Source organism: Engystomops pustulosus, chromosome 6 (assembly GCF_040894005.1).
Source record: "Engystomops pustulosus chromosome 6, aEngPut4.maternal, whole genome shotgun sequence".
Classification (NCBI taxonomy): domain Eukaryota; kingdom Metazoa; phylum Chordata; class Amphibia; order Anura; family Leptodactylidae; genus Engystomops; species Engystomops pustulosus.
Genome location: NC_092416.1, coordinates 60,035,821 through 60,107,909, shown reverse-complemented (window position 1 = coordinate 60,107,909; position 72,089 = coordinate 60,035,821). Strand labels below are relative to the sequence as shown.

Here is a 72,089-nt window from a genome sequence, read left to right as displayed (position 1 = left end):
TAAAATAATGTTTATCTTCTAAGTCTAAAAGATTTTTTAAGTTTGAAAGTGACCGTAGTTGTCCATTTTTGAACAGCTGGGCCACCGACCATATTCCCTTATCTTCCCAAAAACTTTTTATCATGGTAGACCCTAAATTCTTTTAGTTCAATATTATTCCACAGTGGTGAAAATTATGTGCCCCCTTTAATATCAAACATTTGCTTAAACCATAATCGTACTTTAAAAAAAAGTCTGCACAATGGTATTCGTGATATTCTAGAGTCTTTTAATAAACCAGATTCCACCAATACTAATCCACTGTCAAATTCTAAATCGACCCTCCTTGTTATTTCTCTAATTATCATCTTGTTGTTGCCAACAGCTAAATAATGTACAGTCGAGGCGATGTAATACTAGAAAAAGTTTGGTAACGCTATGCCCCCTTTACCTCTTGGTCTATATAATTGTTTAATTTTGATCTGAACCCACTTTTTGTGCCATATTAAATCGGCGAGTAAGGTTTCCATAGTCTTAAAACACTTTCCATTTATACATATAGGTGTAGCAGATATAACTTAAAGCAGTTGTGGCTATATTATCATTTTAATCAATGCTATCTTATCTGCTTGTGATATGGGTAATTTAATCCACGTTTTAAATTTTTTTTTCAGATTTTTTTTGAATCAATGGCACCAGGTTGTATGGTTGTATTCCAAAAATTATTTAGCCCTTCTCCCAATCCTAAGGGCCAAATATTGAAAATGTTCATTCTCCGTCCATACTTTCAAACCTCCAGTGTCTCCTAACTCCATGTTGTCCAGCGGTAGTAGTGTTATATTTATCCTAATTTACAACCATTCCTGAGAATTCCCCATATTTCTTGATGGTATGTATGGCTACTGGCAAAGTTTTCTCTGTTTAACGTAAACAAAACAAGTCATCTGCATAGAGGACGATTTTATCCCCCTCTCCTCTACTGCCAAATCCAACTATTTCCTTATTTTTTCTGCATATAATTGCCAATGGCTCAATGGATAATGCAAACAATGAAAGGGGAAAGGGGCATCCCTGTTGAATTCCTCTATTTATCTTAAACATCCATGTCACAGATTGCCCGATTTTTATACAGGTTCTAGGTTCCAGATACAGTAATTGTACCCATTTGAATTTTTTTTTTTAATTTCTTGATTCATTTTTTATACATTTTGTAAATATTAAATAGGATGACATTGTACATCAACCAATATATATCCTTAGACCCTCCCTCCCTCCTACCACCATCCCACCCCTCCGGGGTCAGAGAGGGAGAAAAAAAAACCAAAACCTCATTTGATAAAATTTGGTCCAAAACCGAACCTCTCCAATGTTTCTTAGAGTGGGAGTCTCTCCACCCTGTCAAACGCTTTACATGCGTCAATGGACAGGATGGAGTGGCACCCCCCTTTGTCCCAGCTGAATATTGATGTCTATTTTGCATAAATCCTGCCTGATCCTCATCTACCAGATCCGTTATCACTTTCCTCAATCTTATTGCCGGTAACTTTGCAGCTTTTTGCAGCTTTACGTCTGTGTTGAGGGATATCGAACGATAAGAGTCCATCACACATATGTCTTTGTTCTTCTTTAAGATTAAGGTAATGGCCGCCTCAGTCATTGTAGTAGATAATAGACCTTCATCCATTGCCCCTTGTAAGGTCTCCAGCAGGGCCGGGAGTAATATGCCCCCAAACCCCCTGTACACCTCAAAAGGCAATCGATCATTCCCAGGGGCTGTATTCCCTGTGGTACTATACAAAGCGTTCTGAAGTTCCTCCAACAAAATTAGTTTCTCCAATTCCATTATCTGAGCCAGGGCCGGCTCCAGGTTTCAGTAGGCCCCTGTGCGACAGAGCCCCAGTGGGCCCCTTTGCAGTGAACTCACGACAGCATTAAACCTTCAGAAACTAAAAGTCTCCTGTTCCCTGAAATATTCCCCTAGTTTATTCATCCTGAATAGCCATGTCCCGGTCAGGGCAGTTTTGAGGTCATTTAACCAACAGGGCCAACATAAAAATTTGTGCCCCTTCCCTCTGCAAAGTAATAAAACCTGAAGCTTCAACTCAGTGGCCGCAGAACCTCATAATACACACCTCCGCTGTTGCGGAACCTCATACTACACACCTCAGCTGCTGCGGAACCTCATACTACACACCTCAGCTGCTGCGGAACCACATACTACACACACCTCAGCTGCTGCGGAACCTCATAATACACATCACTGCCGCTGCCAAACATCATAATACACGCTTCACCTGCTTCAATACATAATACGCAGTTCAGCTGCTGCAGAACCTCATACAACACATCACTCCTGACACAGAATCCTCTCTCCTTCTCATGTACATTGGAGGTGATTAATATTTTTAGTCTATAAACCAGCAACATTCACACATGCAGCAAGACATACATACAGGAAGACAGATATAGCTAAATGCATACAGATACATACAAACAGACAAGCATTAAGGCAAACTCCCACACATTCTGACAGACAGATACATGAAAACAGACAGACATGCAGCCAAACACATCATCACACGTACAATAAACTCAATATATGGATCAGTAATACACATCCATACATGTCACATAGCATCACACACCCTGTGGTGTCTGCAGCAAGCCCTAGTGTGTCTCATAGAGGAGTCTTCATGCTTCTCCTCCTCCACCTCTTCCTTCCGATTTATGAGCTGCAAGATTTCAGCTTCACTGCAGCTCCATGTAAAGAGGAGATGGGGGGAGGGATTAAACTATACTGCATTACACAGGATTCTGAATAGTTCTGCAGCCTGTGCATGTACCCTGCCTTATCCGAGTGGGGGAGGAACAGTGCAGGACACAGCACTTCCTCATTCATCCCAGGAAGTGGAAAGGTGCACAGCGTGTGTGGATCCCTGGCAGCTCTCTGGGCCCCGCACTTGCCCAGGTATGCCGGGTGCTGGAGCCGGCCTTGATCTGAGCACTCGTTAGTTTCGGGAATTCTACATCTGTCAGATAATTTTTAGTATTTTCATCTCTCATTTTGAGTTCAGACTTATATAAGTTTTTGAAATTTTTCACAAAGATGTCTTTGATTTCCTCTGGCTTGACTGTAGTTTTTCCTGCTTTACCACAAGTGGCAAATTGAATGAGGTGCTGGATTCTGCTTTAAAAGGAAAACATTTTCTAAAGCAGTTGGAATGTTGGGATAAGCCACATATTTCCGGTTTTAAAGTTAGATGGCTAAATACCAATAATAAATGTAAAACCACTGAACAAATTTCTGAAATGGGAAAAGTTTAGGATGGAGAGCATAACAGACTTTTGTTAGAGAAAGACTTGTTCCTAGTTAAAATAGACCTAAAAGATCCTTTCCACACAATTTTAATTGTTCCAAATCACAGAAGGTTACTTCAGTTCTATTGTAAAGACCACATCTTTCACTGGAATGTGATGGTGTTCAGCCTCTTGAACGCTCCATATACATTCATACGAGTGTAAAACCCATCATGACACACTTGAAGTCTCAGGACATCTTACGCATAGTATATTTGCATGATATACTTTTTTTCCATTTAGATCCTGTCTAGTCAACGGTTCCCCGAAACACAACATGGGACTGGTTGAGGAGGAGCGTTTCCACCTAAACAGAAATAAATCCGTGTTAGATCCTACCCGCTCCCTAATATTCTTAGGGTTTCACATAAACACATACTTATTTCACCTGGGTGTGCCCGAAGGGAAATTGGCAGAAGACTAGAGGGTGGCAGGCCAGGTTTTCCAAGAGCCGGACATCACACTCAGGGAGAGGGTGAGATTAATCGGAGGATTAATGGCTATACAAGCTAGCTCCAACCGGGTGCATAGAATCACAAATGGGAGAGCGATGGGATGGAACATAAGGAGAAGACTCACTCGCCCAGTAAGAGGAGAGTTGCAGAGATGGGAGGAACTTCCAGGTCCTCCCTCATTATTTCACATGTGTCAGGTGGATCTGGTTGTAACATCAGCCCCCTTCACAGGTTGGGGAGCCTTTTCAGCGAGTGTGGTCAGAAAATAAAAAAGGCTTCACATAAACTTGTTAAAATTAAGGTCAGTGAGACAAGTGTGACTTCATATGATAGGAACATGAGTTCCCATCAGTCTATTGTACTACAGGTGGACAATAAAACAACGATAGCGTATGCAAATAAATGGATCCAGGCAGTCATTCATGGAGGCCCTGAATTTATGTGTTTGGTCAGTAGAAAGGAACATACACTTAAGAGCTCAATATGTTCCAGCAAAATCGCGCCTTATTCAGCCAAACTATCACTAGCAACAGTAGTATTCACTCATAGTTCTTAAAAATAATCCATCTGTTGGGCCAGACACAAATCAGTTTTGCTTCGTATACCACCTCACAAACTCAAGTCTTTGCAGAGACAGGCTCTCCAGAACCTATATGCCTTTCCTCCTCCGAACTTAATTCCACACTACAGAGAATTCAGAAGGAGAAAATGTATCTTAGTCCTGGTCCATCCACTATGGCAATGCAGGCTGTGTTATCCCAGACTACACAAAATGCAGATACATGAGAAAATCCTGTTGGGAACACAGGAATGCATATAGGTCCACTGGACCTGTTACAACAATTTCCGCAATTAATGTAGGTTGTGGCATTGATAAGCTGTTCAGATATCCAGAACTAACAGAACAGGCAAACAAATTACTAAATTGAGTTTGGAGACCAAAAACTTGCTCTAGATACAGATCTATAATTCAGAGCTTCAGACATGGCTGACCAAAACAGGGTTACAAGATTCAGTCGATATATGGATTGTATTAGAGTTCCTGGCAGGAAAACCTAGATATTGGGTATTAGGTATAGACATAGGTATTGCATCCACACTAATAGAACAATAGGTTCTGCTCTTAATATTATAATCTCGAACCTGACTGAAAACAAATTGTATTGAGATTAACAAGGGGAGCCGTAGCATCCAGACCAATGGTTCCCTTATATACATCTATGTGGCACATAGACATCTCAAGTACTTAGTGCCTCCGGGTCTAAAGAGCTTATCTGTCAGGACAGCGTGTATTAAGCTTGGGGCCTACTGGTGCTAGCCCTGGCAGCAAGAACGATGGAATAAGCACTGATCCATACTAACCAACGGCGGTTGTCACAGACAACGGGAGGTTTCCATATGATCCTCAAAGGCAGAACAAGAAACCTCACACATAGACCAAAAGTCTAGTAGAAATTGATTTAATTGAAGATGCACTAGACCCAAACTTAGTCCTTGCAATGAGAAAAAAAGTAGAGATCACATGTGGTGCAGTTCGTCACGTGGGGAGGTAAGGGATAAGGCAGTATGCTGCATTCTGTGTGGGTGATCACATGTATAGCAGTTGGGGGTCTATGGCATACCTCCCCACTTTTTCTGTATAATGCCTTCCTGTGGGGTCCATATAAAATACCCATCAATGTAGCCTACCAGCATATAATTACCTCTACTTTTTGTAGTCCATCCACAGGGATGCCCTTTTTCCTTTTATCCCTACACATAATACCCTATTTTCTAATAACTTACTAAAAATAGACTTTAGCTGATGCTGATATAGTGGATATTTAGTGTTAATAACCTTTTTCGAGCATGTTAACATGCTTCATAAAACTCAATTCAGCTTTGTATCGAAGTACTATAATAGGGAGGCATAGAATGGCACTCATCCTTCCTGGTGGTTCAATAAATCTTTATTCTAGGTAGTTAAACGGACATGGCTTAGGTATAGGGAATGATGCAAAGGTACTATACAGGTAAGTATAGTACATGTTATTTTAACTAGCTGATATAAAGATTTATTGAACTACCAGGAAGGGCGAGTGCCATTCCATGTCTCCCTATTCGGATGTTATACCCTATTTTCTGTTAGCTTCTCTCATATAAAGCCCAATTTAATTTATCCCTCCTCTTCCTACCAACGATTCCCTCCCACTCTCCTTTGTTTTCTGCTGTAGTAAATATACTGTGTAGTAAATATACTGTACTTTAGTTTCTGGTGTAGGGTTGGTCTTTCTGTTTAGGGGTCTTCTTTCATTTCTTGATTCATTTTGTGGTCTGGGGTCCCCCATCCTACTTATATGACTATGTGTTGTAATATTTTTATTATTTTTTTTTCACCCTTGTAGATTCTATATGCGACGCTGTAAAAGCATATGGAAGCAGTCAGCACAGAAGATCACAGCTTGTTCTCAAAATGGTTATGCTCTGTTATACCCTATCCACAGGATACTGCATAGCAATCTGATCAGTGGGAGCTGAATGCTGGCATCCCCACTAACGATAGGAAGTTTGGCTAGTCTCAAGCATGACTTCAGTGGCATATCAAGCATGGATCTTGCTACTTCATCACTGTCTATGGGTGTGCCAGATATTGCCAAGCCCATTGCCCAGTTGTCTCCGGCACGCTCACAGAAGATCATGAGAGTGCTTGCCAATTTCCAACACTTCCGTATAGAATAGAGCTAAAGGTAACGTGCTTGGCCTACTGCTCCTTTCGTGAAGGTCCCACCAGTCAGATTATTTCCTATCCTGTGGAATGAATCCTATACTAGCCTCTATCCTGCATTTTATCATGCGTGTGCCTCCTGGTCTCAGTTTGCAAACAGAGGCGGCATCAGAGGTGTCATGTCAATGCTACATAGCTGCTGCAGCCTTATACTCACCTCAACCAAACACCTTTAAGGATATAGTAAACTGTGACAGTGACATGGAATCAACATGATGTCACTGCAGCAGCCCATTTGCAAACAGAGGCCTGGAGCTGCAAGCAGGAGTAAGTAAGCATAGCATATATTGTGATATTGCGCAGATATTCCTACCTCCTGGACAATGGGTATGCCCCCTGGTAGCACATTTAAAGAATGTCTGAATAAAGTTTAAAAAAATAACATTCAAAAAAAAAAAAAAGCAATAATTGTTTTCTCTTTATTTACTGTGTTGTATAAAATAAAAGGATAAAAGACTATTTACTTTTATTGATTAGTCTGTAGACCCCAACATGGGGCCTACAACATAAACAATGGGTCAAAGACCCAAAAGTGGCAGGGGGGGGGGCTGTATCATTCACCTGAGCCTGTTTGGCTCTACTTGTCAACAATAATTTGTTTCATTTGATAGTCTTCATTCTCCATTCAGCACTAGTGGAGAGTTAGCTGAGTAAGGAGTCCTGTATCCTGATGTGGTATCCTACCCCAGTTCCGATGGAAGGACATGGAAAGGGGGAACACACATTACAATCAAAGCAATACAAAAACAGAAAAAAAAGAAATCTGACACTTGCCCATAATCTCATCCCCGGAGGTCAAACCTCCCCACCTCGACCCAAGTATGGTGTATCATAACAACACTACAGTCATGGTCAAAAGTTTTGAGAATGACACAAATATTATATTTTCACAGGATCTGTTGCTCTCTGGTTTTTATGTGTGTTTGTCAGATGTTTTTTTATCACATACAGAAATACAAGTACAATCATATTATGAGTAACAAAAGCCTTTATTGACAGAATGAGTTAATGCAGCAAGTTAATATTTGCAGTGTTGACCCTTCTTCTTCAGGACCTCTGCAATTCTCCCTGGCAGCTCTCAATGGTGGTACCGCTCACCTTATCTTCTCCGAACAAGCTGTTTTCCAGATGTTCCAAACAATCGGAAAGGGGATTCATCAGAGAAAATGACTTTACCCCTTTGCTTCTTTGGTGCCCTCCTTGACACCAGGCCTTGCTCCAAGAGTCTCCACCTCAAGTTGCGTGCAGATACACTCACACCTACCTGCTGCCTTTCCTGAGCAAGCTCTGCACTATTGGTAGCCCGATCCCGAAGCGGAAACACTTTTAAGAGACGGTCCTGACACTTGCTGGTCCTTCTTGGGCGCCCTGGAGCCTTTTTGGCAACAATGGAACCTCTCTCCTTGAATTCTTTGATGATGCGATAGATTGTTGACTAAGGTGCAATCTTTCTAGCTGTGATACTCTTCCCTTTTAGGCCAGTTTTGTGCAGTGCAATGATGACTGCACGTGTTTCTTTAGAGACAACCATGCTTAACAGAAGAGAAACAATGATGCCAAGCACCAGCCTCCTTTTAAAGTGTCCAGTGGTGTGATTCTTACTTAATCATGACCTATTGATCTCCAGCCCTGTTCTCATCAACACCCACACCTGTGTTACTGGAGCAATCACTGAAACGATGTTAGCTGCTCCTTTTAAGGCAGGCCTGCAATGAAGTTGAGATGTGTTTTGGGGGTAAAAGTTTATTTTCTAGGCAAATATTGACTTGTATCATTCTCAAAACTTTTGACCTTGACTGTACTGCGATACAGTGCTGTGGAGTGCGTACTTTCTCACCTGACCTTGGTTCAGTCAAGTTCTAAAGGGGGATCTCATACAAGCTGCCGTTCCTAGTGGTGATAGCAATTTTTTATGTATTTCTTCATCTCTGCTGACAGCGGAGTAATAAAACTTTTCTAAGTACTATGTGAAACCCTTAAACATGACCGGTACCACAACTGGAGGTACATCTCTTAAAAGCTTGACAAAGGCAGAGATCTGTAGGCATTTGTCATGGCCTTCAGGAGCTAAGGTCGGGTAAAAGACGGATCATTTTGTTGCCACTTAGGGAGGCAGATGAAGTAGCATAATCTAGTAGGCATGCAAACCGGAGGTCAGGGAATTTCTCCTGTAGCTCAGTGAACGTGAGAACCTGTTTTTCAGTGTTATGTATTACGCTGGGGTGGGCTGCCATGCTGAAAGTCAAGGTTGCGGATGAATGTCGGACACATAATGGACATAAGGGACTAAGGTTAAAGTGTTGCCTTACCCTTGACCATGCATGCCATGAGGATATTAACAAAGGATTCATCCTAGTCTGTGTAGACAGGTAGTCATAGGTAACAAGTTAGTCAGACTCACCCGTGCGGCGTTGGTCTAAGAAAACGTCAGTGTATACTGAGGTACTGTGTATCCAGTCTCAAATGATTCGCATGTTAGCTGCCAAATTTATATGCCCTGATGATGGGGAAATTACATCCCCCGTTAAGCTTTTGGGTGCTGAAGGATGTGGAACGCAATCTTCGGGCAGCGCCTCCCCCCCCCCCCCCCTAATGAACTTCCATTACAGATAGTTAATTCCTTTCAGGGTTATGTGAAGGAATTGCATGAGATATAGCATCTTAGGGAATTTCACCATTTAAAGTAGATTGGTCCTACCTATAAAATATAGGGAATGGTGTTGCCATCTGGTGAGTGTCTGCTCTAAATTCTGTATATAGGGAGTAATATTCGTGTTGTACAACTTGGCAGGTTGTTTGGAGATCTGTACACCCAGGTAAGTCACTGAAGAGGTTTGCCACTTGAAAGAAAAATTCCAAAGGGGTCTTGCTGGACCTCATTATTAAATATCTTCCATTTTATCTAGATTTATGGAATACCCAGACAGTCACCCTACTCTAGCTATGTCCTCCAATAGGGGTTACAAACATGTTTTTGGATCAGAGACCACAAGCAACAGGTCATCCGCAAAAGCCGAAACCCAGATTTCCCTTGTCCTGAAATGTTAGCCCCTAGGTTAGCTAGAGGTGTCATGGAGCTGGTAAATCAGGGGGTCTAATTATAGATTAAAATCTGGTCCCCCTACAAATGTCCATCTACAAGGTGTTTCGTCCATTGACCGTGATCGCAGTGTGGGAGCTTGTATATAAAAGGTCACCTAGGTTTTGGAAAGGCAGCCAAAATCCCTACAACTTAGTGTTGCTTGCAAGAAAGGCCAGGAGACTAACCCCAACAACATGAAGATTTGACCTTCACTTTAGGTGCAATTAGTATTGCAGTATATGTCAGGAGCAGTCAGACTCCTTAGGGTTAAAGTACCCTAAGGAGTGTAGAAAAAAAAGTAAACTAAATGTTCCCCTTTCCATAGAATTAATTATTAAAATAAACAAATACAATGATAAACATGTTAGGTATTGCAGACCCAAAAGTCCTGATCCATCTAAATAAAAAAAAACATTCTTCCTGGTGTTGAACCTTGTCAAGGGAAATAGCGCCCAAATGTCCGAAATGCCACTTTTTTTGCCATTTTGCAACACCTAAAAAAATGTTATAAAATGTGATGAAAAGGTCATACAGTCCTCAAAATGGTAGCAATGAAGATGTCAGGTAATTTCATAAAAAATGACATCTTAAAGGACACCTGTCATCAGGTCTCTGTCACTAGTCCTGTCACTACTACCTGTTGGAGCAGCTCACAAGGGTCCATCCCAGCCTTTATCTAGTTATTTCATACATTATTCATTGTAAAATCATCTATTTTTTATCATGTAAATTAGGCTGGTCACATGGTCAGAGGCAGTGATGTCACCCCTGTTCCCCCTCCCCTCTCCTCCCCCTGCTCATGTCTGTGTGTAATGTATAGTAAAGCATGGCTAGTTTCTGTGCTTTATCTGCTGACATGCTGCATCCTCCCATACACACGTGTGAGACACAGACATCAGCTACACAAGTACCTGACATGTTCTGCTATAACATGGCTTCCTGGAGCTGTTGTATCTCTCCTATACACACACACAGGCTGCAGGGGGCGCCAGCGCCAGGAAGCACATAATTATACAGCCTCACATCATTATACAGGCTGTCAGTCATGCACTGGGGGTGTGGCTGTACCTCCCACTCATGAATAAGCTGGACAGCTTGAATATGCTAATGACTCATTGGACATTTCACAGGTCATTTGCATACAGCTTTAGGACCTTATTGCTTAGGTTTACATGCATATAGAGGGACAATGAAGGGATAGAGGCAATGCTCTCTAATGGCAGTTTGTGAAAATCTATTTAGATTAGGGGGGTGTTTTGCATGATGGGTTCTCTTTAAATATACACATTCTCTAAATCATTGTTATGAACAAAAATAAAGCATATCACAGATATAATTCCAACCTACCTCAAAATTAGTCCTGGTGTTTACAATTTTGGTTGTATCTGGATCCGACCATAAATCTTCTGAGTATGGTTGGACTTCCCCCATCGGTCAGAGCTCCCTCTAGCTTATCTTGCATTGGAGAAGGTAGCACACTACAGACAGAGGGACTTCCTGGTTCAGTGTGCTTCCAGCAGCGCGGAGAGGAGACATCAGAAGCTCTACAAACAAGATAAGCTCTGGGTCTCATAGAAGTGTTAACTGGGTTTTATTGATTAGGTGAGGTAGTAGAGTTGAGTGTGTCAATGGGGATCATTTATCTTATATCTGTTTGTTTTGGTTTCATTTTTCCCTGTCATTTTCCGTCTGCCTCTTTGGTAATTTATCAATCTCACTTTTTCCTTGTGTTAATTTTTTTTTTCAGATCTCTTTTTGAGACATTTGTTTTTACAAACCCCTTTACTGTCATAACAAAGAAGTTTAATTTGTTACACAGAAAACAAACACTCACACAGCTCTGTACATGGAAAAAGAATTTTGAATATTTTTGTAAAGGTTGGTTGTGGAAAATGGAAACATAAGAACAAAATAGGGCCATACTGATAGTATACTCCTATAACTAACTTGCCTGTCATACTGTCAGCTTTATTAAAATTAAAACTGTTAAAAACCTGCCAAAAATTTAGATTTTTACCTATTTAATCCCACAAAAAAATGGAATAAAAAGTGATCTAAAAAACATATGTACTCCAGAATGAGTCCACAAAAAACAAGCCATGAACCAGCTCTAAAGCCAAAAAAGTAAAAATGTTAGCCACTTGTAAGAAAGCGATACAAAAAAGATAGCTTTCTCCCCACATTAGGGTTTTATTTGGCATATTTAGTAAAACATAAGAAAAATTATTCAAGTCTGGTATCCCCGTAATTCTATCGACCCATGGAATAAAGATAACATGATTATTAGGCTATACAGTGTACACCAAAAAAAAGTAAAAAATCCAGTACAGAATTGATGCTTTTCTACTCCATACCTAAAAAAAAGTGCATAAATTTTCAATACGGGATTGCAACCCCAAAATGGTAACACTGGCAAAAGCATCCCATCCCTCAAAAAATAAAATGCTGTAACCTGGCCCCAATCATGAAAAAGCTATGGGTGGTCTCTGTACTCAGGAGAAATTTAATAACAAATTGTAAGATGGGTTTTCTCTTTTTATCTTTTGGAAATGTGTACATTTTAAGGCTAAATAAGCGTATAACCGACAAAATTTGACCATTCTAAATTTCACCTCTATTTTGATTTAATTACTATGAAGGTCTTATGTGGTTAAAAATCTTCATAAAAGTTGTCTCTGATAGTTTGAGCGTTGCAGATTCAAAAATGGGTTGATATATAGGGGTTATTAAATGTTAAATACGGTATTTTTTTTTTTAAAGTATTTATTTTTGCAATTTTTGAAATTTTATACAATTATAATAAACAAAACCAGAAAACAAGATTGTCTGTCACATATTTCCTTCCCCCCATTACAGGATTATTATACAACAGCCATGGTAACAGTCAGGATCTTCTGTGTTTCAAAACTACCTGAGGGATATTACACAGTAGATAACAGCAGGATACTGCAGCCAGACATCTTGATACAACACAAATAACTATTGACACATAGACAATCAGTCACACACACACACACACACACCAGCACGCTCAGTCTCCTTCATCATGGAGAGGAGTGTATATCACATGTGATTATAAGGCAGTATGGGGAGTCGCGCACCATCTGGACCAGATGCGGTCAAACTTCTGGGGACACTTCCTGTTGACATACAGGGACCGGTAGTGGGGAATGACACTGTTAATAAGTAGTATCCATCTTTTTAATGGAGGGGGCTCCTGGTCCTTCCAGGTCATCACCACCACTTTTCGGGCGTAGTATAGGACGAACCTAAAGAAAATTTTGTCATAGTGGCCATTGACAACTTCATTTATGATGCCGAGGAGACACACAGAGGGAGACAGTAAGCGTGGGAAATCAAAGTGTAGATTTAGGAACTCCAGCACTTCGGACCAGAAGACATGAACCCTAGGGCAGGACCAGATACAATGCAGGAAGGATCCGACTTCAGCCTGACAGCGAAAGCAAAGGTCATTGGGCATTGCTCCCATGCGGAATAATCTAGCAGGGGTGAAGTATACTCGATGGAGGAATTTAGATTGGATCAGGAAGTCCCTCACGCTCACTACAGATGTGAAGTAGGACAGTTCGACCTCCCTCCAGTCATCATCCGACAGGTCAGGGATATCCTGTCTCCTGCGTTCACAGGCTCTATCAAACGGTCTGGACTTTTGCTCTTGCAGGAGAGCATAGCACTGAGTGAGCGGCTTAGGGAGGTCCGGGGTACTCATCAGAGTCTCTAGTTTGGAGAATTTCACTGTCAGGCTGAAGGAGCCGAATTGGGCTTTGAATGCGTGTCGCAGTTGCGTGTAATGGAAGCTGGCCGTATTGGGTACAGTATGTCTCTCCCTTATCTCGTTAAAGCTGAGTAATTCTGCTTCCGGGGATAAGAGCTGGCCTACAAATTTCACCCCTGCCGCCCCCCACATTGTCCAGCCTGGGAGGGAGAGGAAGTGAGAAAGCCACGGATTGAGCCACAATGGAGTCCTAGGCGAGAGAGGGGGAGAGCTGCTCGTTTCTACTAGGGATTGTGCCCTGCGCCAGCACATCGCTACCGTACGTAGGGGAAGTGGGGTATCAGATGGGGACTTATACCTGTACAGCAAGTTTGTAAGGGCCTCGTAGGAACCTACCAGGGCACCAGCCAGTGCAGTAGCTGCATTACCCATGTCTATATCTATCCACCACTGGGCATATACTAGCTGGGAAGCCAGGTAATAAAGATACAGATCCGGGGCAGCCAGTCCACCCCTAGACTTGGGAGCTTGAAGCAGCGCTAAACTGAATCGCGGGGCACTACTCTGCCAGTAGAAGGACCTGAGAATGCCATCCAAGCGTTTAAACAGGCTCTTAGGGAGTAGTATAGGACAAGCATGGAAAAGGTATAGAAATTTGGGGAGGAAGATCATTTTAAATATGTTAATACGCCCGTACAAAGACAGGGGGAGAGTGGACTAGGCTTTTAGGCGCGATTCCGTTGCAGCTATCAAGGGTGTAATGTTTAACTCCGTATATGCCTGGACCCTGCGTGACACCTGGACTCCCAGATATTTAAAGGTGGACACCACCTGGACTGGGACGGGGAGGGAGTGTACCCCTACATCAGATAAGGGAAAAAGGGCCGATTTGTCCCAGTTAACCCGGAGACCTGAGAACCCCCCATAGCATTCTATCAGGGACAGGAGGGATTCCAGAGAGGGGCCCACATCCCCAAGATATACAAGTGTATCATCAGCATAGAGAGATACCTTTTCAATGATAGGACCTCTAGTAATACCCTTAATGCTATCAGAGTGACGGATCGCCACAGCAAGGGGCTCAATGGCAAGTGCAAAGAGGAGGGGAGATAGTGGGCAACCCTGTCTAGTGCCCCTGGCCATAGGGAGAGTAGGTGAGATATTAAGATTGGTCCTTACCTTAGCCTTGGGATCGTTATACAGTAGTTTAACTAATGCTGTAAATCGAGGGCCAAAACCCATTCTAGGCAAAAGGGTCCACAGATATGTCCATTCCACAGAGTCAAACGCCTTACAATTGTCTAAGGATAATATAAACCCAGGGTCTGAAGACTTCTCTGCCTCTGCTATGTTCAGGTGTAATCTTTGTATATTTATGTCAGTTCCCCTCCCAGGCATAAAGCCTGTCTGGTCCGGGTGAACCAAGGATAATATTACTTTATTAAGCCTTGTTGCCAGAATTTTTGCTAGGATTTTAACATCTGAGTTTAGGAGGGAAATTGGGCGGTACGAGTCGGGAAGCAGGGGGTCCTTGCCAGGCTTAGGAAGAACTACAATAAGGGCCTCTCGCATGGAGTCAGGGAGGGAACCACTGTCGAGCGCATCGGAGTACAGGCTAAGTAGATGGGGGACCAGGGTCTCACAGTTATCCCTATACCACTCACCTCCCAGCCCATCAAGTCCAGGTGTCTTACCGGGGGGCAACGATTGGATGGCCAGTTCCACCTCCTCCGCCGAGAGCGGGGCATCAAGCTCCGATGACTGTGCCTGTGTGAGCCTCCAAAGTGGAAGACTGTCAAGGAATCTGGAAATCTCGACGGAAGAGGCGGACAATCTGGAGCTGTAAAGAGAGGAATAGAATTCATGAAATACCATGTTTATGGCCCGGGGTTCTGTGATCATGGCTCCACTACTGTTAAGGATAGAGGGAACGGAAGCACAGGGGCGTTCAGCCCGCGATAAATACGCAAGCAGCTTCCCATTTTTATCTCCGAATTCAAAGATGGACGCTTCCCTGGCTAGCAGGCGCTTGCTGGTGCGCTCCTTCACTACAGCTAGATGGTTCCTCTGCGCCTGAGCCCAAGTCTTTTTATTCCCCGGATTGGGTTTCTCTAGATACTCCTTTTCTGCATTCACCAGTGCAGCGGTCAGCCTCTCCTCCTGCGCATTTAAAGACTTCCTATGGCCAGCTACCCCCGACATGAACGCTCCCCGCACCGAGGACTTGTACGAGTCCCAGACTAGAAGAGGATCAGGATGGGTTGAGTGTACTTCCCAGAACTCGCTGTGCGCTGCCCTAACAGTACTCTGGACCGCTGGGGATAGGAGCCAGGCCGGGTGCAGGCGCCATAAGCGGGAGTCGCTGGGGGGGCCTAAAAGGAGACTAATGAGCAAGGCGGAGTGGTCCGACGCACTGCGCGGGCAATAGGATACCTGATCAACGTGCGGCAACATATCAGGGGAGACAAAGGCCAGATCAATCCGAGAGAAGCTCTTATGAACAGAGGAATAAAATGAATATTCTCTCTCTTGAGGGTGCTTACAACGCCAAACATCGGCGAGGTCTAAAGAAGTGAGCCACTCGTTCAGACGGACCGAGCCTGTGTCTAGGCCGCTTGTGCGATCTAAGGAGGGATTAGGGACTGCATTGAAGTCACCAATGCAGAGTAACGGGCTTGGAGGCATAGCAGCAAGTTTACTGGATATTAGGTGCAATACTGCTGGATCAAAGGGAGGTGGGACATAAATAGACGCTATAGTAAAGGTAAAGCCCCACAAGGCGCAATGTACGATCACAAAACGGCCAAAGTGATCCGGTGCTACCTGTATGACCTCTATGGGAAGCGCTTTGGATATGAGTATGGATACTCCCCTGGCGTAGACAGAGTAGGAGGAATGATAACCTCTAGCCACCCAGGCCCGCTTCAGAGAGAGGACCTTCTGACCCGTAAGGTGTGTCTCTTGGATACATACAATATGGGGGGCCTGACGCTTAATAACATCTAACATCAGGGCCCTCTTAAATTTAGAATTAAGTCCCCTCACATTCCAACTCATTACCTTAAGTGAAGACATATTAGCGGAAGGGAAAGGGGTGTGGGGAAGGAGACGTGAGCAACCAAGCATTCATCCTTTCATACCACAAAGACATAGTCAGACAGACAACAGTGAGCATAACAAATATAACAGAACTGAACTAACAATCCCAAGAATACAAACCCCCTGTCTAACACCCTAACAGCAGTAGTGTAGACCTATACCCACTAACAGTCAAATAGTAGAACAGTGGTCCCTAACTCAAGACAAACCTCCGCCATTTGTCCCGGGACCTTCAACCCTTAATGTATATGTGATCAGGAGGTTATTAGGCAGCCATATTTAGAGAGAACCAAAGAGGAGATAGGGGATGGGGGGGGGGAAGGAGGGAGGCGCAGGGAGGTAATGGTAACAGGGAGGGGGGGAGGGGAGAGGAGGGGGGAGGGGAGAGGAGGGGGGGGAATAGGGAGGGGGGGGAATAGGGAGGGGTGGGAATAGGGAGGGGGGGGAATAGGGAGGGGTGGGAATAGGGAGAGGGGGGGGGAATAGGGAGAGGGGGGGGGGGAATAGGGAGAGGGGGGGGAATAGGGAGAGGGGGGGGGGGGAAGGGAGAGAATGAAGTGCCATATGTGGCGCACTGGTCGATATGACCAAACAGAGAACACAAATCAATCACAGGGTACATTTGTGAGGCACATATTGTGTAAACAAATGTTAGAAAACTGTAACAGTGATTTGGGACCCCTAGATAACTATTCAGGACCAAATCCAGCACTGTCATTGCATATCAGAAAAAAGGATATGTGAGTCCAGTCACTCAGGAGGTGCGGGCCTTCCAGCTGGAGCCCGTGGAGCTGCGTCAGCCCAGTGAAGTGCTTCGGTTGGGCAGGTGAAGAAACGAGTCTTCTGGCCGTCCACAATTCGGAGCTTGGAAGGATACATCATGGAGTATTTATACCCCTTGTCACGGAGACGGGCACGGACCTCGGTGAATTGTGCTCGCTGTTTCCTGACGGATGCAGAGAAATCAGGGTAGAAGGACACTCTGCTGTTGGCATAGAGAATTTCTCCCTTGGTACGGACAGCCCTGAGGATAGAGTCCCTGTCCCTAAAGTGCAGCAGCCGGGCCAGGAAGGGTCTTGGATTGCCCCCTGGAGGGCCAGGGCGGGATGGCACACGATGGGCCCTTTCCACTGTGAAGAACGGGGAGAAGGTATCTGCAGGAAGCATATTTTTGAGCCAATTTTCAAAAAAGGATACAGGGTCAGACCCTTCCACTTTTTCGGGGAGGCCGACCACTCTGACGTTGTTCCGTCGCAGGCGGTTTTCAAGGTCATCAGCTCTGTCGATGGATGCAGACATTTGGCGCTGAAGCTCTCTGATCTGTGTCGGCATAGGCCTCTGGACGTCCTCCACATCAGATATTCTGCGTTCAGTTTCAGTAATTCGCTCTTTGGCTTTGTGGACATCATGTCGTAATAGAACAAAGTCCTGTCGCAGCTCATCCACCTTGGTGACCAATTTGGATTGGCATCCGTTAATGGCCGCCAGCACCTCTGCAAATTTCCGATCCAACTCCGTGGCCGCGTCAGACGGATCAACACCCTCTTCATAGCTTACAAGCTGTGGCGGGCTCTGGGAGCCTTCAAAGAGGGAGGGAGAGGAGTTTGGGGACCCCTGAGGAGAGCAGGGCTGTGTGCGGGAGAATCTCCCTAACTTTTTGGCAGCGTTTGACTGTATCTGTTCCAGAACAGCTTGGGATGTGGAGCATTCCTGCGCATCCAGGGGTTCCAGGGACTGGAATGGAGGATCTTCATGGACGGATTCATCATCCGATGGAGGCGCAGACGCTGCTTTGAGCATTTTAGCCGTTCTCCTCCGGTTACCCATGGCATCTGGGCAGGGGGGGCCAGTGATAAACAATCAGGAAGCCTAGCGTCCAGTAGTTAGCAGAGATACAGTCCAAACCCACGTGGAGTATTGCAGCGGCACTGCAAGGGTTAATATAAAACAGAACCCAGGAGCAGGGGATCACTGGGAGTATGGGGGACTCAGTGCTGGGCTGTATAACTTGGGGTCCCCAGGGCAGAGGTGGGCAGCAGCAGGGGAATTACTTCCCTACCTGGTCCTGGATCAGTCCAGCAGTGTCAGGGTTAACCCTGCGCGCCTAGGCCTCAGGCAGCGCAGGGGAGTCCACAGGATGGCGCCTCCAGCAGGATGAAGGGCTGGCTGGAGCGCTGTCACGGTGCCTCCGGTGGTGGGAGCGGCGTCTCAGGCTGCAGGAGAGAGGAGGATCTCCCCGGCAATCGGTACAGCGGCACCGGGCGGCTAGGAGCGGGCCGCCGCGCGGGTCACGTGGCCGGCCGCGGGGAAGCACGGAGGAGCGGTGCGGAGTCCGTAGCCGCCTCCAAAACGGCACCGGAGGACAGCGGCAGGTGTGTGGGGCACCCCTGGGCAGAGGGGAACGGGGACAGGTGAGGGATGGCTGCCTTAGGAGGGAGATGGGGTGTCGGGTCCCGGGAGCTCCGCGGCGCACGTCCTCTCAGTCCGGCATCAGGCCACGCCCCTTAAATACGGTATTTAAAATTTAATTCAAAATAGTATTTATCTCCAAAACAGCCAATTCTGAAAATATGGAAAAAGATATTCAAAAATTATGAAATGTATCGTAGACATATGGGAAATGTTATTCAGCATCTTATTTACGTGACAAATCTATCTGCCTGAAAGCGCGATGATTTTGAATTTCGAAAATGGCAAATTTTTCAAAAAGATCATCATTTTTCTTTTTTTTTGGTAAATAAACTCAAAACTTATCAGCAAAAATTTACCACTTAAATGAAGTACAACACGTGAGGAAAAAACAGTATCATGATCGCTTTGATAAGTAACTGTGTTCAAAAGTTATAACCATATACACTCACCGGCCACTTTATTAGGTACACCTGTCCAACTGCTCGTTAACACTTAATTTCTAATCAGCCAATCACATGGCGGCAACTCAGTGCATTTAGGCATGTAGACATGGTCAAGACAATCTCCTGCAGTTCAAACCGAGCATCAGTATGGGGAAGAAATATGATTTGAGTGCCTTTGAACGTGGCATGGTTGTTGTTGTTTGAACGTGGCATGGAAGGGCTGGTCTGAGTATTTCAGAAACTGCTGATCTACTGGGATTTTCACGCACAACCATCTCTAGGGTTTACAGAGAATGGTCCGAAAAAGAAAAAACATCCAGTGAGCGGCAGTTCTGTGGGCGGAAATGCCTTGTTGATGCCAGAGGTCAGAGGAGAATGGGCAGACTGGACTCAAATCGCCACCCGTTACAACCAAGCTAGGCAGAAGAGCATCTCTGAACGCACAGTACGTCGAACTTTGAGGCAGATGGGCTACAGCAGCAGAAGACCACATCGGGTGCCACTCCTTTCAGCTAAGAACAGGAAACTGAGGCTACAATTTGCACAAGCTCATCGAAATTGGACAGTAGAAGATTGGAAAAACGTTGCCTGGTCTGATGAGTCTCGATTTCTGCTCCGACATTCGGATGGTAGGGTCAGAATTTGGCGTCAACAACATGAAAGCATGGATCCATCCTGCCTTGTATCAACGGTTCAGGCTGGTGGTGGTGGTGTCATCGTGTGGGGAATATTTTCTTGGCACTCTTTGGGCCCCTTGGTACCAATTGAGCATCGTTGCTGACCTTGTCCATCCCTTTATGACCACAATGTACCCAACATCTGATGGCTACTTTCAGCATGATAATGCGCCATGTCATAAAGCTGGAATCATCTCAGACTGTTTTCTTGAACATGACAATGAGTTCACTGTACTCAAATGGCCTCCACAGTCACCAGATCTCAATCCAATAGAGCATCTTTGGGATGTGGTGGAACGGGAGATTCGCATCATGGATGTGCAGCCGACAAATCTGCGGCAACTATGTGATGCCATCATGTCAATATGGACCAAAATCTCTAAGGAATGCTTCCAACACCTTGTTGAATCTATGCCACAAAGTATTGAGGCAGTTCTGAAGGCAAAAGGGGGTCCAACCCGTTACTAGCATGGTGTATCTAATAAAGTGGCCAGTGAGTGTAAGGCGCCTTAAGCTATAAATTACCTCAAGGGGTTAAAGTTTGAAATGTATTCCTCAAAGATAGCAGTTTGGGTTTGGCAACAGGTTAAGTGGAAGATCTGTACCTCTTGTGATTGGTTCCCGTGCCAATCCACACCCACACCATGCCCACATGGTATGGAGTGGTGTAGTTGCATAATAATCACAAATATGAAGGACAGGGGCAAGGGTTATCAATATTATACTATACTTGGGGCAATAGGATTTGCAGTGGGCATGACTTTTTGTCCCGCTTTCTCAAGCCCAAAAGTTGAGAAGTATGATACCATGTCCTTACTGAATACCAACTACTACACAAAGTCCAACATTACTAATACTATTATTGCCCAATATGCAGTGGCGTAACAAGACACCAGTGAGCCCAAATGTGAACTTTGGATTGGGACCCACATATACATAAAGTTGCACTACCACCTCCGTCTCACACATTACACTTGAAAATACACATATACGCTACAGGGACATATACTCACAGCACCATACTCATATACCTTATATGTAATGTCCAGCCACAGCCTACCTTAAGAGACTGACTTGCACTGAGCCTGCATTCAATTAAATGCTCAGAAGCAGCCTTCACTAAATGAAACGTCCAGCAACAGCTTCCCTTGATTAACAAGATGTCCAGCAGCAACCTCCAGTCAATACAATGTCCAGCAGCAGCCTCCACTCACAGAGCCCCTTGTTGCATAAAAAAAGAAAACGTAACTCATGCTCCGGCTTCCTCTTCTCCCCTCTGCCGTTTGCTCTGATAGCCAATTATGTGCATGTCTCGCATACACACAATTGATTATCTTAACCTGTCGGAAACCCGCAATCTCCGGGCTGGCAGGCTGTGGGCCCTTTCTATCGAGGGCCTGTTCATGGTTGCACAGGTTGTTATGACTTTGCCAGTAAGCCGGTATTTCTATGCTTGCTGTGTGACATGATGGCCCTCAACACTCTCCAAATACCGTATTTCCAAAATTCTGTCATAATCTGTCAAAGCTGCCGCGGGCTCAAAAAGATGGTGGCCCCCATGTCCGTGATGTCATTGGGGAGCACCGATCGGTTGCCATGTCTACCTCGGGTCTTCCGAAGACCCAAGGATGTCTCGTTTTAACCCATTGTTAGGATTCGGGATGCGTGGATCCACTGGACCACTGCGGGAGGTGGCACTGGCCGGCACCTGGGACCGGAGTCTAAGTGGCACCTGGTCTCCACCAGAGCCCGCATCAAAGCGGGTTGGACTTGCCGCAGCATGGTACCACCAGGTTGTTTCTCAGGTGCAACTAGCCCGCTGTAGCAGCCGAAGAAGGGGTACCTTAACGGAAGGCAGTCTCGTGGTCAGGTCCAGGCACAAGGTCAGGGCAGGCTGCAGAGATGCAATGTGAAGTTCAATCCGGGGTCAGCAACAGGAGGTCCAGGCTGATGGGACTGGGACCACTGGCACATGGGTCACAGGACACGGGAACTCAGGAGCAGGGACACATGGGGAGCAGGAGACACAGGAACGCAGGAGAATCACTAGGGAGCTTTTTCTAAGGCTACATTCACACTGCAGTTGCCTGCCCATACCATACCGTAGTGGGCAACGGCAGTGTACGGGGAGAGGAGGAGGAGGTGATGCCCCTCTCCATAGGCATACATGGCGCACGGTGCCGTATTACGGGTAAAGACAGGACAGGTCCTATCTTTTTCCCAGGTACGGAACCGTACCGCTCCCTTAGGGCCGCCGTGCACCCATTGCCATCTAGGGAGGACGTATATCGGCCGTATATACGTCCTCCATACAGTAGTGTGAATGTACATAGATCTGGCAGGAAAGACAAGAAGGGGCTTGGAATATATAGAGAAGGGCATCTGGCCAGCGCCACTCATCGCATCGCACCTATGCGGCGCAGCAGCCCGCATGAAAGTACACAGGTGTGCCATTGACCCGAGATAAGGGTCGCAGGGGCGCCCGTAATAAGATTTGCACATTTTACAGAATGAGGTGGAAAATCCCCATATGCTGCCATGCTGGGTTAAAGCTAGGGTTAAAGTATCCTAGGGGGTCTGAAAAATAATGAAAGTAAAAAGTGATAATAAAATGATAGTAAAATAAACCTAAAAATTCAAATAACCCCTGTTACTCGAAAACTGATATAAATATAAATAAACAGTAAAAGTTCCTGATCTATTAAAATATAATAACGGTTTTTCACTGCGTTTAACCCCGTAACGGAAAATAGCAGCCAAAGTCAAAAATGGCAATTTTTTTGCCATTTTATAAAATATAAAAATTCTATAAAATTGAAGGTCGTACACTCCTACAAAATGGTAGAATTGAAAACGTCATCAAAAGTCGCACAAAATGACACAACCCACAGCTGCTTACACCAAGGTATAAAAAAAGTTTTGTACAGGAGGTTTTAATTTTTGTAAATGTATGAAAACATTATAAAACCTAAACAAATTTGGAATCCCTGTGATTGTACCAACCCAAAGACTAGAGTAGACATGTCATTTGGGGCACACAGTGAAAGCTGTAAAATCCAGGCCCACAAGAAAACTGCGCAAATGCGTTTTTTCACCATTTTCACTGTATTTGGATTTTTTTTTACTGCTTCCAGTACAATGCATGGAATAATAAATACCATAACTATGAAGTGCAATTTGTTATGCAGAAAATAAGCTATCACAGAGCTGTTTACGTGTAAAAGTATTCGAAACAACTGAAGAGTTGCATGACTAATATATGGAGTATATTTAGTTGTGCTGCATCCAGATTAATCATTTAGAGGTAAGACCTCAAAATGTGAAGAAGTGGATAGAGCTCCTAAAGACCTAGATAATTGAAGGCCTGCACAGGACTTAAGTAGCCAGGTTAGTGATGAATATGGTGAATACAGATGAAGAATCATTTCAATGCCTCCCCTCAATTATACATTGAACAGCTTGAGGTTTATAGAGGAGATTGTGGGAAGGTTTAGTCATCTCAGCAGAAGCCCTCATCTATGTAACTACGTAACTAATCATAAAAAACAGGAGAGTCATTGTGCTGTTGACCAGGGACATGCTGGGTGTTGTAGTTCTATCATCCTACACCCATCTATGTAATATCTTATAAAAGACTGAAACATCAACTGTGATATATTGGGGAATACAGTCCTCATTATATACCCTCTTTATTAATAATAATATAACTAAGGGCATGCTGAAAAAGTTCCATCTTTCATACCCAATTACTATGGAAATGCAACATGGAAATGGCCAGGAGTTCTGGTTCTAGATTTTTATATCTTCATCTTGCAATATGCCCTAATAAACCATAATCATAATAATAATCTGGACATTTTGGCAGTTCTAGCTTGACTCCCTGACACCTACTTTTTAATTAGCATACTAGTAAGACCATATCCATATAGCTGTTATTTTTAATATATTTTACAACAGTCCCTATTAATGTGCTATCCAAGGAGTATATCTTGTTAATATACTGTTCACTAGCCACCTTAAGAATATATTGGCTGACAGGTTCCTTATTGATATACTCAATACCTATATACCAGAGGATCTACTTAACACAATCTCCTAGCAAACCCAAGAATATATATCTACAAGTAGAATTACTAAATGTATGTAATCCAAGTATTAGATCAGATTATTCTTCAAAAAAATCACCTTTATTAAATCAGAATAAATACCATAGGAATAGATAACTCTGCAAAAGCAGACAATACAAAACAATATGCCAACCCAATTGCATGTGATTACTGGGCCTCAGACCTCTTCTACACCATCACAGTGCATTTTGTGGCCAGTCAACTTGGGCAAACAGCATCATAAAACTGTCAACTGACTTCTCAGAAGGCACCATGTTTATGATGTCATAAAGAAATAATCTCTAAAATCCACCTGTTTTTAACCAATCAGGAGATGGATAACATAATCATTCTACCTTCAGTGACCAGCCATTAACAAGTATACAGAGACCCACTGATCTGAATACTACTGATAAATTGCAAGCCCCACCCACCTGAACTGACCAATCAGGAGAAAGATTTTGAAGCCACACCCACTTGGCAGCAGTATAAATAGTTGTGCAACAGCCAGCTCAATCATTTCACGGTAAGACCTTGAAGTGTGAAGACATGGACAGAGCTCCTGAAGACCTAGAAACTTGAAGACCTGCAAAGGACTTCTGAAAACTACTGAAAGTATCCAGGTTAGTAAAGAATATGGCAAATACAGATGTAAAACATTAAGATGTCCCCGTTTAGTTATACGAAAAACAGCTTAAGAGTTATAGAGGAGGTTTGGTCACCTTAGCAAAACCCCTTATCTATAGCCATTATTTAACTTATCATTGAAAGCATGCTGGAAGTTGTAGTTTTCTCCTCTTACACCCATCTATGTAACATGTTATAAAAGACTGAAACATCAACCTAAATATGTTAGGGAATATAATCCTCATTATATACCCTCTTTATTACCAATAATATAACTAAGGACATGCTGGAAAAGTTCCATCTTTCAGGCCCAATTAGCATGGACATGGCTAGCAGTTCTGGTTGTAGACTTTTATATCTTATCCCTGCAATATGCTCTGACAAACCATAATAATAATAATAATCTGGACATTTTGGCAGTTCTAGTTTAAGTTCTGTCGAACAGATCATATTCATATTGCTGCTCCTATTCATATACTCTACAAAAGACCCTATTAATGTTATATCCAAGGAGTATATCTTGTTAATATACTTTCCACTCGCCACCGTAAGAATATACTGGCTGACAGGTCACTTATGGATATACTCAATACTTATATGCCATAGGATGTACTTACCACAAAGTTCTACCAAACCCAAACAATATCTACCAACAAATAGGATTACTAAAACTATGTGATCCCCTAAATATTACATAAGAATATTCTTCAGAAAATATCACCTTTTTGAACCAGAATAAAAGCTACAGTCTCTTGGACCTAAAAACATGTGGTGGTGGTCACAAAGTATGTGGGCCTCAAACATAATGATAGTATTAGAACCTCCTAACAATACAATACTATGGATGATGTAGTAAAACGTCCAAATCACCAAAACTGGCGGTATTAATTATATCAGAATATACCCACATGTAACTCTGCAAATACAGATAGTATAAAACAATATGCCAACGCAATTGCATGTGATTACTGGACCTCAGACTTGTGCTACAGCATCGCAGTGCATCCTGTGGCCAGTCAACTTCGGCAAGTTGCATCATAAAACTGTCAACTGACATCTCAGAAGATACCATGTTTATGATGTCATAGGCTTGATTGAACAAATTAGCATAAAGGGAAACTGATTAATCCGCAGCAGCCAACTAGCAAAAGACAAATTAGAAAAAATATGGTATATCGCTGCCCATCTAAAAACTGAACAAACAGAAGGCAGCATGTTTATGATGTCATAGACTTGCTTTAGCCAGTCAGAATCAAAAGAAGGAAAACCGATGAATCAGCAGCCAACTAGCAACAGTCCAGTAAGATAAAATATGGTTTATCACTGCCTATGTGAAACTGACCAAACAGAAATAATCTTTAAGAGCTGCCTACCTGTTTTTAATTAATCAGGAGAATAGTAACATAATCCTTCCTCCTCCAGTCACCAACCAGTAACAAGGATATAGAGACTTGCTCATCTGAATGGTAGTGATAAATTGCAAGATGATCCAGCCCCGCCCACCTGAACTGACCAATCAGGAGCAAGATTTTGAAGCCACACCCACTTGGTTGGAGTATATATAGTTGTGCCGCAGCCAGCTCAGTCATTTCTCGATAAGACCTCGAAGGGTGAAGACATGGACAAAGCTCCTGAAGACCTGGATACTTGAAGACCTGCATAGGACTTCTGAAAACTAATGAAAATAGCCAAGTTAGTGACCAATATGGCGATTACAGATGTAAAACATTTAGATGTCTCCCCTTAATTATATATAAAACAGCTTAAGATTTATAGAGGAGGTTTGGTCACCTTAGCAAAACCCCTCATCTATAGCCATTATTTAACTTATCATTGAAAACATGTTGGAAGTTGTAGTTTTCTCCTCTTACACCCATCTATGTAATATCTTATAAAAGACTGAAACATCAACCTAAATATGTTAGGGAATATAATCCTCATTATATACTTTCTTTATTACCAATAATATAACTAAGGACATGCTGGAAAAGCTCCATTTTTCATGCCCAATCACTATATTGCAGCATGGACATGGCCAGGAGTTCTGGTTTTAGACTTTTATATCTTCTCCCTGCAAAAAGCTCTGACAAACCATACTTATTAGAAACCGCCATTCCTAATATACTGTCCAATAGATCATATGCAAATTGCTTCTCTTATTGATATACTCTATAAAAGACCCTATTAATGTGATAGCCAAGGAGCATATCTTGTTAATATACTGTCCACTAGCCACCCTAAGAATATACTGGCTGACAGGTCACTTATTGATATACTCAATACTTATATGCCGTAGGATGTACTTACCACAAAGTTCTACCAAACCCAAACAATATCTACCAACAAGTAGGATTGGCAAAAGTATGTAATCCACTAAATATTACATAAGATTATTCTTTAGAAAATATCACCTTTTTGAACCAGAATAAAAGCTACAGTCTCTAGGACCTAAAAACATGTGGTGGTGGTCACAAAGTATGTGGGCCTCAAACATAATGATAGTATTAGAACCTCCTAACAATACAATACTATGGATGATGTAGTAAAAAGTCCAAATCACCAAAACTGGAGGTATTAATTATATCAGAATATACCCACATGTAACTCTGCAAATACAGATAGTATAAAACAATATGCCAACGCAATTGCATGTGATTACTGGACCTCAGACTTGTGCTACAGCATCGCAGTGCATCCTGTGGCCAGTCAACTTTGGCAAGTTGCATCATAAAACTGTCAACTGACATCTCAGAAGATACCATGTTTATGATGTCATAGGCTTGATTGAGCAAATTAGCATAAAGGGAAACTGATTAATCAGCAGCAGCCAACTAGCAAAAGACAAATTAGAAAAAATATGGTATATCGCTGCCCATCTGAAACTGAACAAACAGAAGGCAGCATGTTTATGATGTCATAGACTTGCTTTAGCCAGTCAGAATCAAAAGAAGGAAAACTGATGAATCAGCAGCCAACTAGCAACAGTCTAGTAAGATAAAATATGGTTTATCACTGCCTATGTGAAACTGACCAAACAGAAATAATCTTTAAGAGCTGCCTACCTGTTTTTAATCAATCAGGAGAATAGTAACATAATCCTTCCTCCTCCAGTCACCAACCAGTAACAAGGATATAGAGACTTGCTCATCTGGATGGTACTGATAAATTGCAAGATGATCCAGCCCCGCCCACCTGAACTGACCAATCAGGAGCAAGATTTTGAAGCCACACCCACTTGGCTGGAGTATATATAGTTGTGCCGCAGCCAGCTCAGTCATTTCTCGATAAGACCTCGAAGGGTGAAGACATGGACAAAGCTCCTGAAGACCTGGATACTTGAAGACCTGCATAGGACTTCTGAAAACTAATGAAAGTAGCCAAGTTAGTGACCAATATGGCGATTACAGATGTAAAACATTTAGATGTCTCCCCTTAATTATATATAAAACAGCTTAAGATTTATAGAGGAGGTTTGGTCACCTTAGCAAAACCCCTCATCTATAGCCATTATTTAACTTATCATTGAAAACATGTTGGAAGTTGTAGTTTTCTCCTCTTACACCCATCTATGTAATATCTTATAAAAGACTGAAACATCAACCTAAATATGTTAGGGAATATAATCCTCATTATATACTTTCTTTATTACCAATAATATAACTAAGGACATGCTGGAAAAGCTCCATTTTTCATGCCCAATCACTATATTGCAGCATGGACATGGCCAGGAGTTCTGGTTCTAGACTTTTATATCTTCTCCCTGCAAAAAGCTCTGACAAACCATACTTATTAGAAACCGCCATTCCTAATATACTCTCCAATAGATCATATGCAAATTGCTTCTCTTATTGATATACTCTACAAAAGACCCTATTAATGTGATATCCAAGGAGTATATCTTGTTAATATACTGTCCACTAGCCACCCTAAGAATATACTGGCTGACAGGTCACTTATTGATATACTCAATACTTATATGCCGTAGGATGTACTTACCACAAAGTTCTACCAAACCCAAACAATATCTACCAACAAGTAGGAATGGCAAAAGTATGTAATCCACTAAATATTACATAAGATTATTCTTCAGAAAATATCACCTTTTTGAACCAGAATAAAAGCTACAGTCTCTAGGACCTAAAAACATGTGGTGATGGTCACAAAGTATGTGGGCCTCAAACATAATGATAGTATTAGAACCTCCTAACAATCCAATACTATGGATGATGTAGTAAAATGTCCAAATCACCAAAACTGGCGGTATTAATTATATCAGAATATACCCACATGTAACTCTGCAAATACAGATAGTATAAAACAATATGCCAACGCAATTGCATGTGATTACTGGACCTCAGACTTGTGCTACAGCATCGCAGTGCATCCTGTGGCCAGTCAACTTCGGCAAGTTGCATCATAAAACTGTCAACTGACATCTCAGAAGATACCATGTTTATGATGTCATAGGCTTGATTGAGCAAATTAGTATACAGGGAAACTGATTAATGAGCAGCAGCCAACTAGCAAAAGACAAATTAGAAAAAATATGGTATATCGCTGCCCATCTGAAACTGAACAAACAGAAGGCAGCATGTTTATGATGTCATAGACTTGCTTTAGCCAGTCAGAATCAAAAGAAGGAAAACCGATGAATCAGCAGCCAACTAGCAACAGTCCAGTAAGATAAAATATGGTTTATCACTGCCTATGTGAAACTGACCAAACAGAAATAATCTTTAAGAGCTGCCTACCTGTTTTTAATCAATCAGGAGAATAGTAACATAATCCTTCCTCCTCCAGTCACCAACCAGTAACAAGGATATAGAGACTTGCTCATCTGAATGGTACTGATAAATTGCAAGATGATCCAGCCCTGCCCACCTGAACTGACCAATCAGGAGCAAGATTTTGAAGCCACACCCACTTGGCTGGAGTATATATAGTTGTGCCGCAGCCAGCTCAGTCATTTCTCGATAAGACCTCGAAGCGTGAAGACATGGACAAAGCTCCTGAAGACCTGGATACTTGAAGACCTGCATAGGACTTCTGAAAACTAATGAAAGTAGCCAAGTTAGTGACCAATATGGCGATTACAGATGTAAAACATTTAGATGTCTCCCCTTAATTATATATAAAACAGCTTAAGATTTATAGAGGAGGTTTGGTCACCTTAGCAAAACCCCTCATCTATAGCCATTATTTAACTTATCATTGAAAACATGTTGGAAGTTGTAGTTTTCTCCTCTTACACCCATCTATGTAATATCTTATAAAAGACTGAAACATCAACCTAAATATGTTAGGGAATATAATCCTCATTATATACTTTCTTTATTACCAATAATATAACTAAGGACATGCTGGAAAAGCTCAGTTTTTCATGCCCAATCACTATATTGCAGCATGGACATGGCCAGGAGTTCTGGTTCTAGACTTTTATATCTTCTCCCTGCAAAAAGCTATGACAAACCATACTTATTAGAAACCGCCATTCCTAATATACTGTCCAATAGATCATATGCAAATTGCTTCTCTTATTGATATACTCTACAAAAGACCCTATTAATATGTGATATCCAAGGAGTATATCTTGTTAATATACTGTCCACTAGCCACCCTAAGAATATACTGGCTGACAGGTCACTTATTGATATACTCAATACTTATATGCCGTAGGATGTACTTACCACAAAGTTCTACCAAACCCAAACAATATCTACCAACAAGTAGGATTGGCAAAAGTATGTAATCCACTAAATATTACATAAGATTATTCTTCAGAAAATATCACCTTTTTGAACCAGAATAAAAGCTACAGTCTCTAGGACCTAAACACATGTGGTGGTGGTCACAAAGTATGTGGGCCTCAAACATGATGATAGTATTAGAACCTCCTAACAATACAATACTATGGATGATGTAGTAAAAAGTCCAAATCACCAAAACTGGCGGTATTAATTATATCAGAATATACCCACATGTAACTCTGCAAATACAGATAGTATAAAACAATATGCCAACGCAATTGCATGTGATTACTGGACCTCAGACTTGTGCTACAGCATCGCAGTGCATCCTGTGGCCAGTCAACTTCGGCAAGTTGCATCATAGAACTGTCAACTGACATCTCAGAAGATACCATGTTTATGATGTCATAGGCTTGATTGAGCAAATTAGTATACAGGGAAACTCATTAATCAGCAGCAGCCAACTAGCAAAAGACAAATTAGAAAAAATATGGTATATCGCTGCCCATCTGAAACTGAACAAACAGAAGGCAGCATGTTTATGATGTCATAGACTTGCTTTAGCCAGTCAGAATCAAAAGAAGGAAAACCGATGAATCAGCAGCCAACTAGCAACAGTCCAGTAAGATAAAATATGGTTTATCACTGCCTATGTGAAACTGACCAAACAGAAATAATCTTTAAGAGCTGCCTACCTGTTTTTAATCAATCAGGAGAATAGTAACATAATCCTTCCTCCTCCAGTCACCAACCAGTAACAAGGATATAGAGACTTGCTCATCTGAATGGTACTGATAAATTGCAAGATGATCCAGCCCCGCCCACCTGAACTGACCAATCAGGAGCAAGATTTTGAAGCCACACCCACTTGGCTGGAGTATATATAGTTGTGCCGCAGCCAGCTCAGTCATTTCTCGATAAGACCTCGAAGGGTGAAGACATGGACAAAGCTCCTGAAGACCTGGATACTTGAAGACCTGCATAGGACTTCTGAAAACTAATGAAAGTAGCCAAGTTAGTGACCAATATGGCAATTACAGATGTAAAACATTTAGATGTCTCCCCTTAATTATATATAAAACAGCTTAAGATTTATAGAGGAGGTTTGGTCACCTTAGCAAAACCCCTCATCTATAGCCATTATTTAACTTATCATTGAAAACATGTTGGAAGTTGTAGTTTTCTCCTCTTACACCCATCTATGTAATATCTTATAAAAGACTGAAACATCAACCTAAATATGTTAGGGAATATAATCCTCATTATATACTTTCTTTATTACCAATAATATAACTAAGGACACGCTGGAAAAGCTCAGTTTTTCATTCCCAATCACTATATTGCAGCATGGACATGGCCAGGAGTTCTGGTTCTAGACTTTTATATCTTCTCCCTGCAAAAAGCTATGACAAACCATACTTATTAGAAACCGCCATTCCTAATATACTGTCCAATAGATCATATGCAAATTGCTTCTCTTATTGATATACTCTACAAAAAACCCTATTAAAATGTGATATCCAAGGAGTATATCTTGTTAATATACTGTCCACTAGCCACCCTAAGAATATACTGGCTGACAGGTCACTTATTGATATACTCAATACTTATATGCCGTAGGATGTACTTACCACAAAGTTCTACCAAACCCAAACAATATCTACCAACAAGTAGGATTGGCAAAAGTATGTAATCCACTAAATATTACATAAGATTATTCTTCAGAAAATATCACCTTTTTGAACCAGAATAAAAGCTACAGTCTCTAGGACCTAAACACATGTGGTGGTGGTCACAAAGTATGTGGGCCTCAAACATAATGATAGTATTAGAACCTCCTAACAATACAATACTATGGATGATGTAGTAAAAAGTCCAAATCACCAAAACTGGCGGTATTAATTATATCAGAATATACCCACATGTAACTCTGCAAATACAGATAGTATAAAACAATATGCCAACGCAATTGCATGTGATTACTGGACCTCAGACTTGTGCTACAGCATCACAGTGCATCCTGTGGCCAGTCAACTTTGGCAAGTTGCATCATAAAACTGTCAACTGACATCTCAGAAGATACCATGTTTATGATGTCATAGGCTTGATTGAGCAAATTAGCATAAAGGGAAACTGATTAATGAGCAGCAGCCAACTAGCAAAAGACAAATTAGAAAAAATATGGTATATCGCTGCCCATCTGAAACTGAACAAACAGAAGGCAGCATGTTTATGATGTCATAGACTTGCTTTAGCCAGTCAGAATCAAAAGAAGGAAAACCGATGAAAGAGCAGCCAACTAGCAACAGTCCAGTAAGATAAAATATGGTTTATCACTGCCTATGTGAAACTGACCAAAAAGAAATAATCTTTAAGAGCTGCCTACCTGTTTTTAATCAATCAGGAGAATAGTAACATAATCCTTCCTCCTCCAGTCACCAACCAGTAACAAGGATATAGACTTGCTCATCTGAATGGTACTGATAAATTGCAAGATGATCCAGCCCCGCCCACCTGAACTGACCAATCAGGAGCAAGATTTTGAAGCCACACCCACTTGGCTGGAGTATATATAGTTGTGCCGCAGCCAGCTCAGTCATTTCTCGATAAGACCTCGAAGAGTGAAGACATGGACAAAGCTCCTGAAGACCTGGATACTTGAAGACCTGCATAGGACTTCTGAAAACTAATGAAAGTAGCCAAGTTAGTGACCAATATGGCGATTACAGATGTAAAACATTTAGATGTCTCCCCTTAATTATATATAAAACAGCTTAAGATTTATAGAGGAGGTTTGGTCACCTTAGCAAAACCCCTCATCTATAGCCATTATTTAACTTATCATTGAAAACATGTTGGAAGTTGTAGTTTTCTCCTCTTACACCCATCTATGTAATATCTTATAAAAGACTAAAACATCAACCTAAATATGTTAGGGAATATAATCCTCATTATATACTTTCTTTATTACCAATAATATAACTAAGGACATGCTGGAAAAGCTCAGTTTTTCATGCCCAATCACTATATTGCAGCATGGACATGGCCAGGAGTTCTGGTTCTAGACTTTTATATCTTCTCCCTGCAAAAAGCTCTGACAAACCATACTTATTAGAAACCGCCATTCCTAATATACTGTCCAATAGATCATATGCAAATTGCTTCTCTTATTGATATACTCTACATAAGACCCTATTAATGTGATATCCAAGGAGTATATCTTGTTAATATACTGTCCACTAGCCACCCTAAGAATATACTGGCTGACAGGTCACTTATTGATATACTCAATACTTATATGCCGTAGGATGTACTTACCACAAAGTTCTACCAAACCCAAACAATATCTACCAACAAGTAGGATTGGCAAAAGTATGTAATCCAGTAAATATTACATAAGATTATTCTTCAGAAAATATCACCTTTTTGAACCAGAATAAAAGCTACAGTCTCTAGGACCTAAAAACATGTGGTGGTGGTCACAAAGTATGTGGGCCTCAAACATAATGATAGTATTAGAACCTCCTAACAATACAATACTATGGATGATGTAGTAAAACGTCCAAATCACCAAAACTGGCGGTATTAATTATATCAGAATATACCCACATGTAACTCTGCAAATACAGATAGTATAAAACAATATGCCAACGCAATTGCATGTGATTACTGGACCTCAGACTTGTGCTACAGCATCACAGTGCATCCTGTGGCCAGTCAACTTTGGCAAGTTGCATCATAAAACTGTCAACTGACATCTCAGAAGATACCATGTTTATGATGTCATAGGCTTGATTGAGGAAATTAGTATACAGGGAAACTCATTAATCAGCAGCAGCCAACTAGCAAAAGACAAATTAGAAAAAATATGGTATATCGCTGCCCATCTGAAACTGAACAAACAGAAGGCAGCATGTTTATGATGTCATAGACTTGCTTTAGCCAGTCAGAATCAAAAGAAGGAAAACCGATGAATCAGCAGCCAACTAGCAACAGTCCAGTAAGATAAAATATGGTTTATCACTGCCTATGTGAAACTGACCAAACAGAAATAATCTTTAAGAGCTGCCTACCTGTTTTTAATTAATCAGGAGAATAGTAACATAATCCTTCCTCCTCCAGTCACCAACCAGTAACAAGGATATAGAGACTTGCTCATCTGAATGGTACTTATAAATTGCAAGATGATCCAGCCCCGCCCACCTGAACTGACCAATCAGGAGCAAGATTTTGAAGCCACACCCACTTGGCTGGAGTATATATAGTTGTGCCGCAGCCAGCTCAGTCATTTCTCGATAAGACCTCGAAGGGTGAAGACATGGACAAAGCTCCTGAAGACCTGGATACTTGAAGACCTGCATAGGACTTCTGAAAACTAATGAAAGTAGCCAAGTTAGTGACCAATATGGCGATTACAGATGTAAAACATTTAGATGTCTCCCCTTAATTATATATAAAACAGCTTAAGATTTATAGAGGAGGTTTGGTCACCTTAGCAAAACCCCTCATCTATAGCCATTATTTAACTTATCATTGAAAACATGTTGGAAGTTGTAGTTTTCTCCTCTTACACCCATCTATGTAATATCTTATAAAAGACTGAAACATCAACCTAAATATGTTAGGGAATATAATCCTCATTATATACTTTCTTTATTACCAATAATATAACTAAGGACATGCTGGAAAAGCTCCATTTTTCATGCCCAATCACTATATTGCAGCATGGACATGGCCAGGAGTTCTGGTTTTAGACTTTTATATCTTCTCCCTGCAAAAAGCTCTGACAGACCATACTTATTAGAAACCGCCATTCCTAATATACTGTCCAATAGATCATATGCAAATTGCTTCTCTTATTGATATACTCTACAAAAGACCCTATTAATGTGATATCCAAGGAGTATATCTTGTTAATATACTGTCCACTAGCCACCCTAAGAATATACTGGCTGACAGGTCACTTATTGATATACTCAATACTTATATGCCATAGGATGTACTTACCACAAAGTTCTACCAAACCCAAACAATATCTACCAACAAGTAGGATTGGCAAAAGTATGTAATCCACTAAATATTACATAAGATTATTCTTCAGAAAATATCACCTTTTTGAACCAGAATAAAAGCTACAGTCTCTAGGACCTAAAAACATGTGGTGATGGTCACAAAGTATGTGGGCCTCAAACATAGTGATAGTATTAGAACCTCCTAACAATCCAATACTATGGATGATGTAGTAAAACGTCCAAATCACCAAAACTGGCGGTATTAATTATATCAGAATATACCCACATGTAACTCTGCAAATACAGATAGTATAAAACAATATGCCAACGCAATTGCATGTGATTACTGGACCTCAGACTTGTGCTACAGCATCGCAGTGCATCCTGTGGCCAGTCAACTTCGGCAAGTTGCATCATAAAACTGTCAACTGACATCTCAGAAGATACCATGTTTATGATGTCATAGGCTTGATTGAGCAAATTAGTATACAGGGAAACTGATTAATGAGCAGCAGCCAACTAGCAAAAGACAAATTAGAAAAAATATGGTATATCGCTGCCCATCTGAAACTGAACAAACAGAAGGCAGCATGTTTATGATGTCATAGACTTGATTTAGCCAGTCAGAATCAAAAAAAGGAAAACCGATGAATCAGCAGCCAACTAGCAACAGTCCAGTAAGATAAAATATGGTTTATCACTGCCTATGTGAAACTGACCAAACAGAAATAATCTTTAAGAGCTGCCTACCTGTTTTTAATCAATCAGGAGAATAGTAACATAATCCTTCCTCCTCCAGTCACCAACCAGTAACAAGGATATAGAGACTTGCTCATCTGAATGGTACTGATAAATTGCAAGATGATCCAGCCCCGCCCACCTGAACTGACCAATCAGGAGCAAGATTTTGAAGCCACACCCACTTGGCTGGAGTATATATAGTTGTGCCGCAGCCAGCTCAGTCATTTCTCGATAAGACCTCGAAGCGTGAAGACATGGACAAAGCTCCTGAAGACCTGGATACTTGAAGACCTGCATAGGACTTCTGAAAACTAATGAAAGTAGCCAAGTTAGTGACCAATATGGCGATTACAGATGTAAAACATTTAGATGTCTCCCCTTAATTATATATAAAACAGCTTAAGATTTATAGAGGAGGTTTGGTCACCTTAGCAAAAACCCTCATCTATAGCCATTATTTAACTTATCATTGAAAACATGTTGGAAGTTGTAGTTTTCTCCTCTTACACCCATCTATGTAATATCTTATAAAAGACTGAAACATCAACCTAAATATGTTAGGGAATATAATCCTCATTATATACTTTCTTTATTACCAATAATATAACTAAGGACATGCTGGAAAAGCTCCATTTTTCATGCCCAATCACTATATTGCAGCATGGACATGGCCAGGAGTTCTGGTTTTAGACTTTTATATCTTCTCCCTGCAAAAAGCTCTGACAGACCATACTTATTAGAAACCGCCATTCCTAATATACTGTCCAATAGATCATATGCAAATTGCTTCTCTTATTGATATACTCTACAAAAGACCCTATTAATGTGATATCCAAGGAGTATATCTTGTTAATATACTGTCCACTAGCCACCCTAAGAATATACTGGCTGACAGGTCACTTATTGATATACTCAATACTTATATGCCATAGGATGTACTTACCACAAAGTTCTACCAAACCCAAACAATATCTACCAACAAGTAGGATTGGCAAAAGTATGTAATCCACTAAATATTACATAAGATTATTCTTCAGAAAATATCACCTTTTTGAACCAGAATAAAAGCTACAGTCTCTAGGACCTAAAAACATGTGGTGATGGTCACAAAGTATGTGGGCCTCAAACATAGTGATAGTATTAGAACCTCCTAACAATCCAATACTATGGATGATGTAGTAAAACGTCCAAATCACCAAAACTGGCGGTATTAATTATATCAGAATATACCCACATGTAACTCTGCAAATACAGATAGTATAAAACAATATGCCAACGCAATTGCATGTGATTACTGGACCTCAGACTTGTGCTACAGCATCGCAGTGCATCCTGTGGCCAGTCAACTTCGGCAAGTTGCATCATAAAACTGTCAACTGACATCTCAGAAGATACCATGTTTATGATGTCATAGGCTTGATTGAGCAAATTAGTATACAGGGAAACTGATTAATGAGCAGCAGCCAACTAGCAAAAGACAAATTAGAAAAAATATGGTATATCGCTGCCCATCTGAAACTGAACAAACAGAAGGCAGCATGTTTATGATGTCATAGACTTGCTTTAGCCAGTCAGAATCAAAAAAAGGAAAACCGATGAATCAGCAGCCAACTAGCAACAGCCCAGTAAGATAAAATATGGTTTATCACTGCCTATGTGAAACTGACCAAACAGAAATAATCTTTAAGAGCTGCCTACCTGTTTTTAATCAATCAGGAGAATAGTAACATAATCCTTCCTCCTCCAGTCACCAACCAGTAACAAGGATATAGAGACTTGCTCATCTGAATGGTACTGATAAATTGCAAGATGATCCAGCCCCGCCCACCTGAACTGACCAATCAGGAGCAAGATTTTGAAGCCACACCCACTTGGCTGGAGTATATATAGTTGTGCCGCAGCCAGCTCAGTCATTTCTCGATAAGACCTCGAAGCGTGAAGACATGGACAAAGCTCCTGAAGACCTGGATACTTGAAGACCTGCATAGGACTTCTGAAAACTAATGAAAGTAGCCAAGTTAGTGACCAATATGGCGATTACAGATGTAAAACATTTAGATGTCTCCCCTTAATTATATATAAAACAGCTTAAGATTTATAGAGGAGGTTTGGTCACCTTAGCAAAACCCCTCATCTATAGCCATTATTTAACTTATCATTGAAAACATGTTGGAAGTTGTAGTTTTCTCCTCTTACACCCATCTATGTAATATCTTATAAAAGACTGAAACATCAACCTAAATATGTTAGGGAATATAATCCTCATTATATACTTTCTTTATTACCAATAATATAACTAAGGACATGCTGGAAAAGCTCAGTTTTTCATGCCCAATCACTATATTGCAGCATGGACATGGCCAGGAGTTCTGGTTCTAGACTTTTATATCTTCTCCCTGCAAAAAGCTCTGACAAACCATACTTATTAGAAACCGCCATTCCTAATATACTGTCCAATAGATCATATGCAAATTGCTTCTCTTATTGATATACTCTACGTAAGACCCTATTAATGTGATATCCAAGGAGTATATCTTGTTAATATACTGTCCACTAGCCACCCTAAGAATATACTGGCTGACAGGTCACTTATTGATATACTCAATACTTATATGCCGTAGGATGTACTTACCACAAAGTTCTACCAAACCCAAACAATATCTACCAACAAGTAGGATTGGCAAAAGTATGTAATCCACTAAATATTACATAAGATTATTCTTCAGAAAATATCACCTTTTTGAACCAGAATAAAAGCTACAGTCTCTAGGACCTAAAAACATGTGGTGGTGGTCACAAAGTATGTGGGCCTCAAACATAATGATAGTATTAGAACCTCCTAACAATACAATACTATGGATGATGTAGTAAAACGTCCAAATCACCAAAACTGGCGGTATTAATTATATCAGAATATACCCACATGTAACTCTGCAAATACAGATAGTATAAAACAATATGCCAACGCAATTGCATGTGATTACTGGACCTCAGACTTGTGCTACAGCATCACAGTGCATCCTGTGGCCAGTCAACTTTGGCAAGTTGCATCATAAAACTGTCAACTGACATCTCAGAAGATACCATGTTTATGATGTCATAGGCTTGATTGAGCAAATTAGTATACAGGGAAACTCATTAATCAGCAGCAGCCAACTAGCAAAAGACAAATTAGAAAAAATATGGTATATCGCTGCCCATCTGAAACTGAACAAACAGAAGGCAGCATGTTTATGATGTCATAGACTTGCTTTAGCCAGTCAGAATCAAAAGAATGAAAACCGATGAATCAGCAGCCAACTAGCAACAGTCCAGTGAGATAAAATATGGTTTATCACTGCCTATGTGAAACTGACCAAACAGAAATAATCTTTAAGAGCTGCCTACCTGTTTTTAATCAATCAGGAGAATAGTAACATAATCCTTCCTCCTCCAGTCACCAACCAGTAACAAGGATATAGAGACTTGCTCATCTGAATGGTACTGATAAATTGCAAGATGATCCAGCCCCGCCCACCTGAACTGACCAATCAGGAGCAAGATTTTGAAGCCACACCCACTTGGCTGGAGTATATATAGTTGTGCCGCAGCCAGCTCAGTCATTTCTCGATAAGACCTCGAAGGGTGAAGACATGGACAAAGCTCCTGAAGACCTGGATACTTGAAGACCTGCATAGGACTTCTGAAAACTAATGAAAGTAGCCAAGTTAGTGACCAATATGGCGGTTACAGATGTAAAACATTTAGATGTCTCCCCTTAATTATATATAAAACAGCTTAAGATTTATAGAGGAGGTTTGGTCACCTTAGCAAAACCCCTTATCTATAGCCATTATTTAACTTATCATTGAAAACATGTTGGAAGTTGTAGTTTTCTCCTCTTACACCCATCTATGTAATATCTTATAAAAGACTGAAACATCAACCTAAATATGTTAGGGAATATAATCCTCATTATATACTTTCTTTATTACCAATAATATAACTAAGGACATGCTGGAAAAGCTCCATTTTTCATGCCCAATCACTATATTGCAGCATGGACATGGCCAGGAGTTCTGGTTCTAGACTTTTATATCTTCTCCCTGCAAAAAGCTATGACAAACCATACTGATTAGAAACCGCCATTCCTAATATACTGTCCAATAGATCATATGCAAATTGCTTCTCTTATTGATATACTCTACAAAAGACCCTATTAATGTGATATCCAAGGATTATATCTTGTTAATATACTGTCCACTAGCCACCCTAAGAATATACTGGCTGACAGGTCACTTATTGATATACTCAATACTTATATGCCGTAGGATGTACTTACCACAAAGTTCTACCAAACCCAAACAATATCTACCAACAAGTAGGATTGGCAAAAGTATGTAATCCACTAAATATTACATAAGATTATTCTTCAGAAAATATCACCTTTTTGAACCAGAATAAAAGCTACAGTCTCTAGGTAACATGTGGTGGTGGTCACAAAGTATGTGGGCCTCAAACATAATGATAGTATTAGAACCTCCTAACAATACAATACTATGGATGATGTAGTAAAACGTCCAAATCACCAAAACTGGCGGTATTAATTATATCAGAATATACCCACATGTAACTCTGCAAATACAGATAGTATAAAACAATATGCCAACGCAATTGCATGTGATTACTGGACTTCAGACTTGTGCTACAGCATCACAGTGCATCCTGTGGCCAGTCAACCTTGGCAAGTTGCATCATAAAACTGTCAACTGACATCTCAGAAGATACCATGTTTATGATGTCATAGACTTGATTGAGCAAATTAGCATTGAGGGAAGGAAAATTGATTAATCAGCAGCAGCCAACTAGCAAAAGACAAATTAGAAAAAATATGGTTTATTGCTGCCCATCTGAAACTGACCAAACAGAAGGCAGCATGTTTATGATGTCATAGACTTGCTTTAGCCTTTCAGAATCAAAAGAATGAAAACTGATGAATCAGCAGCCAACTTGCAGTAGTCCAGTAAGATAACGTATGGTTTATCACTGCCTATATCACTGGTGGCGAACCTATGGCACGGGTGCCAGAGGTGGCACTCGGAGCCATTTCAGTGGGCACTCAAACCATCGCTCCAGGTCAGATTTCACCAAATAGGATTATATCCACCTGCAGTCCTAAGAATCTTAAGATATATTTTAAATTGACATTTCATTGGCTTTTTGGAACTGCAGGAAAAGTGAGAAAGTGTTGACAGAAGTGCAATGTCTTTGGAAGTCCTCCTGCTGGACCCACCATTCTCTCCAGGGTTTCACTGTAGAGAATAAGCTACAACGAGAGTCTGCATTTGCCTTCCTTTTTTCATTTGTATTGGTGGCCTCAGGGGACCGATATGATTGAAAGATGAGGAAGTACTGGTAGCTATAAGTTACTGCTTAAAATGTTTTGTTGGCACTTAATGGTAAATAAGATGATTTATGTTGTAGTTTGGGCACTCAGTCTCTAGAAGCTTCACCATCACTGGCCTTTATGAAACTGACCAAACAGAAATAATATTTAAGAACTACAAACCGGTTGTTAACCAATCTGGAGAATAATAACTTAATTCTCACTCCTTCAGTGACCAACCAGTTAAAAGGATCTAGAGACTTGCTTATCTGAATGCTACTGATAAATTGCAAGATGATCCAGCCCCGCCCAACAATAAATATGCTTACGGGTAAATATGCTTACAGACAACATGAGCATGATAGCATTACTGTAAAAAGAACAAAATTACATTATGCATTCAACCGTCTGCAGCTCTGGCTCGACTGCTCCTTTCTATTGAGTGGCTTCAAAATGTTATAGACTTAAAGGTCTTCAATAATAATGTATTTATTTTATAGCAGCACCCACTTTTACTGTCTAACATCCCCCTCCTATTGTCAAATATTTTGTCTGGTTGACCCTCTTGTATACCAGTCTTAATATTCAGTCCACTGGCAGAAGACATTTGGATATAATGAGGTATGCAATCCATTTCATAATTGAAGTTAAGCAAATGACACACAAGAGCAGAAAAGGCAAAATGGGGGGTGTACAAACAATTATAGCTGCAACTCTTTTTAACCCCTTCCCGACATTTGACGTACTATTACTGCATGGCGGGAGGTGCGTTCCCGCAAAATGCATTAATAGTACTTCATGCTTGCGAGAAGCTGCGGGTGTCTGCTATATATTATAGCTGACACCTGCCTCTAACACCCGCGATCGGAGACTGCAATCGAACCCCCCCGCGGCGCTTACCAGGGGGTGTAAGTGCCTCCGATCGCAGCCCCGGGACCTTCTGGCAAGACCCGGCTGTGACACACTGAGCATGCGCAGCATGTAGTGTCACATAATACAGTGTAATACATCTGTATTACACTGTATTAGGTGAAAAATAGCTTGAACAAGTGATCAGTGGATCACTTGTTCAAGCTAACCTGTAAAAGTAAAGAGAAAAAGTTAAAAACACAAAATAAACACACTTTTTAATAAAAAGAATTAATTAAATAAAGTTTAAGTCCCCTAAACACAAACATTCCCTATACACATCTAATAAAGTTAAAAAAATGGAAAATCACCAAAACCCCCCACATATTTGGTATCGCCGCGTCCGTAACAATCTTTACAATAAGTAAGAAATATTATTGGACCCGTACGGTGAACGCCGTAAAAAAAAACCTGAAAAACTCGCCAAAAATGTAAATTTTCATAGAATCCCTAAACAAAAATGTTCCAAAAAGTGATAAAAAAAAGTTATGTGCACCAAAATGGTACCACTGAAAACGACAACTCAACACGTAAAAAATAAGCCATAAACCAGCTTTGTCAACCAAAAAATATTGAAGTTACGTCTCCGAAACAATGGCGATGCAAAAACAAATGAGATTTTCTTTATATTCGTTTTTTCCTGTAAAATTGTAAAATATATTAAAAACTATATAAATTAGGTATCACCGTAATCGTAGTGATCTATAGAATAAAAATATTATAGTATGTTTAGTGTACGGTGTACGACCCCCAAAATATACAAAAAAAAAGAAACCCAAAATAGACAATTTTGTTTTCCTCCATACATTAAAGAGTTAATAAAATCTCATCAAAAATCTACAGACTACCACTAAAATGATGTAAAGTGCATCTCATGTCGCAAAAAATAAGCCCTTATATGTCCAAATTGCCAAAAAAATAAAGATTGTATTGCCATTATAAAGTGACAATGCATAATCTGCTCTGAATGGCACAGCTCCCCCCTCGATACCCTGGCGTGTGCCCATACAGCAGGTTACCACCACATATGGGGGATTGTTATACGCAGGAGGGATTGGGTATCAAATTTTGTGGAGCATTTTGGTATTTTATCCACTGAGAATTTGTACATTTTATGAAAAACACATTCATTTAGCCCAAAAAAATTTAATTTCAAAATTGCATCCGATTTCGTTTTAACCCAGGTAAACCAATTAAAGGGTTAACAAACTTCATAAAAGTTGTTTTACGTACGTTGAGGGGTGTAGTTTCTATAATGGAGTAATTTATGGGGTTTTACTTTTATTTAGGCGTTTCAAAGTGTCTTCCAACCTGAGCAGGTCCCTCAATAGCAGGATTTAGCTTTTTTAATGAAAACATGAAAAATTGCACCTGACGTTCAAAGCCCCATAACATCCTACAAAAATAAGAGTATGCATAAAAAACCACTGAGGCATAAAGTAGACATTCGGTGAATGTTAGTTATTACGTTTTTTGGGTTATGACTTATGTGTAGAAAAAGTAGAACATTTTGAATTTCGAAAATTGCGAATTTTTCCAAATTTTCACCAAATATCTGATTTTCTCATAAACAAATGCAAAACATACCACCAAAATTTTTTAACTAACATGAAGTACAATGTGTCACGAGAAAACAATTTCAAAATCACATGGATATGTTAAAGCGTTCCGAAGTTATGACCACTTATAGTGACACAGGGCAGATTTGAAAAAATGGGCCGTGTCAGGAAGGTGAAAAGTAGCTTCGGCGTTAAGGGGTTAATATACTTTTAAAATGTCCCCTTAACTTACTAGCCAGCAGCCTGCATTATTATACTATACAGAAGCCACACTACTACTAATATATTATCTAGCATCCCCATTTATTTATATACTGTACAGCAGCACCCCCTGTTTAATCCAGCAGCCCTCCCTTTTTAAGTTATGTCCAGAATCCTCGTCTTATTATTAACATAGTGTCCATAAACCTTTTCTATACATGTACTGTTCAGCAGAACTTAAAGGACACCTGTCATCAGGTCTGTGTCACTTATCCTGTCACTACTACCTGTTGGAGCAGCTCACAAGGATCCCATCACTGCCTTAATCTAGTTATTTCATACATTAATCATTATAAAATCATCTTTTCATTATAATGTAAATGAGGCTGGTCACATGGTCAGAGGCAGTGATGTCACCCCTGTTCCCCCTCCCCTCTCCTCCCCCTGCTCATGTCTGTGTGTAATGTATAGTAAAGCATTGCTATTGTGTGTGCTGCATCTGCTGACATGCTGCATCATCCTTATACACATGTAAGAGACACAGACATCAGATACACAAGTACCTGACATGTTCTGCCATAGCATGGCTGCTTGGAGCTGTTGTATCTCTCCTATACACACACACACATACACACACACAGGCTGCATGGGGTGTGGCCACCAGGAAGCACATAATTATACAGCCTCACAGCATTATACAGGCTGTCAGTCAAGCACTGGGAATGTGTCTGTATCTCCCACTCATGAATAAACTGGACGGCTTGAATATGCTAATGACTCATTGGACATTTCACAGGTCATTTGCATACAGCTTTAGGACCTCATTGCTTAGGTTTACAGGCATGTAGAGGGACAATAAAGGGATAGAGGCTCTCTAATGGCAGTTTATGAAAATATATTTAGATTAGGGGGGTTATTTTGCATGACGGGTTCTCTTTCAATGTTAAAGCATCATCCTCTTTAAATGTACTGTGTATCATCCCCCTACTTTTGTCCATTAAAATGTCTGGCTGAACCCCTTCTATACCAGTCTTAATATTCAGTCCATTAGCAGATGATGCATGTATATAATGAGGTATATTACCCATTTCATTATTGAAAATAGACAGTCCTTGAAAGTAGAGTAAGCCGTTGAATGTTATGTTACTGTGCTACTTCAATTTTATTATTGTTATTTGGTTATAGATCAATTCAACCTTATATGGTGATGGCTAGGACGGCTAAAGAGATTATGGAAGAGGCAGTTTTTTTTTAGTATAGATGAACTTTAATCAATTTACAATTCATTTAAAGGAATGAATACTAATGAAATATAAATTCCATGTAAAATATCAGGGCTTAATCCTATGTTGTAGTGGGAACTAAGGGTTAATATGCTAATAGAAAGCATAAGTATAAAAGCATTAGCATCCCATGGGCAAACTGTAATTTTGTCAATAAGTCTCGATCTTCAATAATATTGTATTTAGTTTACCGCAGCACCCCCTTTTAAATGTACTGTCTATCATCCCCCTCCTATTTTCTAATATAATGTCTGGCTGGCCCCTTGTATACCAGTCTTAATATTCAGTCCAATGGTAGGTGCCGCATGGATATAATCAGGTATGTCACCCATTTCATAATTGAAAATAGATATTCTGTAAAAGTATAGTAAGCAGTTGAATGTTATGTTACTGTGCTGCTTTCCTTTTATTATTGTTATTTGGTTATAGATCAATTCTACCTTGTATGGTAGAATATTCACCTATACTGGTGATGGCTAGGACGGCTATTGGGGATATGGAGGAGGCCGGTTTTTTTAGTATAGATGAACTTTAATCAATTTACAATTCATTTCATGGAAAGTACACTGATACTAATGGAATATAAATTCCATTTATAATATCAGGCCTTAATCCTATGTTCTAGTGGGAACTAAGGGTTAATATGCTAATTGTGAGCATGAGTATGAAAGCATTACTATAATAAGAACTTAATTACAGGATGAAGACAACCGTCTGCAGCTCTGGCTCGACTTCTCCTTTCTATTGAGTGGCCCCTCAATGTTATAGAAATGAGTGGAGGACATTGTTTTCATTAGAATGGGCTCCCCTGTGATGCTGATGCAGTTTAAGTTTGCCACTGCTTGGTGTGCAGAATTGCGAGGAACGAAGAACTTCTGTAGCCTACATTTTGGAGTGGACTCTGTCCATTAGCATCCCATGGGCAAACTGTAATTTTGTCAATAAGTCTCGATCTTCAATAATATTGTATTTAGTTTACCGCAGCACCCCCTTTTAAATGTACTGTCTATCATCCCCCTCCTATTTTCTAATATAATGTCTGGCTGGCCCCTTGTATACCAGTCTTAATATTCAGTCCAATGGTAGGTGCCGCATGGATATAATCAGATATGTCACCCATTTCATAATTGAAAATAGATATTCTGTAAAAGTATAGTAAGCAGTTGAATGTTATGTTACTGTGCTGCTTTCCTTTTATTATTGTTATTTGGTTATAGATCAATTCTACCTTATATGGTAGAATATTCACCTATACTGGTGATGGCTAGGACGGCTATTGGGGATATGGAGGAGGCCGTTTTTTTTTAGTATAGGTGAACTTTAATCAATTTACAATTCATTTCATGGAAAGTACACTGATACTAATGGAATATAAATTCCATTTATAATATCAGGCCTTAATCCTATGTACTAGTGGGAACTAAGGGTTAATATGCTAATTGTGAGCATGAGTATGAAAGCATTACTATAATAAGAACTTAATTACAGGATGAAGACAACCGTCTGCAGCTCTGGCTCGACTTCTCCTTTCTATTGAGTGGCCCCTCAATGTTATAGAAATGAGTGGAGGACATTGTTTTCATTAGAATGGGCTCCCCTGTGATGCTCATGCAGTTTAAGTTTGCCACTGCTTGGTGTGCAGAATTGCGAGGAACGAAGAACTTCTGTAGCCTACATTTTGGAGTGGACTCTGTCCATTAGCATCCCATGGGCAAACTGTAATTTTGTCAATAAGTCTCGATCTTCAATAATATTGTATTTAGTTTACCGCAGCACCCCCTTTTAAATGTACTGTCTATCATCCCCCTCCTATTTTCTAATATAATGTCTGGCTGGCCCCTTGTATACCAGTCTTAATATTCAGTCCAATGGTAGGTGCCGCATGGATATAATCAGGTATGTCACCCATTTCATAATTGAAAATAGATATTCTGTAAAAGTATAGTAAGCAGTTGAATGTTATGTTACTGTGCTGCTTTCCTTTTATTATTGTTATTTGGTTATAGATCAATTCTACCTTATATGGTAGAATATTCACCTATACTGGTGATGGCTAGGACGGCTATTGGGGATATGGAGGAGGCCGTTTTTTTTTTAGTATAGGTGAACTTTAATCAATTTACAATTAATTTCATGGAAAGTACACTGATACTAATGGAATATAAATTCCATTTATAATATCAGGCCTTAATCCTGTGTTCTAGTGGGAACTAAGGGTTAATATGCTAATTGTGAGCATGAGTATGAAAGCATTACTATAATAAGAACTTAATTACAGGATGAAGACAACCGTCTGCAGCTCTGGCTCGACTTCTCCTTTCTATTGAGTGGCCCCTCAATGTTATAGAAATGAGTGGAGGACATTGTTTTCATTAGAATGGGCTCCCCTGTGATGCTGATGCAGTTTAAGTTTGCCACTGCTTGGTGTGCAGAATTGCGAGGAACGAAGAACTTCTGTAGCCTACATTTTGGAGTGGACTCTGTCCATTAGCATCCCATGGGCAAACTGTAATTTTGTCAATAAGTCTCGATCTTCAATAATATTGTATTTAGTTTACCGCAGCACCCCCTTTTAAATGTACTGTCTATCATCCCCCTCCTATTTTCTAATATAATGTCTGGCTGGCCCCTTGTATACCAGTCTTAATATTCAGTCCAATGGTAGGTGCCGCATGGATATAATCAGGTATGTCACCCATTTCATAATTGAAAATAGATATTCTGTAAAAGTATAGTAAGCAGTTGAATGTTATGTTACTGTGCTGCTTTCCTTTTATTATTGTTATTTGGTTATAGATCAATTCTACCTTATATGGTAGAATATTCACCTATACTGGTGATGGCTAGGACGGCTATTGGGGATATGGAGGAGGCCGTTTTTTTTTTAGTATAGGTGAACTTTAATCAATTTACAATTCATTTCATGGAAAGTACACTGATACTAATGGAATATAAATTCCATTTATAATATCAGGCCTTAATCCTATGTTCTAGTGGGAACTAAGGGATAATATGCTAATTGTGAGCATGAGTATGAAAGCATTACTATAATAAGAACTTAATTACAGGATGAAGACAACCGTCTGCAGCTTTGGCTCGACTTCTCCTTTCTATTGAGTGGCCCCTCAATGTTATAGAAATGAGTGGAGGACATTGTTTTCATTAGAATGGGCTCCCCTGTGATGCTGATGCAGTTTAAGTTTGCCACTGCTTGGTGTGCAGAATTGTGAGGAACGAAGAACTTCTGTAGCCTACATTTTAGAGTGGACTCTGTCCATTAGCATCCCATGGGCAAACTGTAATTTTGTCAATAAGTCTCGATCTTCAATAATATTGTATTTAGTTTACCGCAGCACCCCCTTTTAAATGTACTGTCTATCATCCCCCTCCTATTTTCTAATATAATGTCTGGCTGGCCCCTTGTATACCAGTCTTAATATTCAGTCCAATGGTAGGTGCCGCATGGATATAATCAGGTATGTCACCCATTTCATAATTGAAAATAGATATTCTGTAAAAGTATAGTAAGCAGTTGCATGTTATGTTACTGTGCTGCTTTCCTTTTATTATTGTTATTTGGTTATAGATCAATTCTACCTTATATGGTAGAATATTCACCTATTCTGGTGATGGCTAGGACGGCTATTGGGGATATGGAGGAGGCCGTTTTTTTTTAGTATAGGTGAACTTTAATCAATTTACAATTAATTTCATGGAAAGTACACTGATACTAATGGAATATAAATTCCATTTATAATATCAGGCCTTAATCCTATGTTCTAGTGGGAACTAAGGGTTAATATGCTAATTGTGAGCATGAGTATGAAAGCATTACTATAATAAGAACTTAATTACAGGATGAAGACAACCGTCTGCAGCTCTGGCTCGACTTCTCCTTTCTATTGAGTGGCCCCTCAATGTTATAGAAATGAGTGGAGGACATTGTTTTCATTAGAATGGGCTCCCCTGTGATGCTAATGCAGTTTAAGTTTGCCACTGCTTGGTGTGCAGAATTGCGAGGAACGAAGAACTTCTGTAGCCTACATTTTGGAGTGGACTCTGTCCATTAGCATCCCATGGGCAAACTGTAATTTTGTCAATAAGTCTCGATCTTCAATAATATTGTATTTAGTTTACCGCAGCACCCCCTTTTAAATGTACTGTCTATCATCCCCCTCCTATTTTCTAATATAATGTCTGGCTGGCCCCTTGTATACCAGTCTTAATATTCAGTCCAATGGTAGGTGCCGCATGGATATAATCAGGTATGTCACCCATTTCATAATTGAAAAAAGATTTTCTGTAAAAGAATAGTAAGCAGTTGAATGTTATGTTACTGTGCTGCTTTCCTTTTATTATTGTTATTTGGTTATAGATCAATTCTACCTTATATGGTAGAATATTCACCTATACTGGTGATGGCTAGGACGGCTATTGGGGATATGGAGGAGGCCATTTTTTTTAGTATAGGTGAACTTTAATCAATTTACAATTAATTTCATGGAAAGTACACTGATACTAATGGAATATAAATTCCATTTATAATATCAGGCCTTAATCCTATGTTCTAGTGGGAACTAAGGGTTAATATGCTAATTGTGAGCATGAGTGTGAAAGCATTACTATAATAAGAACTTAATTACAGGATGAAGACAACCGTCTGCAGCTCTGGCTCGACTTCTCCTTTCTATTGAGTGGCCCCTCAATGTTATAGAAATGAGTGGAGGACATTGTTTTCATTAGAATGGGCTCCCCTGTGATGCTGATGCAGTTTAAGTTTGCCACTGCTTGGTGTGCAGAATTGCGAGGAACGAAGAACTTCTGTAGCCTACATTTTGGAGTGGACTCTGTCCATTAGCATCCCATGGGCAAAATGTAATTTTGTCAATAAGTCTCGATCTTCAATAATATTGTATTTAGTTTACCGCAGCACCCCCTTTTAAATGTACTGTCTATCATCCCCCTCCTATTTTCTAATATAATGTCTGGCTGGCCCCTTGTATACCAGTCTTAATATTCAGTCCAATGGTAGGTGCCGCATGGATATAATCAGGTATGTCACCCATTTCATAATTGAAAATAGATATTCTGTAAAAGTATAGTAAGCAGTTGAATGTTATGTTACTGTGCTGCTTTCCTTTTATTATTGTTATTTGGTTATAGATCAATTCTACCTTTTATGGTAGAATATTCACCTATACTGGTGATGGCTAGGACGGCTATTGGGGATATGGAGGAGGCCGTTTTTTTTTAGTATAGGTGAACTTTAATCAATTTACAATTAATTTCATGGAAAGTACACTGATACTAATGGAATATAAATTCCATTTATAATATCAGGCCTTAATCCTATGTTCTAGTGGGAACTAAGGGTTAATATGCTAATTGTGAGCATGAGTATGAAAGCATTACTATAATAAGAACTTAATTACAGGATGAAGACAACCGTCTGCAGCTCTGGCTCGACTTCTCCTTTCTATTGAGAGACCCCTCAATGTTATAGAAATGAGTGGAGGACATTGTTTTCATTTAAATGGGCTCCCCTGTGATGCTCATGCAGTTTAAGTTTGCCACTGCTTGGTGTGCAGAATTGCGAGGAACGAAGAAATTCTGTAGCCTACATTTTGGAGTGGACTCTGTCCATTAGCATCCCATGGGCAAACTGTAATTTTGTCAATAAGTCTCGATCTTCAATAATATTGTATTTAGTTTACCGCAGCACCCCCTTTTAAATGTACTGTCTATCATCCCCCTCCTATTTTCTAATATAATGTCTGGCTGGCCCCTTGTATACCAGTCTTAATATTCAGTCCAATGGTAGGTGCCGCATGGATATAATCAGGTATGTCACCCATTTCATAATTGAAAAAAGATATTCTATAAAAGAATAGTAAGCAGTTGAATGTTATGTTACTGTGTTGCTTTCCTTTTATTATTGTTATTTGGTTATAGATCAATTCTACCTTATATGGTAGAATATTCACCTATACTGGTGATGGCTAGGACGGCTATTGGGGATATGGAGGAGGCCGTTTTTTTTTAGTATAGGTGAACTTTAATCAATTTACAATTAATTTCATGGAAAGTACACTGATACTAATGGAATATAAATTCCATTTATAATATCAGGCCTTAATCCTATGTTCTAGTGGGAACTAAGGGTTAATATGCTAATTGTGAGCATGAGTATGAAAGCATTACTATAATAAGAACTTAATTACAGGATGAAGACAACCGTCTGCAGCTCTGGCTCGACTTCTCCTTTCTATTGAGTGGCCCCTCAATGTTATGGAAATGAGTGGAGGACATTGTTTTCATTAGAATGGGCTCCCCTGTGATGCTGATGCAGTTTAAGTTTGCCACTGCTTGGTGTGCAGAATTGCGAGGAACGAAGAACTTCTGTAGCCTACATTTTGGAGTGGACTCTGTCCATTAGCATCCCATGGGCAAACTGTAATTTTGTCAATAAGTCTCGATCTTCAACAATATTGTATTTAGTTTACCGCAGCACCCCCTTTTGAATGTACTGTCTATCATCCCCCTCCTATTTTCTAATATAATGTCTGGCTGGCCCCTTGTATACCAGTCTTAATATTCAGTCCAATGGTAGGTGCCGCATGGATATAATCAGGTATGTCACCCATTTCATAATTGAAAATAGATATTCTGTAAAAGTATAGTAAGCAGTTGAATGTTATGTTACTGTGCTGCTTTCCTTTTATTATTGTTATTTGGTTATAGATCAATTCTACCTTATATGGTAGAATATTCACCTATACTGGTGATGGCTAGGACGGCTATTGGGGATATGGAGGAGGCCGGTTTTTTAGTATAGGTGAACTTTAATCAATTTACAATTCATTTCATGGAAAGTACACTGATACTAATGGAATATAAATTCCATTTATAATATCAGGCCTTAATCCTATGTTCTAGTGGGAACTAAGGGTTAATATGCTAATTGTGAGCATGAGTATGAAAGCATTACTATAATAAGAACTTAATTACAGGATGAAGACAACCGTCTGCAGCTCTGGCTCGACTTCTCCTTTCTATTGAGTGGCCCCTCAATGTTATAGAAATGAGTGGAGGACATTGTTTTCATTAGAATGGGCTCCCCTGTGATGCTGATGCAGTTTAAGTTTGCCACTGCTTGGTGTGCAGAATTGCGAGGAACGAAGAACTTCTGTAGCCTACATTTTGGAGTGGACTCTGTCCATTAGCATCCCATGGGCAAACTGTAATTTTGTCAATAAGTCTCGATCTTCAATAATATTGTATTTAGTTTACCACAGCACCCCCTTTTAAATGTACTGTCTATCATCCCCCTCCTATTTTCTAATATAATGTCTGGCTGGCCCCTTGTATACCAGTCTTAATATTCAGTCCAATGGTAGGTGCCGCATGGATATAATCAGGTATGTCACCCATTTCATAATTGAAAATAGATATTCTGTAAAAGTATAGTAAGCAGTTGCATGTTATGTTACTGTGCTGCTTTCCTTTTATTATTGTTATTTGGTTATAGATCAATTCTACCTTATATGGTAGAATATTCACCTATACTGGTGATGGCTAGGACGGCTATTGGGGATATGGAGGAGGCCGTTTTTTTTTAGTATAGGTGAACTTTAATCAATTTACAATTAATTTCATGGAAAGTACACTGATACTAATGGAATATAAATTCCATTTATAATATCAGGCCTTAATCCTATGTTGTAGTGGGAACTAAGGGTTAATATGCTAATTGTGAGCATGAGTATGAAAGCATTACTATAATAAGAACTTAATTACAGGATGAAGACAACCGTCTGCAGCTCTGGCTAGACTTCTCCTTTCTATTGAGTGGCCCCTCAATGTTATAGAAATGAGTGGAGGACATTGTTTTCATTAGAATGGGCTCCCCTGTGATGCTCATGCAGTTTAAGTTTGCCACTGCTTGGTGTGCAGAATTGTGAGGAACGAAGAACTTCTGTAGCCAACATTTTGGAGTGGACTCTGTCCATTAGCATCCCATGGGCAAAATGTAATTTTGTCAATAAGTCTCGATCTTCAATAATATTGTATTTAGTTTACCGCAGCACCCCCTTTTAAATGTACTGTCTATCATCCCCCTCCTATTTTCTAATATAATGTCTGGCTGGCCCCTTGTATACCAGTCTTAATATTCAGTCCAATGGTAGGTGCCGCATGGATATAATCAGGTATGTCACCCATTTCATAATTGAAAATAGATATTCTGTAAAAGTATAGTAAGCAGTTGAATGTTATGTTACTGTGCTGCTTTCCTTTTATTATTGTTATTTGGTTATAGATCAATTCTACCTTATATGGTAGAATATTCACCTATACTGGTGATGGCTAGGACGGCTATTGGGGATATGGAGGAGGCCGTTTTTTTTAGTATAGGTGAACTTTAATCAATTTACAATTAATTTCATGGAAAGTACACTGATAGTAATGGAATATAAATTCCATTTATAATATCAGGCCTTAATCCTATGTTCTAGTGGGAACTAAGGGTTAATATGCTAATTGTGAGCATGAGTATGAAAGCATTACTATAATAAGAACTTAATTACAGGATGAAGACAACCGTCTGCAGCTCTGGCTCGACTTCTCCTTTCTATTGAGTGGCCCCTCAATGTTATAGAAATGAGTGGAGGACATTGTTTTCATTAGAATGGGCTCCCCTGTGATGCTGATGCAGTTTAAGTTTGCCACTGCTTGGTGTGCAGAATTGCGAGGAACGAAGAACTTCTGTAGCCTACATTTTGGAGTGGACTCTGTCCATTAGCATCCCATGGGCAAACTGTAATTTTGTCAATAAGTCTCGATCTCCAATAATATTGTATTTAGTTTACCACAGCACCCCCTTTTAAATGTACTGTCTATCATCCCCCTCCTATTTTCTAATATAATGTCTGGCTGGCCCCTTGTATACCAGTCTTAATATTCAGTCCAATGGTAGGTGCCGCATGGAATATAATCAGGTATGTCACCCATTTCATAATTGAAAATAGATATTCTGTAAAAGTATAGTAAGCAGTTGAATGTTATGTTACTGTGCTGCTTTCCTTTTATTATTGTTATTTGGTTATAGATCAATTCTACCTTTTATGGTAGAATATTCACCTATACTGGTGATGGCTAGGACGGCTATTGGGGATATGGAGGAGGCCGGTTTTTTTTTAGTATAGGTGAACTTTAATCAATTTACAATTAATTTCATGGAAAGTACACTGATACTAATGGAATATAAATTCCATTTATAATATCAGGCCTTAATCCTATGTTCTAGTGGGAACTAAGGGTTAATATGCTAATTGTGAGCATGAGTATGAAAGCATTACTATAATAAGAACTTAATTACAGGATGAAGACAACCGTCTGCAGCTCTGGCTCGACTTCTCCTTTCTATTGAGTGGCCCCTCAATGTTATAGAAATGAGTGGAGGACATTGTTTTCATTAGAATGGGCTCCCCTGTGATGCTGATGCAGTTTAAGTTTGCCACTGCTTGGTGTGCAGAATTGCGAGGAACGAAGAACTTCTGTAGCCTACATTTTGGAGTGGACTCTGTCCATTAGCATCCCATGGGCAAACTGTAATTTTGTCAATAAGTCTCGATCTTCAATAATATTGTATTTAGTTTACCGCAGCACCCCCTTTTAAATGTACTGTCTATCATCCCCCTCCTATTTTCTAATATAATGTCTGGCTGGCCCCTTGTATACCAGTCTTAATATTCAGTCCAATGGTAGGTGCCGCATGGATATAATCAGGTATGTCACCCATTTCATAAATGAAAATAGATATTCTGTAAAAGTATAGTAAGCAGTTGCATGTTATGTTACTGTGCTGCTTTCCTTTTATTATTGTTATTTGGTTATAGATCAATTCTACCTTATATGGTAGAATATTCACCTATACTGGTGATGGCTAGGACGGCTATTGGGGATATGGAGGAGGCCATTTTTTTTTTAGTATAGGTGAACTTTAATCAATTTGCAATTAATTTCATGGAAAGTACACTGATACTAATGGAATATAAATTCCATTTATAATATCAGGCCTTAATCCTATGTTCTAGTGGGAACTAAGGGTTAATATGCTAATTGTGAGCATGAGTATGAAAGCATTACTATAATAAGAACTTAATTACAGGATGAAGACAACCGTCTGCAGCTCTGGCTCGACTTCTCCTTTCTATTGAGTGGCCCCTCAATGTTATAGAAATGAGTGGAGGACATTGTTTTCATTAGAATGGGCTCCCCTGTGATGCTGATGCAGTTTAAGTTTGCCACTGCTTGGTGTGCAGAATTGCGAGGAACGAAGAACTTCTGTAGCCTACATTTTGGAGTGGACTCTGTCCATTAGCATCCCATGGGCAAACTGTAATTTTGTCAATAAGTCTCGATCTTCAATAATATTGTATTTAGTTTACCGCAGCACCCCCTTTTAAATGTACTGTCTATCATCCCCCTCCTATTTTCTAATATAATGTCTGGCTGGCCCCTTGTATACCAGTCTTAATATTCAGTCCAATGGTAGGTGCCGCATGGATATAATCAGGTATGTCACCCATTTCATAATTGAAAATAGATATTCTGTAAAAGTATAGTAAGCAGTTGAATGTTATGTTACTGTGCTGCTTTCCTTTTATTATTGTTATTTGGTTATAGATCAATTCTACCTTATATGGTAGAATATTCACCTATACTGGTGATGGCTAGGACGGCTATTGGGGATATGGAGGAGGCCGGTTTTTTAGTATAGGTGAACTTTAATCAATTTACAATTCATTTCATGGAAAGTACACTGATACTAATGGAATATAAATTCCATTTATAATATCAGGCCTTAATCCTATGTTCTAGTGGGAACTAAGGGTTAATATGCTAATTGTGAGCATGAGTATGAAAGCATTACTATAATAAGAACTTAATTACAGGATGAAGACAACCGTCTGCAGCTCTGGCTCGACTTCTCCTTTCTATTGAGTGGCCCCTCAATGTTATAGAAATGAGTGGAGGACATTGTTTTCATTAGAATGGGCTCCCCTGTGATGCTGATGCAGTTTAAGTTTGCCACTGCTTGGTGTGCAGAATTGCGAGGAACGAAGAACTTCTGTAGCCTACATTTTGGAGTGGACTCTGTCCATTAGCATCCCATGGGCAAACTGTAATTTTGTCAATAAGTCTCGATCTTCAATAATATTGTATTTAGTTTACCGCAGCACCCCCTTTTAAATGTACTGTCTATCATCCCCCTCCTATTTTCTAATATAATGTCTGGCTGGCCCCTTGTATACCAGTCTTAATATTCAGTCCAATGGTAGGTGCCGCATGGATATAATCAGGTATGTCACCCATTTCATAAATGAAAATAGATATTCTGTAAAAGTATAGTAAGCAGTTGCATGTTATGTTACTGTGCTGCTTTCCTTTTATTATTGTTATTTGGTTATAGATCAATTCTACCTTATATGGTAGAATATTCACCTATACTGGTGATGGCTAGGACGGCTATTGGGGATATGGAGGAGGCCATTTTTTTTTTAGTATAGGTGAACTTTAATCAATTTGCAATTAATTTCATGGAAAGTACACTGATACTAATGGAATATAAATTCCATTTATAATATCAGGCCTTAATCCTATGTTCTAGTGGGAACTAAGGGTTAATATGCTAATTGTGAGCATGAGTATGAAAGCATTACTATAATAAGAACTTAATTACAGGATGAAGACAACCGTCTGCAGCTCTGGCTCGACTTCTCCTTTCTATTGAGTGGCCCCTCAATGTTATAGAAATGAGTGGAGGACATTGTTTTCATTAGAATGGGCTCCCCTGTGATGCTGATGCAGTTTAAGTTTGCCACTGCTTGGTGTGCAGAATTGCGAGGAACGAAGAACTTCTGTAGCCTACATTTTGGAGTGGACTCTGTCCATTAGCATCCCATGGGCAAACTGTAATTTTGTCAATAAGTCTCGATCTTCAATAATATTGTATTTAGTTTACCGCAGCACCCCCTTTTAAATGTACTGTCTATCATCCCCCTCCTATTTTCTAATATAATGTATGGCTGGCCCCTTGTATACCAGTCTTAATATTCAGTCCAATGGTAGGTGCCGCATGGATATAATCAGGTATGTCACCCATTTCATAATTGAAAATAGATATTCTGTAAAAGTATAGTAAGCAGTTGAATGTTATGTTACTGTGCTGCTTTCCTTTTATTATTGTTATTTGGTTATAGATCAATTCTACCTTATATGGTAGAATATTCACCTATACTGGTGATGGCTAGGACGGCTATTGGGGATATGGAGGAGGCCATTTTTTTTTTAGTATAGGTGAACTTTAATCAATTTGCAATTAATTTCATGGAAAGTACACTGATACTAATGGAATATAAATTCCATTTATAATATCAGGCCTTAATCCTATGTTCTAGTGGGAACTAAGGGTTAATATGCTAATTGTGAGCATGAGTATGAAAGCATTACTATAATAAGAACTTAATTACAGGATGAAGACAACCGTCTGCAGCTCTGGCTCGACTTCTCCTTTCTATTGAGTGGCCCCTCAATGTTATAGAAATGAGTGGAGGACATTGTTTTCATTAGAATGGGCTCCCCTGTGATGCTGATGCAGTTTAAGTTTGCCACTGCTTGGTGTGCAGAATTGCGAGGAACGAAGAACTTCTGTAGCCTACATTTTGGAGTGGACTCTGTCCATTAGCATCCCATGGGCAAACTGTAATTTTGTCAATAAGTCTCGATCTTCAATAATATTGTATTTAGTTTACCGCAGCACCCCCTTTTAAATGTACTGTCTATCATCCCCCTCCTATTTTCTAATATAATGTCTGGCTGGCCCCTTGTATACCAGTCTTAATATTCAGTCCAATGGTAGGTGCCGCATGGATATAATCAGGTATGTCACCCATTTCATAATTGAAAATAGATATTCTGTAAAAGTATAGTAAGCAGTTGAATGTTATGTTACTGTGCTGCTTTCCTTTTATTATTGTTATTTGGTTATAGATCAATTCTACCTTATATGGTAGAATATTCACCTATACTGGTGATGGCTAGGACGGCTATTGGGGATATGGAGGAGGCCGGTTTTTTAGTATAGGTGAACTTTAATCAATTTACAATTCATTTCATGGAAAGTACACTGATACTAATGGAATATAAATTCCATTTATAATATCAGGCCTTAATCCTATGTTCTAGTGGGAACTAAGGGTTAATATGCTAATTGTGAGCATGAGTATGAAAGCATTACTATAATAAGAACTTAATTACAGGATGAAGACAACCGTCTGCAGCTCTGGCTCGACTTCTCCTTTCTATTGAGTGGCCCCTCAATGTTATAGAAATGAGTGGAGGACATTGTTTTCATTAGAATGGGCTCCCCTGTGATGCTGATGCAGTTTAAGTTTGCCACTGCTTGGTGTGCAGAATTGCGAGGAACGAAGAACTTCTGTAGCCTACATTTTGGAGTGGACTCTGTCCATTAGCATCCCATGGGCAAACTGTAATTTTGTCAATAAGTCTCGATCTTCAATAATATTGTATTTAGTTTACCGCAGCACCCCCTTTTAAATGTACTGTCTATCATCCCCCTCCTATTTTCTAATATAATGTCTGGCTGGCCCCTTGTATACCAGTCTTAATATTCAGTCCAATGGTAGGTGCCGCATGGATATAATCAGGTATGTCACCCATTTCATAAATGAAAATAGATATTCTGTAAAAGTATAGTAAGCAGTTGCATGTTATGTTACTGTGCTGCTTTCCTTTTATTATTGTTATTTGGTTATAGATCAATTCTACCTTATATGGTAGAATATTCACCTATACTGGTGATGGCTAGGACGGCTATTGGGGATATGGAGGAGGCCATTTTTTTTTTAGTATAGGTGAACTTTAATCAATTTGCAATTAATTTCATGGAAAGTACACTGATACTAATGGAATATAAATTCCATTTATAATATCAGGCCTTAATCCTATGTTCTAGTGGGAACTAAGGGTTAATATGCTAATTGTGAGCATGAGTATGAAAGCATTACTATAATAAGAACTTAATTACAGGATGAAGACAACCGTCTGCAGCTCTGGCTCGACTTCTCCTTTCTATTGAGTGGCCCCTCAATGTTATAGAAATGAGTGGAGGACATTGTTTTCATTAGAATGGGCTCCCCTGTGATGCTGATGCAGTTTAAGTTTGCCACTGCTTGGTGTGCAGAATTGCGAGGAACGAAGAACTTCTGTAGCCTACATTTTGGAGTGGACTCTGTCCATTAGCATCCCATGGGCAAACTGTAATTTTGTCAATAAGTCTCGATCTTCAATAATATTGTATTTAGTTTACCGCAGCACCCCCTTTTAAATGTACTGTCTATCATCCCCCTCCTATTTTCTAATATAATGTCTGGCTGGCCCCTTGTATACCAGTCTTAATATTCAGTCCAATGGTAGGTGCCGCATGGATATAATCAGGTATGTCACCCATTTCATAATTGAAAATAGATATTCTGTAAAAGTATAGTAAGCAGTTGAATGTTATGTTACTGTGCTGCTTTCCTTTTATTATTGTTATTTGGTTATAGATCAATTCTACCTTATATGGTAGAATATTCACCTATACTGGTGATGGCTAGGACGGCTATTGGGGATATGGAGGAGGCCGGTTTTTTAGTATAGGTGAACTTTAATCAATTTACAATTCATTTCATGGAAAGTACACTGATACTAATGGAATATAAATTCCATTTATAATATCAGGCCTTAATCCTATGTTCTAGTGGGAACTAAGGGTTAATATGCTAATTGTGAGCATGAGTATGAAAGCATTACTATAATAAGAACTTAATTACAGGATGAAGACAACCGTCTGCAGCTCTGGCTCGACTTCTCCTTTCTATTGAGTGGCCCCTCAATGTTATAGAAATGAGTGGAGGACATTGTTTTCATTAGAATGGGCTCCCCTGTGATGCTGATGCAGTTTAAGTTTGCCACTGCTTGGTGTGCAGAATTGCGAGGAACGAAGAACTTCTGTAGCCTACATTTTGGAGTGGACTCTGTCCATTAGCATCCCATGGGCAAACTGTAATTTTGTCAATAAGTCTCGATCTTCAATAATATTGTATTTAGTTTACCGCAGCACCCCCTTTTAAATGTACTGTCTATCATCCCCCTCCTATTTTCTAATATAATGTCTGGCTGGCCCCTTGTATACCAGTCTTAATATTCAGTCCAATGGTAGGTGCCGCATGGATATAATCAGGTATGTCACCCATTTCATAATTGAAAAAAGATATTCTGTAAAAGTATAGTAAGCAGTTGAATGTTATGTTACTGTGCTGCTTTCCTTTTATTATTGTTATTTGGTTATAGATCAATTCTACCTTATATGGTAGAATATTCACCTATACTGGTGATGGCTAGGACGGCTATTGGGGATATGGAGGAGGCCGGTTTTCTAGTATAGGTGAACTTTAATCAATTTACAATTCATTTCATGGAAAGTACACTGATACTAATGGAATATAAATTCCATTTATAATATCAGGCCTTAATCCTATGTTCTAGTGGGAACTAAGGGTTAATATGCTAATTGTGAGCATGAGTATGAAAGCATTACTATAATAAGAACTTAATTACAGGATGAAGACAACCGTCTGCAGCTCTGGCTCGACTTCTCCTTTCTATTGAGTGGCCCCTCAATGTTATAGAAATGAGTGGAGGACATTGTTTTCATTAGAATGGGCTCCCCTGTGATGCTGATGCAGTTTAAGTTTGCCACTGCTTGGTGTGCAGAATTGCGAGGAACGAAGAACTTCTGTAGCCTACATTTTGGAGTGGACTCTGTCCATTAGCATCCCATGGGCAAACTGTAATTTTGTCAATAAGTCTCGATCTTCAATAATATTGTATTTAGTTAACCGCAGCACCCCCTTTTAAATGTACTGTCTATCATCCCCCTCCTATTTTCTAATATAATGTCTGGCTGGCCCCTTGTATACCAGTCTTAATATTCAGTCCAATGGTAGGTGCCGCATGGATATAATCAGGTATGTCACCCATTTCATAATTGAAAATAGATATTCTGTAAAAGTATAGTAAGCAGTTGAATGTTATGTTACTGTGCTGCTTTCCTTTTATTATTGTTATTTGGTTATAGATCAATTCTACCTTATATGGTAGAATATTCACCTATACTGGTGATGGCTAGGACGGCTATTGGGGATATGGAGGAGGCCGTTTTTTTAGTATAGGTGAACTTTAATCAATTTACAATTAATTTCATGGAAAGTACACTGATACTAATGGAATATAAATTCCATTTATAATATCAGGCCTTAATCCTATGTTCTAGTGGGAACTAAGGGTTAATATTAGAGATGAGCGAGCACTAAAATGCTCGAGTGCTCGTTATTCGAGACGAACTTTTCCAGATGCTCGAGTGCTCGTCTCGAATAACGAGCCCCATTGAAGTCAATGGGAGACTCGAGCATTTTTCAAAGGGACCATGGTTCGGGAATAAAATGTGTTAATTAATTGAAAAAGAATGTCTTCTGATAAGTTAGCAGATGTATGCAAACATCTGCAATCTATTCTTCACTGTTCCGCGCGTATATTATCTCCCGACAAGTTAACAGATGTGAAGAACAGTGAGGAATAGAATAAAAACAGTGAACACAAGATCATTTAAGTGAAAAACACAGTGAAGAATAGATTACAGATGTTCTGCACATCTGCTTACTTGTCGGGAGATACGCTGTCCCGTGCCCCGCTGCTCTCCGTGCCCCGCTGCTCTCCGTGCCCCGCTGCTCTCCGTGCCCCGCTGCTCTCCGTGCCCCGCTGCTCTCCGTGCCCATGTCTCCGTGCCCCATGTCTCCGTGCCCCATGTCTCCGTGCCCCGCTGCTCTCCGTGCCCCGCTGCTCTCCGTGCCCCGCTGCTCTCCGTGCCCCGCTGCTCTCCGTGCCCATGTCTCCGTGCCCCATGTCTCCGTGCCCCGCTGCTCTCCGTGCCCATGTCTCCGTGCCCCATGTCTCCGTGCCCCATGTCTCCGTGCCCCGCTGCTCTCCGTGCCCGCTGCTCTCCGTGCCCATGTCTCCGTGCCCCATGTCTCCGTGCCCCGCTGCTCTCCGTGCCCATGTCTCCGTGCCCCATGTCTCCGTGCCCCGCTGCTCTCCGTGCCCATGTCTCCGTGCCCCATGTCTCCGTGCCCCGCTGCTCTCCGTGCCCCGCTGTCTCCGTGCCCCATGTCTCCGTGCCCCGCTGCTCTCCGTGCCCATGTCTCCGTGCCCCATGTCTCCGTGCCCCATGTCTCCGTGCCCCATGTCTCCGTGCTGCCGCTGCCCCATGTCTCTGTGCTGCCGCTGCCCCATGTCTCCGTGCTGCTCCCCGGTGTCTCTGTGCTGCTCCCCGGTGTCTCTGTGCTGCTCCCCGTTGTCTCTGTCCTGCTCACCGTGTTCTTCAATGTGTTCTTCACACATATATATTGTTCTTCACATACTATTTTGTTCGCACCGTTCCGCGCGTATCTTCCGACAAGTAAGCAGATGTGCCGAACATCTGTAATCTATTCTTCACTGTGTTCTTCACTGTGTTTTTCACTTAAATGATCCTGTGTTCACTGTGTTCACTGTTTTTATTCTATTCTTCATTGTTCTTCACTGTGTTTTTTTAATTAAATGCTCGATCTCGAGCAGGGGAAATACTCGTCCGAGCAACGAGCCGTCTCGAGTACCTTAATACTCGAACGAGCATCAAGCTCGGACGAGCATGTTCGCTCATCTCTAGTTAATATGCTAATTGTGAGCATGAGTATGAAAGCATTACTATAATAACTTAATTACAGGATGAAGACAACCGTCTGCAGCTCTGGCTCGACTTCTCCTTTCTATTGAGTGGCCCCTCAATGTTATAGAAATGAGTGGAGGACATTGTTTTCATTAGAATGGGCTCCCCTGTGATGCTGATGCAGTTTAAGTTTGCCACTGCTTGGTGTGCAGAATTGCGAGGAACGAAGAACTTCTGTAGCCTACATTTTGGAGTGGACTCTGTCCATTAGCATCCCATGGGCAAACTGTAATTTTGTCAATAAGTCTCGATCTTCAATAATATTGTATTTAGTTTACCGCAGCACCCCCTTTTAAATGTACTGTCTATCATCCCCCTCCTATTTTCTAATATAATGTCTGGCTGGCCCCTTGTATACCAGTCTTAATATTCAGTCCAATGGTAGGTGCCGCATGGATATAATCAGGTATGTCACCCATTTCATAAATGAAAATAGATATTCTGTAAAAGTATAGTAAGCAGTTGAATGTTATGTTACTGTGCTGCTTTCCTTTTATTATTGTTATTTGGTTATAGATCAATTCTACCTTATATGGTAGAATATTCACCTATACTGGTGATGGCTAGGACGGCTATTGGGGATATGGAGGAGGCCATTTTTTTTTTAGTATAGGTGAACTTTAATCAATTTACAATTAATTTCATGGAAAGTACACTGATACTAATGGAATATAAATTCCATTTATAATATCAGGCCTTAATCCTATGTTCTAGTGGGAACTAAGGGTTAATATGCTAATTGTGAGCATGAGTATGAAAGCATTACTATAATAAGAACTTAATTACAGGATGAAGACAACCGTCTGCAGCTCTGGCTCGACTTCTCCTTTCTATTGAGTGGCCCCTCAATGTTATAGAAATGAGTGGAGGACATTGTTTTCATTAGAATGGGCTCCCCTGTGATGCTGATGCAGTTTAAGTTTGCCACTGCTTGGTGTGCAGAATTGCGAGGAACGAAGAACTTCTGTAGCCTACATTTTGGAGTGGACTCTGTCCATTAGCATCCCATGGGCAAACTGTAATTTTGTCAATAAGTCTCGATCTTCAATAATATTGTATTTAGTTTACCGCAGCACCCCCTTTTAAATGTACTGTCTATCATCCCCCTCCTATTTTCTAATATAATGTCTGGCTGGCCCCTTGTATACCAGTCTTAATATTCAGTCCAATGGTAGGTGCCGCATGGATATAATCAGGTATGTCACCCATTTCATAATTGAAAAAAGATATTCTGTAAAAGTATAGTAAGCAGTTGAATGTTATGTTACTGTGCTGCTTTCCTTTTATTATTGTTATTTGGTTATAGATCAATTCTACCTTATATGGTAGAATATTCACCTATACTGGTGATGGCTAGGACGGCTATTGGGGATATGGAGGAGGCCGGTTTTCTAGTATAGGTGAACTTTAATCAATTTACAATTCATTTCATGGAAAGTACACTGATACTAATGGAATATAAATTCCATTTATAATATCAGGCCTTAATCCTATGTTCTAGTGGGAACTAAGGGTTAATATGCTAATTGTGAGCATGAGTATGAAAGCATTACTATAATAAGAACTTAATTACAGGATGAAGACAACCGTCTGCAGCTCTGGCTCGACTTCTCCTTTCTATTGAGTGGCCCCTCAATGTTATAGAAATGAGTGGAGGACATTGTTTTCATTAGAATGGGCTCCCCTGTGATGCTGATGCAGTTTAAGTTTGCCACTGCTTGGTGTGCAGAATTGCGAGGAACGAAGAACTTCTGTAGCCTACATTTTGGAGTGGACTCTGTCCATTAGCATCCCATGGGCAAACTGTAATTTTGTCAATAAGTCTCGATCTTCAATAATATTGTATTTAGTTAACCGCAGCACCCCCTTTTAAATGTACTGTCTATCATCCCCCTCCTATTTTCTAATATAATGTCTGGCTGGCCCCTTGTATACCAGTCTTAATATTCAGTCCAATGGTAGGTGCCGCATGGATATAATCAGGTATGTCACCCATTTCATAATTGAAAATAGATATTCTGTAAAAGTATAGTAAGCAGTTGAATGTTATGTTACTGTGCTGCTTTCCTTTTATTATTGTTATTTGGTTATAGATCAATTCTACCTTATATGGTAGAATATTCACCTATACTGGTGATGGCTAGGACGGCTATTGGGGATATGGAGGAGGCCGTTTTTTTAGTATAGGTGAACTTTAATCAATTTACAATTAATTTCATGGAAAGTACACTGATACTAATGGAATATAAATTCCATTTATAATATCAGGCCTTAATCCTATGTTCTAGTGGGAACTAAGGGTTAATATTAGAGATGAGCGAGCACTAAAATGCTCGAGTGCTCGTTATTCGAGACGAACTTTTCCAGATGCTCGAGTGCTCGTCTCGAATAACGAGCCCCATTGAAGTCAATGGGAGACTCGAGCATTTTTCAAAGGGACCATGGTTCGGGAATAAAATGTGTTAATTAATTGAAAAAGAATGTCTTCTGATAAGTTAGCAGATGTATGCAAACATCTGCAATCTATTCTTCACTGTTCCGCGCGTATATTATCTCCCGACAAGTTAACAGATGTGAAGAACAGTGAGGAATAGAATAAAAACAGTGAACACAAGATCATTTAAGTGAAAAACACAGTGAAGAATAGATTACAGATGTTCTGCACATCTGCTTACTTGTCGGGAGATACGCTGTCCCGTGCCCCGCTGCTCTCCGTGCCCCGCTGCTCTCCGTGCCCCGCTGCTCTCCGTGCCCCGCTGCTCTCCGTGCCCCGCTGCTCTCCGTGCCCATGTCTCCGTGCCCCATGTCTCCGTGCCCCATGTCTCCGTGCCCCGCTGCTCTCCGTGCCCCGCTGCTCTCCGTGCCCCGCTGCTCTCCGTGCCCCGCTGCTCTCCGTGCCCATGTCTCCGTGCCCCATGTCTCCGTGCCCCGCTGCTCTCCGTGCCCATGTCTCCGTGCCCCATGTCTCCGTGCCCCATGTCTCCGTGCCCCGCTGCTCTCCGTGCCCGCTGCTCTCCGTGCCCATGTCTCCGTGCCCCATGTCTCCGTGCCCCGCTGCTCTCCGTGCCCATGTCTCCGTGCCCCATGTCTCCGTGCCCCGCTGCTCTCCGTGCCCATGTCTCCGTGCCCCATGTCTCCGTGCCCCGCTGCTCTCCGTGCCCCGCTGTCTCCGTGCCCCATGTCTCCGTGCCCCGCTGCTCTCCGTGCCCATGTCTCCGTGCCCCATGTCTCCGTGCCCCATGTCTCCGTGCCCCATGTCTCCGTGCTGCCGCTGCCCCATGTCTCTGTGCTGCCGCTGCCCCATGTCTCCGTGCTGCTCCCCGGTGTCTCTGTGCTGCTCCCCGGTGTCTCTGTGCTGCTCCCCGTTGTCTCTGTCCTGCTCACCGTGTTCTTCAATGTGTTCTTCACACATATATATTGTTCTTCACATACTATTTTGTTCGCACCGTTCCGCGCGTATCTTCCGACAAGTAAGCAGATGTGCCGAACATCTGTAATCTATTCTTCACTGTGTTCTTCACTGTGTTTTTCACTTAAATGATCCTGTGTTCACTGTGTTCACAGTTTTTATTCTATTCTTCATTGTTCTTCACTGTGTTTTTTTAATTAAATGCTCGATCTCGAGCAGGGGAAATACTCGTCCGAGCAACGAGCCGTCTCGAGTACCTTAATACTCGAACGAGCATCAAGCTCGGACGAGCATGTTCGCTCATCTCTAGTTAATATGCTAATTGTGAGCATGAGTATGAAAGCATTACTATAATAACTTAATTACAGGATGAAGACAACCGTCTGCAGCTCTGGCTCGACTTCTCCTTTCTATTGAGTGGCCCCTCAATGTTATAGAAATGAGTGGAGGACATTGTTTTCATTAGAATGGGCTCCCCTGTGATGCTGATGCAGTTTAAGTTTGCCACTGCTTGGTGTGCAGAATTGCGAGGAACGAAGAACTTCTGTAGCCTACATTTTGGAGTGGACTCTGTCCATTAGCATCCCATGGGCAAACTGTAATTTTGTCAATAAGTCTCGATCTTCAATAATATTGTATTTAGTTTACCGCAGCACCCCCTTTTAAATGTACTGTCTATCATCCCCCTCCTATTTTCTAATATAATGTCTGGCTGGCCCCTTGTATACCAGTCTTAATATTCAGTCCAATGGTAGGTGCCGCATGGATATAATCAGGTATGTCACCCATTTCATAAATGAAAATAGATATTCTGTAAAAGTATAGTAAGCAGTTGAATGTTATGTTACTGTGCTGCTTTCCTTTTATTATTGTTATTTGGTTATAGATCAATTCTACCTTATATGGTAGAATATTCACCTATACTGGTGATGGCTAGGACGGCTATTGGGGATATGGAGGAGGCCATTTTTTTTTTAGTATAGGTGAACTTTAATCAATTTACAATTAATTTCATGGAAAGTACACTGATACTAATGGAATATAAATTCCATTTATAATATCAGGCCTTAATCCTATGTTCTAGTGGGAACTAAGGGTTAATATGCTAATTGTGAGCATGAGTATGAAAGCATTACTATAATAAGAACTTAATTACAGGATGAAGACAACCGTCTGCAGCTCTGGCTCGACTTCTCCTTTCTATTGAGTGGCCCCTCAATGTTATAGAAATGAGTGGAGGACATTGTTTTCATTAGAATGGGCTCCCCTGTGATGCTGATGCAGTTTAAGTTTGCCACTGCTTGGTGTGCAGAATTGCGAGGAACGAAGAACTTCTGTAGCCTACATTTTGGAGTGGACTCTGTCCATTAGCATCCCATGGGCAAACTGTAATTTTGTCAATAAGTCTCGATCTTCAATAATATTGTATTTAGTTTACCGCAGCACCCCCTTTTAAATGTACTGTCTATCATCCCCCTCCTATTTTCTAATATAATGTCTGGCTGGCCCCTTGTATACCAGTCTTAATATTCAGTCCAATGGTAGGTGCCGCATGGATATAATCAGGTATGTCACCCATTTCATAATTGAAAATAGATATTCTGTAAAAGTATAGTAAGCAGTTGAATGTTATGTTACTGTGCTGCTTTCCTTTTATTATTGTTATTTGGTTATAGATCAATTCTACCTTATATGGTAGAATATTCACCTATACTGGTGATGGCTAGGACGGCTATTGGGGATATGGAGGAGGCCGGTTTTTTAGTATAGGTGAACTTTAATCAATTTACAATTCATTTTATGGAAAGTACACTGATACTAATGGAATATAAATTCCATTTATAATATCAGGCCTTAATCCTATGTTCTAGTGGGAACTAAGGGTTAATATGCTAATTGTGAGCATGAGTATGAAAGCATTACTATAATAAGAACTTAATTACAGGATTAAGACAACCGTCTGCAGCTCTGGCTCGACTTCTCCTTTCTATTGAGTGGCCCCTCAATGTTATAGAAATGAGTGGAGGACATTGTTTTCATTAGAATGGGCTCCCCTGTGATGCTGATGCAGTTTAAGTTTGCCACTGCTTGGTGTGCAGAATTGCGAGGAACGAAGAACTTCTGTAGCCTACATTTTGGAGTGGACTCTGTCCATTAGCATCCCATGGGCAAACTGTAATTTTGTCAATAAGTCTCGATCTTCAATAATATTGTATTTAGTTTACCGCAGCACCCCCTTTTAAATGTACTGTCTATCATCCCCCTCCTATTTTCTAATATAATGTCTGGCTGGCCCCTTGTATACCAGTCTTAATATTCAGTCCAATGGTAGGTGCCGCATGGATATAATCAGGTATGTCACCCATTTCATAATTGAAAATAGATATTCTGTAAAAGTATAGTAAGCAGTTGAATGTTATGTTACTGTGCTGCTTTCCTTTTATTATTGTTATTTGGTTATAGATCAATTCTACCTTATATGGTAGAATATTCACCTATACTGGTGATGGCTAGGACGGCTATTGGGGATATGGAGGAGGCCGGTTTTTTAGTATAGGTGAACTTTAATCAATTTACAATTCATTTCATGGAAAGTACACTGATACTAATGGAATATAAATTCCATTTATAATATCAGGCCTTAATCCTATGTTCTAGTGGGAACTAAGGGTTAATATGCTAATTGTGAGCATGAGTATGAAAGCATTACTATAATAAGAACTTAATTACAGGATGAAGACAACCGTCTGCAGCTCTGGCTCGACTTCTCCTTTCTATTGAGTGGCCCCTCAATGTTATAGAAATGAGTGGAGGACATTGTTTTCATTAGAATGGGCTCCCCTGTGATGCTGATGCAGTTTAAGTTTGCCACTGCTTGGTGTGCAGAATTGCGAGGAACGAAGAACTTCTGTAGCCTACATTTTGGAGTGGACTCTGTCCATTAGCATCCCATGGGCAAACTGTAATTTTGTCAATAAGTCTCGATCTTCAATAATATTGTATTTAGTTTACCGCAGCACCCCCTTTTAAATGTACTGTCTATCATCCCCCTCCTATTTTCTAATATAATGTCTGGCTGGCCCCTTGTATACCAGTCTTAATATTCAGTCCAATGGTAGGTGCCGCATGGATATAATCAGGTATGTCACCCATTTCATAATTGAAAATAGATATTCTGTAAAAGTATAGTAAGCAGTTGAATGTTATGTTACTGTGCTGCTTTCCTTTTATTATTGTTATTTGGTTATAGATCAATTCTACCTTATATGGTAGAATATTCACCTATACTGGTGATGGCTAGGACGGCTATTGGGGATATGGAGGAGGCCGTTTTTTTAGTATAGGTGAACTTTAATCAATTTACAATTAATTTCATGGAAAGTACACTGATACTAATGGAATATAAATTCCATTTATAATATCAGGCCTTAATCCTATGTTCTAGTGGGAACTAAGGGTTAATATGCTAATTGTGAGCATGAGTATGAAAGCATTACTATAATAAGAACTTAATTACAGGATGAAGACAACCGTCTGCAGCTCTGGCTCGACTTCTCCTTTCTATTGAGTGGCCCCTCAATGTTATAGAAATGAGTGGAGGACATTGTTTTCATTAGAATGGGCTCCCCTGTGATGCTGATGCAGTTTAAGTTTGCCACTGCTTGGTGTGCAGAATTGCGAGGAGCGAAGAACTTTTGTAGCCTACATTTTGGAGTGGACTCTGTCCATTAGCATCCCATGGGCAAACTGTAATTTTGTCAATATGTCTCGATCTTCAATAATATTGTATTTAGTTTACCGCAGCACCCCCTTTTAAATGTACTGTCTATCATCCCCCTCCTATTTTCTAATATAATGTCTGGCTGGCCCCTTGTATACCAGTCTTAATATTCAGTCCAATGGTAGGTGCCGCATGGATATAATCAGGTATGTCACCCATTTCATAATTGAAAATAGATATTCTGTAAAAGTATAGTAAGCAGTTGAATGTTATGTTACTGTGCTGCTTTCCTTTTATTATTGTTATTTGGTTATAGATCAATTCTACCTTATATGGTAGAATATTCACCTATACTGCTGATGGCTAGGACGGCTATTGGGGATATGGAGGAGGCCGGTTTTTTTAGTATAGGTGAACTTTAATCAATTTACAATTCATTTCATGGAAAGTACACTGATACTAATGGAATATAAATTCCATTTATAATATCAGGCCTTAATCCTATGTTCTAGTGGGAACTAAGGGTTAATATGCTAATTGTGAGCATGAGTATGAAAGCATTACTATAATAAGAACTTAATTACAGGATGAAGACAACCGTCTGCAGCTCTGGCTCGACTTCTCCTTTCTATTGAGTGTCCCCTCAATGTTATAGAAATGAGTGGAGGACATTGTTTTCATTAGAATGGGCTCCCCTGTGATGCTGATGCAGTTTAAGTTTGCCACTGCTTGGTGTGCAGAATTGCGAGGAACGAAGAACTTCTGTAGCCTACATTTTAGAGTGGACTCTGTCCATTAGCATCCCATGGGCAAACTGTAATTTTGTCAATAAGTCTCGATCTTCAATAATATTGTATTTAGTTAACCGCAGCACCCCCTTTTAAATGTACTGTCTATCATCCCCCTCCTATTTTCTAATATAATGTCTGGCTGGCCCCTTGTATACCAGTCTTAATATTCAGTCCAATGGTAGGTGCCGCATGGATATAATCAGGTATGTCACCCATTTCATAATTGAAAATAGATATTCTGTAAAAGTATAGTAAGCAGTTGAATGTTATGTTACTGTGCTGCTTTCCTTTTATTATTGTTATTTGGTTATAGATCAATTCTACCTTATATGGTAGAATATTCACCTATACTGGTGATGGCTAGGACGGCTATTGGGGATATGGAGGAGGCCGGTTTTTTAGTATAGGTGAACTTTAATCAATTTACAATTAATTTCATGGAAAGTACACTGATACTAATGGAATATAAATTCCATTTATAATATCAGGCCTTAATCCTATGTTCTAGTGGGAACTAAGGGTTAATATGCTAATTGTGAGCATGAGTATGAAAGCATTACTATAATAAGAACTTAATTACAGGATGAAGACAACCGTCTGCAGCTCTGGCTCGACTTCTCCTTTCTATTGAGTGGCCCCTCAATGTTATAGAAATGAGTGGAGGACATTGTTTTCATTAGAATGGGCTCCCCTGTGATGCTGATGCAGTTTAAGTTTGCCACTG

General features: G+C 40.4%; 1 long non-coding RNA gene across 1 annotated transcript; it reads left to right on the top strand.

Annotated features, from left to right (window-relative positions):
* The first annotated feature begins 36,163 nt into the window (after positions 1-36,163).
* LOC140065714 (uncharacterized) lies at positions 36,164-39,946 on the top strand. Its single transcript, XR_011848031.1, has 3 exons — positions 36,164-36,565; positions 37,985-38,254; positions 39,674-39,946. It is a non-coding gene; the product is annotated as an uncharacterized lncRNA (long non-coding RNA).
* The last annotated feature ends 32,143 nt before the right edge of the window (positions 39,947-72,089 follow it).